At 37.8% G+C, this 72,089-nt stretch overlaps 1 protein-coding gene across 2 annotated transcripts; it reads left to right on the top strand.

Moving 5' to 3' along the window:
• Positions 1-2,696: 2,696 nt before the first annotated feature.
• On the top strand, positions 2,697-55,280 carry UCHL3 (ubiquitin C-terminal hydrolase L3). 2 transcript variants are annotated; one of them, XM_068984554.1, is made up of 8 exons: positions 2,697-2,719; positions 16,931-17,059; positions 19,516-19,672; positions 20,018-20,103; positions 21,915-21,962; positions 49,410-49,485; positions 54,443-54,501; positions 55,107-55,280. In XM_068984554.1, the coding sequence occupies exons 2-8, from the start codon at positions 16,985-16,987 to the stop codon at positions 55,188-55,190; spliced, it is 585 nt and encodes a 194-aa protein (XP_068840655.1). In that variant the 5' UTR covers positions 2,697-2,719; positions 16,931-16,984; the 3' UTR covers positions 55,191-55,280. The 2 variants fall into 2 exon arrangements, with proteins under 2 accessions (XP_068840655.1, XP_068840653.1); XM_068984552.1 differs by lacking the exon at positions 2,697-2,719 and adding an exon at positions 2,839-2,846.
• Positions 55,281-72,089: the final 16,809 nt, after the last annotated feature.

The raw sequence follows: 72,089 nt of genomic DNA on the forward strand, positions 1-72,089 counted from the left end.
TTACATATAACTGAATGACTTTGCTGTACACCAGAACAGAACACAACATTGTAAATCAACTCTACTTCCATTTAAAGAAACAAAAACAAAACCCCCAAACATGGGGGCCAATAATACATCATGGGCCCCATCTTAGACTAACTGAATCAAAGTTTGCATTTCATATTCCCCAGGTATTTGTATGCACATTCAAGTTTAAAAAGTACTGGCCTTATGGATACATGCATACATGCCAGAGGCTGGGAGTTAAATCCTACAAACTTCAGAGGCTACTACATGAAGTTTTTATGGGTCCAAAGGCCTAGGGCATAAGAGGACAACCTCTTCAAGGTGAAGAATTGGCTATTGCACCCTGCAATTTCTCTTAACGGGCAAAAACGGAGCACTTGGTGGGTTTCTGGCGTTTGGAGGCAGCAAATGCCTCATTTGGGAATACAGGTGTAACACATTTATGGGTGATATGGCTGGCTGCCAGTCGGAATAGGTCCCTGAGCAAGACAATACTCTGCAGCAAGTCCATGCTGGAATGCAAGCTGCCTTCTGTTTGACCCTATGTCTCAGCAGATCCAGGAGTCCTAGGCAAGCCATAAAAGGAGAGTCAGAGTGCAAGACCTCACGATTCCGGAGCAACATCATTCCCCTGACAAGTCATTTGACAAACAGCCCCTGGCATGCCACTAAGAGCCTGGCTGTGCAACTGAAGTGATGATGCAACTGTGGCTGCTCATCAAGAGCTGGGCATCTCAGATTTAACAACTCGCAGCTGGGTGGACATAGCAACAGTCTCTCAGATCGATAAGGAGAACGAGGACTCTTGGAAATTCCTTGGAAGTTGAAGAATGGTGGCCAGGAGAACATAAGTGGGAGAGCTGGAAGTTCCTCAAGCAAGGCAAACTCAATGTAATAATCTTTTCCCCACTCCCTAACTGCTCATCTTCCTGCTTTTCGTCTCTTGGGTGCAGCAGTAATACACTCTATCCCAGGTCAGATCTCTGGTGTCATCAATGACAACCACGGCTCAACAGAAGGATACCGCCTTCCAACAGAATCTCTTTAATCTGTGTCTGTCCCTCCGTCTCCATGGCTACTGTCTTAGTTAAGTCTCTCATCATTTTACTCTGGCAAATTTCCCACGTTACTGAAAATAGCATTTCTGCATATCTGATTATTCCATTCATTCCTCAAATATTTATTCGGCATCTACTGTGTATCAGGCATTGGGTTAGGCTTTGGGGAAAACAATGTGAAGAATTAAAAAAAAAAAAGACAGTACTTCAGGCCTTACGGAATTAACAGCCCGAAAAGAGAGATGAAAATCCTTCTTAAAATCCTTCAGAGGTTCCCCCTTGTTTTCAGAATGAAGCCCTGATGTTTGGACCAGCTGAAAGTGAACGTGTTAGTCACTTAGTCCTGTCCCACTCTTTTGTGACCCCATGGACTGGAGCCTGCCAAGCTCCTCTGTCCATGGAATTCTCCAGGCAAGAATACTAGAGTGGGTTACCATTTCCTTCCCCAGGGATCTTCCAGACCTAGGGATCCAACCCTGGTCTCCTGCACTGCAGGCGGATTCTTTACCATCTGAGCCACCAGGGAAGTTCCTGCCTCTCTCCCCAGCGTCACTTCTAACCACTGCCCTTCAGTTTTGGAGGTTCTGTATGTAGCCACAGTACACACTCTCCCTTCTTTAGAGCACCCTCCTCTCTGAATGGCTAACATTTACTTTTTTAAGGGCTCACTCCAGCTGTCCACCTCCTCCAGGAAGCCTTCTGGACACTTCCTTCCCGCTTTAGCTGCCTTTTTCTGTAGTTTCATCCACCTTATGCTAACATTATCACACACGTATCACATGTAGTGTAATTCTTCATTCTTTTGCCCACTTCTTTCACACTAGGGTAAGCTCAGCTTATTGTATCCAACACTTAGTTACAGCGTCTGATTCATAATAGGTACTCGACATTTTTTGTCAAAAGGAACTGTGTTCAGTTCAGTTCAATTGCTCAGTCGTGTCCGACTCTTTGGGACCCCGTGAATCGCAGCACGCCAGGCCTCCCTGTCCATCACCAACTCCTGGAGTTCACTCAAACTCACGTCCATCGAGTCAGTAGGTACATACAAACATCCTCCACTCTGTAACAGCAGGCAAGGCCAAGACATCACTTCTGTACCGTGGTAAAGGAGCTTCTTGTCATGACTCCGTCTCTGGCTGTGGGGCCTCCTGGTGGGCAGTGCCCGGCTCCTCCCTCGATGAATAGGACTTAGCGGCACGCCCCCTAGCGCCGCGGGCTGACTGCAGGAATGGGAGGGCGCCGGCGAGCACGAGGGCCTAAACTCGCGCTTGGCGCATGCGTGGCACGCGAGCGGACGCTTGAGCTCGGAAGAGTCCAAGCGTGAGGGGAGCGAGCTGTGGAGCGAGCTAAGATTCTTTTCCCTTCTGCAATAGGAAGCTGGCTCACGTTTTTCTATATCTCATCGTTTCTTTACTTAAAGTTTAAGCCTTGAATTATGGTTCTATGGGGAGCGAACAAGGACCTAGTGTGTCATTAAACTTTTCTTCATCTTAGGACACCCCTCCCGGGGGGCGCAGGTTGGACAGTCCCAGGTCAGGGCCGCGGGGGCGGAAGCGGCGGCGGCGACGGCGGCGGCTGTCAGAGCTGGAGAGGGGCCGGGCGGGGCGGCCATGGAGGGTCAACGCTGGCTGCCGCTGGAGGCCAATCCCGAGGTGAGCGCGCCTCCGGTCTCGGCCTAAGGCCGCGGGCAGGGGCGGAGGGGACCGGGCTGTTGCAGCTCGTCCCGGGCAGTTTGTCGCTAAATCGTGTTCTCTGTTTCGTTTTCAGGTCACCAACCAGGTGAGTGAGGTGTCTTGTCGCTCGGGACCTGGGAGCCCTCCCTGGCTGCCTACAGCCCCGCACTCCCTTGGAGTCTGGGATTTAACGTCGTGCGGGTCCCTCTTGCTCAGCTTTAGGCTTTTTTTTTTTTTTTTTTTATGGCCGCCTCCATCCCACCTGGTTCCTGGAAAGATGCTCCCAGCTGTCTCTGGTCCTATTCCCCGTCATCACGTTTCCTGGGATTTCGGGGTCAGATGTTTGAGGAACATTCACCCTGTATTCCTATTTCTCTTCCTTCTAAGTCTTGCCTCTTGCTAGTGCCGAATCGATAATTGTCCCACCCCTATACCTTCCAGGTGACTAATTTCCCTTACAGTACCTGACTCTAAGCTTTGTAAACTCGCCCACCCAGTCCTTGTAATTTCCTGCGCCACCTGCGCCGTGAAACCATTTTCCAGTCATCTCTTGCCCCATCAAGTCAACTTCTCTTTCCTACCACACCCCCTTTCTCTTCCAGTTCCTTAAAAGTGGAATTCTATTTTTTATGCCATAGGAAAGCTCAGTTCCCATGCCATCTTTGCCACCTTCAACTCTTTAAATTCGTTTGGGTGTTGGATGGGGAGGGAAGAGGGAACCTCTCCCAGCTACTCGATTAAAAGGACAATAAATACTACCAGGTATAAACTTTTTATTTGCTTAGGTGTATTTTGTCTTATCCTCTTTTTCATTCTCAACAGCAGGTTTACTTTTTACTGCTCTCTTATTTTATCATATGGTACAGTTTTCCACCTCCTTAACCTTCCTATTCATCACCAAGGAATAATGATTCATTATTTTTGGTACTTCGTTAGTTTTTGGTTTTGAAAGGTTGTAGAAAATTCCTTATATAAAGAAAGCAGATAGAATGCTTTATCTCAGGGTGGTCAACAAACCCTTTATTTTTTAATTCAGCTTTATTTTGCATTTTTGAAATGATCATTTGTCTGTCACTTTTGTTTATTTACTAATCTAGAAATGTACAAAGCTTGGAACACAGCATATATCTTTTATGTTATTATTAAGGTGGCCGTTCCAATCAGTGTTAATTTTCTTTTGTTTTACCCCCTTTGGCATTTGTTGTTCATTTCCCCCCCCCCCCCCCCGCCCCACAACATTTTGATGCTTTTGTTAAGAAAAATCTTGAGGCCAAAAAAGTTAGTATTAACTTCTGATTTAGTGCCATAGGAAAGAAACATATATCTTTCAGACCTAATCCCTCAATTTTTCTATAGCTTTAGTGAAAAATCAATTTGCCATATATCTGGACTCTGTTCTATTGATCTATGTGTCCATTTTCATTATTGTAGTTTTACAGTAAGTCTTGAAAATAAATGGTATGAATTCTTAAACTTCACTCTTTTTCAAAATTGTTTAGGCTGTTTTAGCTTCTTTGTCTTTCAATATAAATTTTAGAATCAGCTGAAAAGCTGATGGAAAGATTTGTGTAAATTAAGAAATTTATACAAAAAATTCTGCTATGATTTTGATGGTGAATGTGTAACTAAGTCTATAGGTACATTTTGAAGAAAATTAACATCTTAACAGTATCGAGTTTTGCATTTCATGAAGATAGTGCATCTCATCATTTGTTTGGGTCTTCTTTGATTTCTTTCAAAAGTAGTCTGTTGTTTTAGCATGTTGGTCTTGCACTTTTTGTTTGTTTGTACCTAAGTATTTAATGACTTTTTGACACTACTGTAAATGATAGTTTTAAAATTTTATTTTCTGGTTGTCTATTGCTGTATAGAGAAATAGAATTTATTTTTGCATATTCACTTTGTAGCCTACTTCTGTGCTAAATTCACTGACTTTAGTCGCTGTTTTTGGTAGATGCTTTGGGATTTTCTAGATAGACAGTCATATTCTCTATGATTAGACTGTTTTATTTTTCCCTTTTCAGTCTGAATGCCTTTTATTCGTTCTTGTTGTTGCACTGGTTAGGACCTTCAATACAAAATTGAGTAGAATGGAGAGAGAGAGGACACCCTTGTCTTGTTCAGAATCTCAGAGGGAGAACATTTGATCTTTTGTCTTTAGATATGTTAGTTGTAGGGGTTTGGTAGATATTTTTTATCATGTTAAGGAATTTCCCTTCTGTTCTGAGTTTGCTGAGATTTTTTTTATCATGGATCAATGTTGAATTTTCTCAAATGGCTTCTCTGTCTCTCGAGATTATCATTTAAGGAAGAAATAATACCAGTCCTACAAAAACATAGAAGAGGCGGCCCACTTCCCAACTAATTTTGTGACCAGCATTCCGAGGCAAGCTATAATAAGAAAAACTGCAGACTGATATCCCTCATGAACATGGATGTAGAAATCCTCTACCGAATATTTGCAAAGAGAATGCGGCAATATATAAAAAGGATAGTATATCCTAAGAACTGTTTATTCTGGTATGGTAAAGCTGGCTCACTATTAACTATCAACAGACTTAAAAACAATCATTTTTAGACAATATTGTTACCTTAATAAGATGGAAGCTTTTATAATTGGAAACTTAGATCTTGGTAGACTATGAAATCCATTCACTTATTCACATCAATTAAATAATATTTGGGGGACACCTTTTGGAATACCAGGTATCTGAGCAGGAGCTGGTTATATTTGATGATGAAAACATTTATGGTTTTCTGCTTTTCAGTCCTTTGGGAAGACAGACAATAAACAAGTAAGTGAAAAAAAAAAAAAAGAAAACTGCGATTGTTATAAGTGCTCTGGAGAAAATTAATGGTACAGTGATGAAGACCATCAGGAAAAACATTTTCCCTGAATGGTGACAGGAGGCCATTCTGAGTGACATAAACAGAGAAAGATATTATTAGTATATGATTGTACAATTTCTGGCATGCTTTGGTGTGATTATGTTTGTTTTAAATTTATTATTTAAAGAAGTAATGCACATTTAGTGGGAGAATGGACAAGTGTCTAAAAAGTGATCAGTTTTAACCAAAATTTTTGTAGTTGTTTCTTTATTCTCTTTGTGTTAGTGGCAGAACTGAGAATCTAAAAATGAATAGAAATTGAATTAACTCACAGCCACAGATTAATCTCAACAACTATGTCCATCCCCACCTTTTCTTATTTCCTCAGTTTAATGGAACCCTGGGCCTTTTACTTATCTTGGTTTCACTCTGTTACCATTTGGTGGTTGCATTGTACTCAGTGTCAGCAAGCACTTTAATGTTGACTAGTTTGTATAAGAATGATTAACACATGTCAACTATATGAAGATCATTATTAACTGTTGCACATTAACTGGTAACCACATGTCTTGGTAGGTGTGGTAAGTAGTAATTTCTTTTATTGCTTACTGTGCTATCAATCTCTTCTCAGGATATTTTGTCTTACTCTAGGTAGAACTTACCTAGAATAAAATCAGTTCAATGACAGAAAAAAATCATTTAAAAAACTTAGCTCTATTCTGTTTATATATGCATTTACAGAACTGATAGCTTGAGGCCAGTGTAAAGTTACAAGTAATTAAACATCAGGAATTATAACATTTTTTACAAAGACAATTCTGTGCTATAGGTAATCATAGCATTTACTTTTATGATCACACTAGATTTTTATCTTGATTATGTTTTGTGATCTGAGTATTACATGGCCACAGTTTATAATTTTGAATATTGTTGTGTTTAGACCCATTGATTTCTGATATGACAATTTCCTAGAAATGTTCCTAATTGTGGATCTTACTGAAGAGGCCAAAAGTGAAAGAAAGTGAAAGTCATTCAGTTTTGTCTGACTCTGCAATCCCATGGATTATACAGTCCATGGAATTCTCCAGGCCAGAATACTGGAGTGAGTAGCTTTTCCCTTCTCCAGGGCATCTTCCAAACCCAGGGATCGAACCCAGGTTTCCTGCATTGCAGGCAGATTGTTTACCAGCTGAACCACCAGGGAAGCCCAAGAAGAGGCTGAAGGAAAAGAAATTTACTTTATTATTGTATTTAGTTTAGTTGCTTAGTGTTGGAAAGAGAATTAGAAGTCATGTGCTGGATAGTTGCCTTGAACGTGCAAACATTTGTTAGTTGGGGTTTCCCTTCTTGGGAAAAACATACCTGTTACCCTGTCCTCCTCTAGCTCCTATCTCCTTTCTGTTTCCCTTCTTTGTAAAATTTCCACAAAAAAGTTGTCCACAGATGCTCTTGCTGCTTTTATCTGCAAATTTTTCCTGTGTTCACTCCTATCCTCACCATTTCACAATAACTACTTTTCTCAAGTTTACTAATCACCACTTTGTCAGATCCAGCATTCACTTTTCTCTCACCACTTTCTCGATCTCTCAGCAACACTTGGTAGAGTACCCACTCCATTGGCTTCTGTGATAATTCTGCTCGCCTCCTATTTCTCTGGCTGCTTCCTAGATTTGCCATTGCTGGATCCTCTCCCTTCCAATTTCTGAAGACTTCCTCAGAGCCTTGTCTAGATTGCTAATCTTTTCTGTTGTAGAGCATTAATATCATCCACTGTCACATGTTTGATCCCATGTAACTCCAAGTCCTGACTTCTATACGGAATTGGAAACTAACATATTCAGCCACCACTTTGATATCTCCATTTAGATATAGGTATCTCAAATTTAACATGGCTGAAAAAGAAATCTGGATTTATATCCTCTCATCTCTCCTCCAAATCTGCTTCCCTAGTCTTTTCAGGGTAGTGCCATTTAGCCAGTGCTCAAGTTAATGTCATCGATTGTTCTTCACCGGTCCACTAATTTAGAGAGGCCATTCATGTATTGATTTTAATTTATTTGGTTTGAAACTCTGCTCTGAGATCATGGGGAGTTCTCTAACCTCTTTGTACCTCAGTTTCTTAGTTTCTCATGGGTGCTAAATCGCTTCAGTCGTGTCCAGTTCTTTGCAACTCTATGGACTGTAGCCTGCCAGGCTCCTCTGTGCATGGAGTTCTCCAGGCAAGAATACTGGAGTGGGTTGCCATGCCCTCCTCCAGGGGATCTTCCCAAACCAGGGATCGAACCCAGGTCTCCGGCATTGCAGGTGGATTCTTTACGATCTGAGCCACCAGGGAAGCCTAAGAATACTGGGGTAGGTAGTCTGTCTCTTCTCCAGGGGAACTTCGTGACCCGGGGATGGAACCTGGGTCTCTCCTGCACTGGCAGGTGCATGTTTCACCACTGGCGCCACCTGGGAAGCCCTAGTTTCTCACCACCTCTCCCGATCTTGCAAAATTGTAAGGATTAAATGAATTTTTCTTTTTTCCTAATCTTTCAGATCCAATGATCTGCAATTCTGGTAGACTTTTTTCAGAATCTATCCTGAGTCTGCCCATTTCTGTTCATTTCTACTGCTGCATCCCAAGCCACTGTGAACCTCAGTCTGAACAATGCAATATCTTCCTAACTAGTTTTTCTGCTTCTCCATATGCCGCCCTAAAATCCGTTCCCAGTGTTTACCCAAGGAGATTTTATAAAAATGCAAGTCACAACTTGTGTTTCCCTGCCTAAAACACTCAAAACACAAAACAGCCTTCCACCGCTTGCCCTTAGAATACATTCAGGCTGCCTACTCTGACTTGATGGGGAGGTACTGTCTGTCTGTCTCCCACTTTTGCTGGGCTGCAGCGTTTGAGTGCCGAGCCTGTTACTGCTTCAGTCTTCGTATAGCTCATCCTTTGCTTGAATCATTACTATCTTGGTCATTTCATGGCTGATTCTTTCTTGTTGTTTGTATATTAAAGTTATCTCCTCAATAAGTCTTTCCTGATTATTCAGGTACTGTCCCTTCCTCCTCCTACCACCCACCGTGAGTCTCTACTGACGTTATCTCTTGTTTTATTTTCTTCATAATACTTAATCACCTTGTGAAATTATCTTGTTTTTGTGTCTGCTTGTTTATTGTATGTATCCCACCCTTAGCATATAAGTTCTGTGAGAGAAAGGACAAGTCTGAAGTACTGAGAGTGGTGTGTGGCCCATAGAGGGATCTCAACAAATAGTTATTGGGTGGAAGAATGACTAAATCTTATTTAGCTGGTTTTGTGCTCCAGAAAATCTTTCTTAAGATTACCTTTACTGTGGTCATGAATCTTTTGCTTGAATATTTCAGTGATAGTATTCTATCTCATTAAAGTGGTTTAGTCTTTTTTTATTATAATGAGAATAATGTATAATACATAATTAGAAGAATTATATTTCTTTATATTGAAACAAAATCTGCTCTTCTGTAACTTCCTCCAGTTGTTTGTCATCCTCCCATTGAAATCATGCAGAATAAATCTAATTGCTCCTTTGTGATATTACTGAAAATATTTGGGGAAAAGGATTATAATAAGTCTTCTCAGAACATGCCCAGATTCTCCAGCTGTGATGTCTTCCAAAAACTTATTATTCCTGGTCACCTTTCCTTGAGCCTGCTTCTGTTTGTCGTCATCCCTCATAAAATAGGCCTCTCAGAGCTGATTCATATTTCACTCTGCATAGTCTGTGTTGAAATAGTGGATTACTACATTATCCTGAGTAATCCAGCTTTTAAACCAGATCAACATTGCATCATTATTTTGACAGTTGTGTAGTCACTCCATACTGAGCCTGCAGTGACGTAAACTTAAATTCCCCTTTTTCAAGTCCCCACATAAAATGTTTTTACTATTTTCCCGTTCTGTACTTAACTAATTTTATTATTATTTGTTTATTGAATACCTATTAAAATTCATTTTACTCATTTCTAGACTTTAGGAACCATTGTTTTCTCATTTAACTCTTGGTTATTTTCCTAGTCCTCATAACATCCAGCAGTTCTTACTAGTATATTTTTACTAGTGGTGATATCACACAATTACTGGATAAGTATAATTTCTGTCATAACCCAAAAGATTAGTAAATTAGTAGTGAGGCAGAATATATTGCTGTCCTGAACTGCCCATTAGAGATCAAAGCAAGTGGCTTAGAACAGACTTAAAAGAAAGGTAGATTTAATTTTTCTCTTTCTTACATACATGTAATCAGAGTTTTTGCTGACCCGACTGTCACCTATAGAATAAGGAGGAATTCATTAAAAATGACAAGGAGAGGCTAACAGTTTTTCCGACAGAGAGAAGTCCAGTTCACATGCAAAAACAAGGTAAATGATGGTTGTCAACCCTTCGAGAACTGGAGGAGAGTTCACTGTGGCTGTGGTTAGAGAACCAAGTACGGAAAGCTACTTCAAGCCGTGAGAGACAGGTAAATGAGTACCAGAGCGTCCAGAGCTGTGTGTGTCAGTCCTGGCAACATGACCTTGCAGAGTCACAGAATCTCCCAGGCTCAGTTTTCTTGTTGGTGAAAGGGTGTAAGAAAACCTCTTTTGCCAGTTGCGGTAAAAGTGAAGTGCATTAAAGCGCCTAGCATAGTTTCTGTTACAGGATACTCTCTAAAAATGTTGACATAATTTAAAGAACTCTGCATCTAGTGGAAATACTCTCTTTGGCCCAAAGACTAAAAAGAATGAGTTAACCAAGATCTTTTGGGGGCATATTATCTATTAATTATTTTTCTTGATAAGCCAAACATCAGTGGCATTATGAAGATTCAGTGAGCTAGTCAGTCAGAATTTTTTTTTATTTTATTATCCAGTGTTTAAACAAGCCAGAAGACTAATGTTAGCAGTTATAAATCCTTTTATTATACTTGATACAAATAGGATGTTTTCTATTAATAATTGTGTACAGAGGTCTGTGCAAGTGCCTGTAGCTCGTGGAATACTTTGTGAGTAGTCTGAAGAGAGTTTTTGGAGTAGTTTTACTACTGGTATTTTGTTTTCTTTCAGTTTTGTAAATTTAAAGAAGATAAATGTGTATCAGTTCTGTAGATTTTATCTTAGAAACTACATCTAACTTTTGGAAAAATGACACTTTTTGAAAATACTAGAAAATAAAAAGTTAAGTTCATCTTTTTCATCTTTTTAATCTCATACCACAGACACTCAAGTTATATTTATGGAACCAGCAACAAATTTGTTGAATCTGTCCACTCTAGTTGCTGTTAATATTTACTAATTTAGAGAATTTCTTTTTAATCTTTCTCTGTTTTTGACTATCACACTGCAGGTAGGTTCTCTTTTTTTTTTTTTTTTTTTAATAACAGAAGTAGGATACCTCTGTTGTTTAAAAAGTGAGAGGTTAAAGTTGAAAGCCTTTTTCCTCACTTTTTTTCCACTGCCCAGAGGTAGTTACTGTAAACAGCTGCTTTTATTCTTTTTGTTGGGTTTCCCTGGTGGCTCAGATGGTAAAGAATCTGCCTGCAATGCGGGAGACCTGGGTTCCATCCCTGGGTTGGGATAATCCCCTGGAGGAGGGCATGGCAACCCACTCCAGGATTCTTGGGTTGGCTACAGCCCATGGGGTTGCAAAGAGTCGGACACGACTGAGTGACTAAACACAGCACAGTATTCTTTCTGTGCTTGTGATGACTTCTGGGTGAGTCTGACTCATAACAATATCTTCAACAAAGGTTACATTGATGTACTTCATATATACAAGTTAAACTGAACTCCTTTTTATCAATCTTATTTGATTAACTATGAGAAAAAAGTTAAGGAGAAATATGATTCCAGTTAAATTTTAATCATTTTAATATATTTAATTTAATCATTAATGTATCTTCAGTCCAATACTTAGCATTCTAACTACAACCTGCCGCCTTTGGAGCTTGGTAATATATATACTCTTTAGCTTTGGCTGGCATGGAATAAATGTACACCTTCAAGGTAATTTGCCAGTTTTGTCCAGATTTTTTCACTAAAGTGTTTAACTGTTCAGTTCAGTCACTCAGTCGTGTCCGACTCTTTGTGACCCCGTGAATCGCAGCACGCCAAGTCTCCCTGTCCATCACCAACTCCTGGAGTTCACTCAGACTCAGGTTAATCGAGTCAGTGATGCCATCCAGCCATCTCATCCTCGGTCATCCCCTTCTTCTCCTGCCCCTAATCCCTCCCAGCATCAAAGTCTTTTCCAATGAGTCAACTCTTCACATGAGGTGGCCAAAGTACTGGAGTTTCAGCTTTAGCATCATTCCTTCCAAAGAAATCCCAGGGTTGATCTCCTTCAGAATGGACTGGTTGGATCTCCTTGCAGTCCAAGGGACTCTCAAGAGTCTTCTCCAACACCACAGTTCAAAAGCATCAATTCTGCGGCGCTCAGCCTTCTTCACAGTCGAACTCTCACATCCATACGTGACTACTGGAAAAACCATAGCCTTGACTAGACGGACCTTAGTCGGCCAAGTAATGTCTCTGCTTTTGAATATACTATCTAGGTTGGTCATAACTTTTCTTCCAAGGAGTAAACGTCTTTAAATTTCATGGCTACAGTCACCATCTGCAGTGATTTCGGAGCCCCCCAAAATAAAGTCTGACACTGTTTGCACTGTTCCTCCATCTATTTCCCATGGAGTGATGGGACCAGATGCCATGATCTTCGTTTTCTGAATGTTGAGCTTTAAGCCAACTTTTTCACTCTCCTCTTTCACTTTCATCAAGAGGCGTTTTAGTTCCTCTTCACTTTCTACCATAAGGGTGGTGTCATCTGCATATCTGAGGTTATTGATATTTCTCCCGACAGTCTTGATTCCAGCTTATGTTTCTTCCAGTCCAGCATTTCTCATGATGTACTCTGCATATAAGTTAAATAAGCAGGGTGACAATATACAGCCTTGATATACTCCTTTTCCTATTTCGAACCAGTCTGTTGTTCCATGTCCAGTTCTAACTGTTGCTTCCTGACCTGCATACAGATTTCTCAAGAGGCAGGTCAGGTGGTCTGGTATTCCCATCTCTTTAGGAATTTTCCACAGTTTATTGTGATCCACACAGTCAAAGGCTTTGGCATAGTCAATAAAGCAGAAGTACATGTTTTTCTGGAACTCTCTTGCTTTTTCCATGATCCAACGGATGTTGTCAATTTGATCTCTGGTTCCTCTGCCTTTTCTAACACCAGCTTGAACATCAGGGAGTTCACGGTTCACGTATTGCTGAAGCCTGGCTTGGAGAATTTTGAGCATTACTTTATTGGTGTGTGAGATGAGTGCAATTGTGTGATAGTTTGAGCATTCTTTGGCATTGCCTTTCTTTGGGATTGGAATGAAAACTGACCTTTTGCAGTCCTGTAGCCACTGCTGAGTTTTCCAAATTTGCTGGCATATTGAGTGTAGCACTTTCACAGCATCATCTTTCAGGATTTGAAATAGCTCTACTGGAATTCCATTACCTCCACTAGCTTTGTTTGTAGTGATGCTTTCTAAGGCCTGCTTGATTTCACATTCCAGGATGTCTGGCTCTAGGTGAGTGATCACACCATCATGATTATCCAGGTTGTGAAGATCTTTTTTGTACAGTTCTTCTATGTATTCTTGCCACCTCTTAATATCTTCTGCTTCTCTTAGGTCCATACCATTTCTGTCTTTTATCGAGCCCATCTTTGCATGAAATGTTCCCTTGGTATCTCTAATTTTCTTGAAGAGATCTCTAGTCTTTCCCATTCTGTTCTTTTCCTCTATTTCTTTGTATTGATCGCTGAAGAAGGCTTTCTTATCTCTTCTTGCTAGTCTTTGGAACTCTGCATTCATATGCTTATATCTTTCCTTTTCTCCTTTGCTTTTTGCTTCTCTTCTTTTCACAGCTATTTGTAAGGCCTCCCCAGACAGCCATTTTGCTTTTTTGCATTTCTTTTCCATGGGGATGGTCTTCATCTCTGTCTCCTGTACAATGTCACGAACCTCGTTCCATAGTTCATCAGGCATTCTCTCTATCAGATCTAGGCCCTTAAACCTATTTCTCACTTCCACTGTATAATCATAAGGGATTTGATTTAGGTCATACCTGAATGGTCTAGCGGTTTTCCCTACTTTCTTCAATTTCAGTCTGAATTTGGCAATAAGGAGTTCATGATTTGAGCCACAGTCAGCTCCCAGTCTTGTTTTTGCTGACTGTATAGAGCTTTTCCATCTTTTGCTGCAAAGAATATAATCAGTCTGATTTCGGTGTTGACCATCTGGTGATGTCCATGTGTAGAGTCTTCTCTTGTGTTGTTGGAAGAGGGTGTTTGCTATGACCAGTGCATTTTCTTGGCAAAACTCTGTTCGTCTTTGCCCTGCTTCATTCCTCATTCCAAGGCCAAATTTGCCTGTTACTCTAAGTGTTTCTTGAGTTCCTACTTTTGCCTTCCAGTCCCCTACAGTGAAAAGGACATCTTTTTTGGGTGTTACTTCTAAAAGGTCTCGTAGGTCTTCATAGAACCGTTCAACTTCGGCTTCTTCAGCATTACTAGTTGGGGCATAGAGTTGGATTACAGTGATATTGAATGGTTTGCCTTGGAAACGAACAGAGATCATTCTGTCATTTTTGAGATTGCATCCAAGTGATGCAATCACTCCATTTCGGACTCTTGCTGACTATGATGGCTACTCCATTTCTTCTGAGGGATTCCTGCCCACAGTAGTAGACATAATGGTCATCTGAGTTAAATTCACCCATTCCAGTCCATTTTAGTTCGCTGATTCCTAGAATGTTGACGTTCCCTCTTGCCATCTCCTGTTTGACCACTTCCAATTTGCCTTGATTCATGGACCTGACATTCCAGGTTCATATGCAACATTACTCTTTACAGCATTGTATTTTGTTTTATCACCAGTCACATCCACAGCTGGGTATTGTTTTTGCTTTGGCCCCATCCCTTCATTCTTTCTGGAGTTATTTCTCCACTGACCTCCAGTAGCATATTGGACACCTACTGACCTGGGGAGTACCTCTTTCACTATCCTATCATTTTGCCTTTTCATATTGTTCATGGGGTTCTCAAGGCAGGAATACTGAAGTGGTTTGCCATTCCCTTCTAGATGTGAAAATTTACTGTCTTACATGTACATTTTATAACTTTATAGCAATATGACTTGGGGTTACATAAAATTAACCAATAAATTTAGATTATCTTATGAGGGTTTATGATACTTTTCCTTGACAGTGTGCGTTTTAGAGCTGTCAGTTCTGTGCAGGCAGTATTTGGTATCTGGAGTGTGTGGCGCTGATAAAATAAATGCCTGGTTTCACATTAGAAGCCGAATGTATCTTTCCTGCCTCTTTAACTTGGCACAAATGAAACCAAATATATATTAAATATTCATTATTAACACAGCTTAACAGACATATGCAGACATACAGATGACTAGATTAAAATAGTGATACAGTTTTCAACAAATTCAGCAAATTTGTTGCTGGTTCCATAAATATAACTTGAGTGTCTATGGTATGAGGTTAAAAAGATGAATAAGACGTAGTTCCTTTTCTGGGCTCTGCAGTCAATTTTAGTCCTTTTTTGGTTTCTAGATAGAATCGAATATTGAGGGCCTAGACTAAGAATTTCAGAGACAGTGGAGGAGCGAGAGGGAGTAATTTGGAATACTTTATTGAACTTTATTAAAGTCTGGAATCATGAATAAGAATCAGATGAAGAATTGGTATTAGCTAGAAGAGTCTTGATTTCTCTGGCCCCAGACTGTTGCAGAGCATGTTAATGAATCCATGGATGCTGAGCACATTCTGCCAAGAGAAGTTTTTAAATTCAGTATGTTTCTTATTAAACATATCAAGGACATTATTTTTGACCAACCATATTATCATTAAGTAGCGTTTCTTCTACAAGCCAAGAGATGGAGGGATGTGGACGGTGGTCATCCTTTCATCAGGAAAGTCATTTCCTGGAGAACCTTACTGTGAGATGACTAACACTGTTCATGGAATAGGGCATGGCTTCCATTGGTTTTGCAAAGTCTCATTATCATCTAAGTACCTGTGATTGTTCTTCAAGGAGAAATACCCAAAGCACTTTTTTATTTTTACATCTCACATAATGTTAAACCAGTAGATACTATAATGTATTCTTGAGGTAGGGTATAATGATGCATTTTTAATACATTTCTTGTTTCCTCTGCTCCTTTATTTCTGTCATGTAAAATGTATTTTTTGATGGTGCACTTTTAAAAATCGTCAGTTTCCTTCCATACAGACATATGAGTTTATTGTGAAATTGACATCGTTCTCATCATTATGTTCTTTTTCTCTCTGCAGTAGATTAGGGTATGATATTTTATTTCCCTGTGAATTCTCCAAGAGGCAAGAAACCACTCCTCTTTTGTTGCAGTTGTTTTATCAAATGTAAGCGGGACAGTGAAGTTGAGTAGGTGTCATTGTGTACTGGAAGTCAGAGAGCCAGTAGGTGACTTTATATCAAGCACTTTCTGGTATTCACACAATTCACTTGGACTTTTTTGGCTTTATATACTCTTTCGCTCATTGATAAAACTTGTGATATCGCTCTAACATTTGTCTTTAAGCCTCAGGCATCATTTTTTATAATTAGGATAAACTATGCTGATTTACTACTAAAATAAGTCTTTATATACTAGAACTTAGATGCATTTCCTTAAAAATCAAATGTTGAGAATGAGTTTTTTTTTTTTTTTAACTTTATTTTACTTTACAATACTGTATTGGTTTTGCCATACATTGACTTGAATCCGCCACGGGTGTTCATGAGTTCCCAATCCTGAATCCCCCTCCCACCTCCCACCCCATATCATCTCCCTGGATCATCTCCATGCACCAGCCCCAAGCATCCTGTATCCTGTATCAAACATAGACTGGCGATTCGTTTCTTACATGATAGTATACATGTTTCAGTGCCATTCTCCCAAATCATCCCACCCTCTCCCTCTCCCACAGAGTCCAAAAGTCCGTTTTAAGAATGAGTTTTAAGATATCAGCCAAGCCACCTTGTATATGTGTGGTGAAGTCCTGACTGTTCAATCCCAAAGTAATGGATTTTGGGGGTGGGGGCAAGGAGTTTTGCTTAATAAATTATAAATTTCAAGTGTTTGTTAAGTGAATGAATAAATTGCTCTCTTCTCACATAGTTCATGAAGAACCTGCTTTACTTTATTCTTATTGAACATCAGTAATATTTGTACCTTCCATTCCCTTTTGTATATCAGATACATAGTATATACCCATTGGTTATTTCCCTGTTTTTAAAAAAACTTTTCCTATTTTTTTTTCCTCTTTTCCCAGTTTCTCAAACAATTAGGTCTGCATCCTAACTGGCAGTTTGTTGATGTATATGGAATGGATCCTGAACTCCTTAGCATGGTACCAAGACCAGTGTGTGCAGTGTTACTTCTCTTCCCTATTACAGAAAAGGTAATTGTTAAGAGAGTTTCTGGGAAATGCAGAGTGCTTTTTCAATGTTGAGTTAAACCTATGCTCTTCTTTAAGAACAAATAATTCTATTCTTGCATAAAATGAGGAAATCTAGGAATGGGGACATCTTAAAAATCTAATTTTATTAAAGAGATGTATTTAGATTTTGATTTGTAGATTGACAGAGAAGCCCTGGGTTAGTCTTTTAAACTTGGATAGTTTTCTGTTTTTTAAACAGGCATCTCACCTGTTTTGGTGTGACGTTTGATCACATTTTGATGTATATACTTTCGAAATGGATAATCTTAAATCTGTCTTAGAAAATATATGAATACAGAATATCTATTCAAATTAGTGAAAATTTGTATATGAAATATGTAAATTTTTAAAACACACATATGTATAAACAAATCTTTGTTTTAAGGAGGTAAATATAACTAATGACATGGCTTACATTATTTTCAGAAAATACTTGATTTGGGTGGAAATCTTTAAGCTTAAAATACAGTTTAATCAGCAGATTTAGAATGTGTTGGGGATTCTAAATAGCTATTCTTAGATCTCTGTATCCAAATTCAGATCTCTCTGTTCAGCCTTTCTTCTAGAATGATAATCATGTAGATGTTCATATTATTGGAGCCAGAAATTTTAAGCTCATTTTAAAATGACTTTGAGACTATAGCCTTCTGATTTTTCTTTTTAAACTTCGAGATAATAGGATGAGCTCAGCATTGTAAAAAATGAAGTAAATGCTTGGGAAGATGTGAGAGAAATGAGTAAGTATTTATACTTACTTATATAAGTAGAGAATATAGTGGCATCGGCCACTTTTTGGTCTCTCTTACAATTTGGTAGATCCCTCTTTCAGCTTATAATAAGTGACATAATAAAGTCACAGAGGATATCTATGGATATTTTAGGAGCTATACAGTGTTTTAACTGATCATGTAGTTGTGAATGGCTTCAACATACTAATAGAAAAGGAACTGTCATGGATACCTCATTATGCTTTAAATAAAGTCAGTTACAGTGTTTCAAATATGTTTCGTTGTAGTGCTTACCAGCCAATGAATCACAGATGAAGAAGCTATAAATTCATTTCTCTCTCATTAATATTTTTGTTGTCTCTTGACTCTGTGTTTTCCCTGTAGTCTGCCATAATTGCTTTTCCTGTTCTGCTATACCTGCTGTGTGTCATTTCAGGATTTTTTTCTAAACATTAAATCTTAAGTTATCAAATCTCATTTTGCTTTGTCACCAAGGAGAACTGATATTAGACAACAATAATAACAGTCTAAACTGAAGGATTATATAAACATTTCAACACAAACCTTACTATATTGAACCTTTCAGATTTTATCAGTTGGGCTATATGCCTGAATTAATGGTTCAGAATTTATTCAGAAAATATTATTTTAAAATTTGATTTAGAAGCACATTCACAGAAATTATGTTTTAAGGCATAGGTGCATTTGTTGTTAAAAGCAGTTCCTTAATTATGGGTTTTTAATAGACATCATTTATTTCTGTTATTGCAGGGGTCAGCAGACTTTTTCTGTGAAGGGTCAGCTAGTAAATATTTGTAACTTTGCAGGCCTAGTAATCTCTGCTATGACGATTTAACTTTGCCTTTTAGTATAAAGACAGCCACAGACAATACAAAGCTAAAACTCTATCTGTGATACCAGGCAGTGGGCCAGATGTGGCCTGTTGCTTGTGGGATATAGTAAGACTCCCTACTCTATTGAAATCTGAAAATTACAGGAAAACATCAAAACAATAAATTATCTTTCTATTCTCTTCCTTCTCTTCACTCAGTTTTTAAAAATTCATTTTCTTCAGGTACAATTGATTTACAATGTTTTATTCTGTCCTCACTCATTTTTTAACCTCGTTATTTTTAATGCTTTTTACAATTGAAAAAATAACTTGCTGGAGTTGCACAGCTTATAATGGTTCAGGCAGTCAGATGTAGAGCACACACTTTTGACCTAATTGTACTGTATTGTTTTTACTGTCAGTTGTTATAGATAATGGTTAATGTTATGAATATCATATGCTTATAAATGTAGTATAAATTTTGTTACTATGGTATAACAATACAGATATGTGAAAAATAGGAAATAAAAATTCTCCAGTAATATCTTAGCCCAGAGATAACCTGTTACGTTTTTTTATATCCTTTATCACTTTTCAATGCATATATAAATATTTTTAAAACATAATTGAGAATCAGATTAATATATACTGACCTAAAACCACTCTATAATAATGAACAGATTTCTGAGTCAGAATATGTAAATCCATTTTATTCTTTTTAAAATACTTTATTGTGTTGCATTAAGATATGCCATGTTAACTATATCTCCACTGATGTCTAGAGTTTTTCCAAATTTACATTAGAGTCCTTTTAATATATTATTTTTTACATGTAGACCTTTTTTTGTTTTTAATAGTATGAAGTATTCAGAACAGAAGAAGAGGAAAAAATAAAATCTCAGGGACAAGATGTTACATCGTCAGTATATTTCATGAAGCAAACAATCAGCAATGCCTGTGGAACAATTGGACTAATCCATGCTATTGCCAACAATAAAGACAAGATGCACTTTGGTAAACAGTTTTTCATTACCGCTCTTTTCCCCCTCCATAAGTTGTAAGTTAACTTATTGAGCAGTAGGTGGTGCTCTAGTTCTTTCTTCGAAGTAGTAAATAAAGCTTTTCTTCCCTTTCTTTTATAATGGGAATGTACATATTTCCTATTAGGGAAAATATTAATCCTTCCGATTCTTCTATATTGTTGATAAACAGAGGTTTAAGCCCTGTCATTTATCTTACATTCCTTACCAATGAAAGGGTTTTAACCTGAAAAATGTTTAGCTTGCTTCTAGTATTTTCACGTCTCAGTCTTTTTGAGATACCAGGCTTTTTCAGTTTTATCATCTTTAAAATTCTCAGAATCTGGATCAACCTTGAAAAAATTCCTGGAGGAGTCTGCATCAATGAGCCCTGAAGAACGAGCCAGATACCTGGAGAACTATGACGTCGGTACCGTTTTCTGCCTTGCTGTCATTTGTGGGCAAAGTTCTGTGAAATTATAGATTCTGTTTGGGAGTTTGTCTTGAAACTACAGTTTTGAGCAATTAAGGATTTGGTCGTATCCATTAAAAAAGGCCTTTTGTACTTTTCAGGTAACACTATCTGAAATAACCATAAATGCTGATAAATTGTCACTTCTTTTCTATGTGCAGAGCTGAATGAGAGAAAAAAGGCAGTCTGATTTACAAATTTATAAAATATCTTATAGTTGACCATTCCTTACCATTCCCTTCCTGTGGTAAAGAACGTGTTTGGCAATACCCTGTGTGTCTTTCACTGGGAATTTGGAACACGGCTGAAGACCAGTGAATGGAAAAAACAAAGGTTTAATGGCAGATGTCAGAACATTCTCTAGCTATTTTATCAGTATAGTAATATTTTTTCATCTGTGAGGACACAGGCCACATAGTCTAGTTTTAAATGATTATACCATATCATAGAATTTTTTTAGAGAGGTATTTACCTTTATTATATTTGAAATCTATTTTGCTATTGAAGGCTTTTTACTTTTTACTGACATTATTAAGTGGATTGTACATTCTTTGAAACTGTAAACACTACTGTGTACAAATTACTTGGCTAAAACAATCTGTTATGCAGTTTGAGCCCAGTAAATCCATTGATTTGATTATGTTGTTTTAGCATTCTCATATACATTGATTAAGTTACTTTTCTTTAAAAAACCTGCAGATCTCATGAAACATCTTTATTTTACATAAAAATAAACAACGTAAAAGTCACCAGTAATCCCACCAGTGAGAGGTAGCCATCATTAATACTTTTTATAGGGAATATATAAGTATACACACAAAATTTGATCACACTGTAATATTGTTTTATAACTTGCTTTTTTCACTTATCACAAACGTATTACATACCAGTAAGTATATATTTGACATCATCATTTAATGGCTGCCTAGCTTTCCATTGTGTAGTATTTTATTTAATAAATTATTGTCAGAAGTTTAATATTTTTCCGTCTTTTTTCACCATTTGAAAAAATACTGCAAGGTATATCACTGTAGCTAAATCTTTGCAAATATTAGTTATATGTGATTATGTAGAGTTATAATTAAATATATAAACTAGAAAAGAAATTGATAGATCAAACAGATTGCATGTTTTTTTAAAGCTTTGATATTATTGCCAAATTGCCATTCATAAAGGTTGTACTTTTACCTGTAATTTACTTCTTTGTCCATTTCTCTTCATCTTTGGTAATAGTGGATATTATAAGAACATTTTTTTTTTCAAGTTCAGGAACCTGAAATCTCTAGCTTCTGATAAATGCATGCTTTTTGCTCCACATTTCTAAAGTGCTGACTGAAGCTGCATGATTAAGCATAAATAGAGCTAGAGCTGCAGAATAATAGCATGTAACCTGGAGGAACAGATGAGCTAAGCTTTTTCAGTCTCTATCTGTGAGATGCTTACTTTATTCTAGTCTCAGTTGAATAAAGTGTTAAATGTTAGTTCTAACAGTTAAACAATGTAAATAACCCCCACTTACCACTGGCAATTGCAAATAAGCAGATACCCAGTTTCCTGAGGCTTTGGAGATTTGTGGGTTGGAAAGCAAAGCAATTCATTTGGTTACTCAGAAGTCATTCTTAAATATTTAGTGTTAAACTGTTCCAGAAATCTCCTCCAGTCTGTTGTTTCTTAACAAGACTTTAGATGTTAAAATTTAGCATTGTTGTTTTCATTCAAAAAGTTGAATGTAATCATTTTTTCCTGTTAATACTTTATATTACAGGCCATTCGAGTTACTCATGAGACCAGTGCCCATGAAGGTCAGACTGAGGTATTTCACATTTTTCAAAACTTTTCTTGACACGTGTGAGTTTAATCACAGTATTGTTGTATGACACATAGTTTTGGAAAATTGCTTGGACTTTTTTTTCCTTTGAGGGCATTTGATTATGTAAAAGCAGTCACGAAGTAGCCCAAGAATATGTGTTGACCAACCATGAACATGAACTTCAGTTCAGTCTCTCAGGCGTGTCCGACTGTCTGCGACCCCATGAACTGCAGCACGCCAGGCCTCCCTGTCCATCACCAACTCCAGAATCCACCCAAACCCATATCCATTGTGTCGGTGATGCCATCCAACCATCTCATCCTCTGTCGTCCGCCTCTCCTCCTGCCCTCAATCTTTTCCAGCATCAGGGTCTTTTCAAATGAGTCAGCTCTCTGGATCAGATGGCCAAAGTATTGGAGTTTCAGCATCAACATCAGTCCCTCCAATGAACACCCAGGACTGATCTCCTTCAGGATGGACTGGTTGGATCTCCTTGCAGTCCACGGGACTCTCAAGAGTCTTCTCCAACACCACAGTTCAAAAGCATAAATTCTGCGGCGCTCAGCCGTCTTTATAGTCCAACTCTCACATCCATACATGAGTACTGAAAAAACCATAGCTTTGATAAGATGGACCTTTGTCAGCAAAGTAATGTCTCTGCTTTTTAATATGCGGTCTAGGTTGGTCATAGCTTTTCTTCCAAGGAGCAAGCATCTTTTAATTTCATGGCTACAGTCACCATCTGCAGTGATTTTGGAGCCCAAAGAAATAAAGTCAGTCACTGTTGCCAGTATTTCCCCATCTATTTGCCATGAAGCGATGGAACTAGATGCCATGATCTTAGGTTTCTGAATGTTGAGTTTTAAGCCAGCTTTTTCACTCTACTCTTTCACTTGATCAAGAGGCTCTTTAGTTCTTCTTCACTTTCTGTCATAAGGATGGTGTCATATGCATATCTGAGGTTATTTATATTTCTCCCAGCCATCTTTATTCCAGCTTGTGCTTCATCCAGCCCAGCATTTCTCATGATGTACTCTGAGTCATCATGGCTCAGTTTTTGGCAAAAAGCTGCAATCTTCGCTTTACTTGGGAAGTCTGTTCTGGGCAATGTAATGAACTTTACCATCTCTACTCTGTTAGCTCGTCATTTATTGAGCTAGGTCACCTTTCTGCTGCTTCTCTTTGCCCCTTTTTACACAGGGTCTCTTTTTCCTGAGGGTTTCTCTCATTCTCTCCTTCCATTTCTCCTTTTTCTTCCCTACAAACCTCATTCTCCCACTCTTAGGGGAGGTTTATCAGCAGGTTTTTCAGTCAAAATGAATAAAATTTACTTATATTTAGTGTATTTATAAAACATTTAAGTGTTAACACCAGAGAATTATAGACTTTCTTCTTTCTTATCCCATGTGTGACTTGAAACCATGCTTTTTCATTTACAAAGATAACATTGCCTCTATGCTTTAAAAATACTTAAAAATTACTGATTTAAGAGTATTGAACATAAATATTCCCATGATCTTCAAAAAAATTTTTTTGAAGGAGAAAACAGTTTGATACTATGATATGACTTCAGTTTTTTATAGCTCTGTTAACTGTGAATGTTTATAATAACATAAATAAACATAAACCTAGGAATTTATGTCCCTATAATTATATTATACCTTCTGGGTTGCTCTCAGGTTCTGCTTTCAAAGGTGTGAACCATTGCTTTTTATTTTTTAAATTTTGTTTATTTATTTTTGGCGGTGCTGGGTCTTTGTGGCTGTGCGGGCTTTTCTCTAGTTGGAGCAAGTGGGGGAACTGAGCCACCAGGAGGCCGCGAACCATTGTCTTTTTGACCAAGTTTATGCACATACCCAAAGGGCATGTCCAGGTGATTTCACCACCAGGTTTGAAATGATTGGGACGCTCTGCTTTTTGTATTGCTTTATATGATCTCATGCTGCAGCCCATGGTGTCGCAAAGACTCAGACATGACTGGGCGACTGAACAACAACAACGATATGATCTTGAGCATTTTCTTAATCTTCAGTGTGCTTTGCTTTTTTGTTGGTAAATTTGTAGTGTTAAAATTAGCAATGCGATGAAGAGCAGCATGAGATTATCATAAAATGAAAACCATTATTTGTAATAAAGCAATTAAATACTTTAATACATGTTTGCTTTAAAAGTTGTCTTTGCAGTACCCTTTCTTGCCTTCTTTTTGGCCTTTATCCAAATTACGACTTTTAATACCTCCTTTTAGATGATGTTCACATCTTTTTCTCTAGACCGAAACTTCTTGCCTTCTATGGGCTTTTTTATATGACTCTTACTATTTGGATTTTAGCTATTTTCATATTCTTTTTCATTTATTTAAGATGTGTATTTTTTCATATTTCAGTGGCTCTAAAATTATGGTGTATCTTACCATTGATGTCATAATTTATTTGGTGATATTACCTTCTTTAGTGGTACATAAATTGATAGATTTTCAAGCCAGTGGTGCCTTATATGCTCTGAAATGTGGTGTCATATCTCCTGACTCTGGCCCTTAGACCTAGAATTGTTGTTGGATTCCTTTGAGTATGCTCCAGAGTACCCACCACCATTCCTGGTGCATAGGCACAACACATATTTATTAATTCTCCAGAATTAGCTCAAAACTATCTTTAGTGGTGTAAGAACTACCAAAAAAGGCTAACTCTTGGTCTTCTGTACTCCCTAAGAAAACCAAACATACTATTAGCCACTATTCCTCAACAGGGCACTGTTAACATTTTGTGAAGAGTTCAGTTCTTTATTGTAGGGGTTGTTTTATGCCTTCCAAGATGGAATATAGATTATTATATTCTAGTCATTATATGTCAGTGACTCACAGTCACTGAGAGAACAAAAACCCATACCGTACATTTCTGAATTTTAGTATCAGCCAGCTTAAAACGCCTGCACCAGGGACAGTTTTTATGATCTTTTATTTCTGGTTCATCTACCATCTGTGGACGTAAGAGTCTTTGACATCTTATTATCTCCATTGCTCTCTATATTCCAGTACACTGTTTTTTTTTTTTTTTTTTATCATTTCCTACAAAGCACCTCTGTCTTTCCCATTTGTATTTGTTTGATTGGACTGCTATAACAAAATACCATAGACTTGGATGACTTAGCAAGCTTATTTTCTTTATTTTTTTAAAATTAGTTAATTATTATTTTTAAAATTTTGGGTTGCACTGGATCTTCATTGCTGCCCAAGGGCTTTCTCTAGTTGCAGCTAGCAGTGGCTTCTCTTGTTGTGAAGCACAGGCTCTAGGCACACAGTCTTCCGTAGCTGCAGCTCTCGGGCTTAGTTGCTCTGCGGCTTAGTGGCTCTGTAATCTTCTTGTCCCCTGCGTTGGCATGTGCATTCTTATCCACTGTACCACCAGGGAAGTCCTGGAAATTTATTTGCTCACTGTTCTGTAGGCTGGAACTCGATATCAGGGTGCCATCAAGGTTGGTTTCTGGTGGGGCCTCTCTTCCTGCCTTGCGAATGGTACCTTTTCACTGTGTCCTTAAGTGGCTTTTCTTTTTTGTGCATTTGGAGAAAGAAGTCTCTAATGTGTTTTCCTCTTTTCATAAGGTAGGTTTAGGGTCTCATCCTTATGACCTCATTTAACCTTAATCACTCCTTAAAAGCCCTGTCTCCAAGCAAAATCACGGTGGGGATTAGGGCTTCAGCATATGAATTTCAGGAGAATGCCGTTCAGTCCCTAACACCATTTTTGTGCTTTGTAAGGGCCCAGTCTTTGTCTGGATATATCTTCCCGTCTGCATAGTTGACACCCTCTCATCCTTTAGGTCTCACCTTAAAAGTCATTTTTCAGAGAGGCTTTCTTTCATTACTGTTAAGTAGGACCATCTCAGTGAATTTTCTGTCATAAAATCCTTTTGATTTTCTTCCTGGGATTTTAAAGTCTACAGTACTTTGTTGTTTGTTTGTTTATTCCATATATTTACTAGAATATGAGTTCCATGAGGATATGGGTCATCTTTGTCATATTTACCTTGAATCTCCAGGACAATGCTTGATGTATAGAGGCATTTATGAAAAATTGCACAGTATTAAATAAGGAGCACAGGATGTAGATAGCTTAGGGAAGATACTTTCCTCAACATAAAATGAAAATAATAACATCTACCTTATGGAATTGCTGTGCAGATTCATGAATTAATCATACAAAGTGCTTAGAATAGTACCTGGTATTTAATGGGCCTTCAATAAATACTAGGTAGTAATTTTATTTTACTAGGCTTTCAGAAAAACAAATATGGATGGCAGAGGATGAAGCTGAATAGTAGAGTGAAGCCAGATCAGGGGGTAGCTTTAATTTTATAAACAACGCCGAGTCACCAAAAGTGGTGTTTAGTGTTCAGCATATCGAGTTTAAAGTGATTTAACGGGTCACCTGTGTAGAAGTTGAATGTGGAGTCTAAAGCTCCAGGGAGATACCTGGTGTCTTGTATTGGGTTGGCCAAAAAATTCATTCAGGTTTTTCTGTAACAGCTTATGGAAGAACCTGAATGAACTTTTTGACCAACCCAATATCTTGTCTGGAAGTGGTTAGAACCGTGAGAATTCTACCGAGGGAGAATAATGTGAACCGTAATAAACCCCTAGGGCACCTGGATGTTAAAAGGAGTGGATAGAAGAAGAGCTGATGACAGCAGTGTAATAACAATCGACATCATTGATCCTCTCTTTCAGAACGTTTTCATGGGAATGGAGTAGGTAGGAACCTTATCGCATGCAGAGATTTATAGACTAATTGAGACATCAGTAAAGGTCCTTTTAGAAGATAGGCCATAACATGTGGCCACAGAGTAGTTGTTTACTTGTGTGTTTTTTCCCATCCCATCATGATTGTCCGGCAGATTTTGGCTAATCCAGAAATTTGGACAGTAGCCCCACCTCATTTTTGCTTCATTAGCTTATACTGAAAGTTACTGCTTTCATGTTTCACTTGAGATTGGGAAAATAAAAGAACAACAGCAGGATATGAGGAGATTAAAGTGTTTTTTAAATTGTGAAGAAATATCAGCGATGCTATAATGGAAACAACTTAAAAGTCAAATGTAAAGGAAAGAAAATAAAAATCCAAAAGAGTATTTTATTTGCCTTCAAACACCAGTTTTATTTCATGGGTAAAGCAATTTCTAACGTTTGTGATTGTCCATATTAATTTAGGAGTCAGCCCAGGTATGAGTAGACATCTCCTGATAATTTATTGTTTGTTTAACTTTTCACACAAAAAAACAAATTTATTGTATTGCCCAGGAACCTCCATACAAATACATAGTAATATTGAAAAATAATAGAAACTGGCACAGTTGCTTTATCTATGTATTTAAATAAACTGGCCAATATGGAAAATGTAGCAAAAGTGCTTTTAATATTTGTGTTTATTTCCTTCACATCTTTTCTTAGGTATTTTTTTTTTTAAACAGTTGGGATCAAACACTTGTGGGATTTTTTCTTAATATTTTATCATGAGTATTTTCTTATTTCATCAAAACTCTCTTTATAAATAATTCCTCATGGCAGTGTACTCTCATGCAAATGAATCATAATTTACTTTCTAGTTTCCTTAACTTTTGATATTTAGATTATCTTCAATTTTTTAAGCTAAAAATATAACTTCATTGAATATCTTTGTTTGTTCTTGTATTCATTCTAGGTCCTTTGTTTAAGGTTATTTCTTGTAAGTAGAATTACCTTGAGTCAAAGGGAAGAATGTTTTTAAAGTTCTTGTTACATAATATGAAATTACTGTCTTTCTTTCATTTGATTGACCAAGTGATTTTTTTGAGCACCTACTATGCCAAGTATGGTACTAGAAACTATACATACAGAGATAAGTAAGATGCAAATTGTGTCTTCAAGGATCTCTTATTTCAGCAGAGATAGTCTCAAAATTAGCTGTTGCCCATGTTGAATTCTGTTTTTAAGTTTTGGTTTGTTTAATAGAGGGAAATAATATGGTTGATTGCTAAGATCATTTGAAGATCTGTTGTTTTAAAAGTTTCTGGAATGAATTTCAACCATGAAATTAAATTGTAAATGTAATTTATTTTGGTTAGTGTTGTCATAGAAGCTTTTTTTGACTATTGGGTAAGCAGTGGGTAAATTCTGATTTCAGGTATATTTATACACAATTCAAGATAAATTGTGCGTGTCTGTGTATGTAGTTGGCTTTTTTGGCCCAGTCAGTGCAGACTGTCTGCAATACAGGGAGAGACTGTGTCAAGTTTTTTCTTCATTAGATGTTTAAGAATTATTTGCCTCACTTCATTTTACTCTGAAATACAGTTTTTCATTATTTTGATTATGTTAGAGTTACAAAGAGTCAAGATGTTTACATTTATTTTCCTTTTTTAGGAATTTATTTTCTTTCCTTGACTTTGGAAAAAAACTGAAAATATTAGGAAAAAATTGAGTCCTTATATAATGTACAATTTAAATACCTGATTGTCTTGGGAGAATCAGATGGGAACAGTAAATGAAATTCTGATGAAAAGTATCATGCATTTTAAGCTGGATAGTTTTGTCAAGAAATCTGAAATTGCATCTTTCTGATCTCTCTTCCCCCCCCTCCCCCCATTTATTTCCCATATCCCATTTTCTTTATTCCATTCAAACATGAACTTTATGTCATTCTTAAAATTGAGAAATGCTCTGGAACTTGTAATTTCATACTCTTTTGCCTTTTTCTCTGTTTCTGTTATCATTTTTTTGGTATATCATTACTGAATAGAAGCCAGTTTAGATTATGTGTGGAGTTGAGTGGGAGAGCTAAATTTGAAGGTGGAAGTACAAATTAAAATTAGTCATAGTTGGGGGAAATATTGAAATGGTTCTTTTTTCTGGTCTTTTGTTTTCACGCAGTGATATTGTGCCTCCATTCATGTAATCAGTTCTTTATCTAATATCACGTGAAAATAGATGATGGTTAAGTAAATGAAATTTGTTATGAAAAGGGTCAGAATGTAGTTACTGCTCTGTCCTGTTTACACTTCATTCCCCTTTCTTTTAGGTTATCAAGTATTTTGTTCAAAAGAGTTAAAGTAGTCTGTTTTTCTTTTTTATGCTTTCTGCATCATCATCTTTTTTTCTCCAGTATCAGGGCTTTGGGAATGGAGATATATTACTATTATTACTTTAAAGTAAGTTCTTACATGGAGTAGGAAATGGCAAGCCACACCAGTATTCTTGCATAGAAATTTTCATAGACAGAGGAGCTTGGCGAGCTATAGCCCATGGAGTTGCAAAGAATTGAACATGATTAATCGAGCACAAGTTCTTGTATTGAACTTATATTGAACTTGGTCAGTTTACTCTTCCAGACCTGACTAGAAGTAACTCTTCTATTTAAAGACATCTTCAACAATCAAAATAGAGTTGAAGTTGTATTTGAGGATGGGGGGCTCTTCTGTTTGTTTGATTTTAAACCTCAGCTTTCCAAAACAAACGGTTATTTTGAGATTTATTTGTTTTTGTTTGTAGTCAGTAAGAGTCTTATTTGAAGCTACTCTCAAATTGTGAAAAAAAAAAAGGAATTTCTGGGACTTAGTCTGGTCAGCTTAACTAAGCTTGAGTTTAATGTAATATATATAGGTCATTATATTGATAGGGATTTCTGACATGGAAGTGAGAAAATACAGTTGTTAAACCAGTAAGAGAAACAAATCTCTAAAGAATATCCAGAAATCTGTGGGTATTTTGATTTATTAGGTGAGCAAAATGAAGACATTTGCCCTTTTCCATGGAACAAGTAGGCATATTTTGTGTATTTTGATATCTAGCCCATGTTTCACTTTGACTTCTTTGCCAATTGAACATGGATACTTTGTAGGAAATGTGCATTTTTTTCATGAATCTAGTTAATCCTATTTTAAATTTGTACGTCAAATTTAGTGTGATTCAATGTATTACACTGAAATTTATTCAAGCCTACAGGAATCCCTTTGGGATTAATTTATAATTTTGATTCTAAACTTTTAAAGTTTCATATATGTGTATATACCCTCATAAACATATGGCCACCTTTATAATTTTACTTATTTTCGTGGCATTTGGCAGCCCTAGAGAAGTTCCTAAGTTTTTTTCCTTTCCATGTGCCATTTTTTAGACTCAGTGGTGTCTTTAAAGTTTGAAAGGACATGTCCTATTCTGGAAATAACTTAAATTTAATTTCACGATTAAGTACACATTTTATCAACAAGTCAATTTAAAGTGTGATTTAGTAGGTAGGTATTCAAGCCAAAAGATTCTCACCATGAGATACCTAGGGTTGCTGGAGACACTGGGAATCACTTTGGGATGTTACAGTATCAGTCATGACTATTCTTGTGTCATTTATGGGTGAATGCAATTAAAATTGACTGCTGACATACATATCATTTTCCAAATATTCTCTTCAATCTCATTGCTTTTAAAAGTATGTCTGTCTTCTTATAACGATCGTTACCGTTTACTAAATACATCTTAAGTGGTGGGCATTATAATCAGCACTGTGTGTATCCTATTCTAATCCTCTTAGTTCCGAAAGTTAGATACTACCCCATTTTACAGACTGGAAGACTAAGAAATTATTAACTTGCCAAAGTTACACAGCTTGTAAGTACTGCCCATGCTCTTAAGGCAACAAAATGTATTGGTGAATCAAAAGTGCTAAAAGAAACAAAAACAAAGTGAAGTTTTTTAAATTTTTAGTTTGTCCTAAAAGCAAGGTTAGATACAGCAAATAATTTAATACCACTATGTAATGAATTATAAATGACTGTTGGGCATTGTGCCGAATACTTTGTTCTTTGTTGCCCTTATAGCTAAGTTAGCTTAGTCAGTAGTAGATTTTTCCCTATGTTAAATCTAAAATCTTACCCATAAACTAACCAGTCCTTTGGTAATTATGTTATGTATATTTTGGAAAATAGTCATTAAAGTGTCTACCAGCCAATGATCCCTTTATATTTAGGAAATTACATGGTTATAATGATATTTTTCTTAATAACGGGTTGCCCTTTTAAATGGGAAAACATTTTGGGTGTAAGCCAAAAATCTACTTACTTTATTTTAACATTTTAGAATAATTTAGATTTAAGCACTTAACATAACTATCAGTTGATTTCTTAATAGAGAATTAATATTAGTTCGACCCTCTGCCCCCTTTGTTAAAAGGTCCATATCATTTCTTTTTAGCATTTATTGCATTTCTAATTCTTTAGTTATTATTAAGTACTTTAAAGAGTAATCTCAATTTTTCATGCTCACAGAGACATGTATACTAACTGAAGGAAAAGTAATTTGACTTTTTAAATCACACACTCGAAAGAAAATATTTTTATTAAAGACTTGAAATATTTTTTAAATCTCCACGGCATTTCTAATTTTGTGGTTATTAAACAGTTTATAGAGTAATTGACTCATTTTTTCATACAAAATGACATACACATTAACTGTGAAGGGAAAGTAACCTGACCTTTTAAGACCCAGGTGTGTGTTTGTTTGATTTTCTGAACTAATTATAAGTTTGAACTCCTTATTGCAAAATTCAGACTTAAATTGAAGAAAGTAGGGCAAATCACTAGACCATGTAGGTATGACCTAAATCAAATTCCTTACTATTACACAGTGGAAGTGACAAAGAGATTTAAGGGATTAGATCTGATAGATAGAGTGCCTGAAGAACTATGGACAGAGGTTCGTAACATCAAGACCATCTCCAAGGAAAAGAAATGCAAAAAGGCAAATTGGTTGTCTGAGGAGGGCTTACAAATAGTTGAGAAAAGAGAAGGTAAAGGCAAAGGAGAAAAGGAAAGATATACCCATTTGAATGCAGATTTCCAGAAAATAGCACAGAGAGATAAGAAAGCCTTCCTCAGTGATCAATGAAGGAAATAGAGGAAAACAATAGAATGGAAAAGACTAGAAGCCTTTTCAAGAAAATTAGAGATACCAAGGGAATACTTCATGCACAGATAGGCACAATAAAGGACAGAAATGGTATGGACCAAAGAAGCAGAAGATGTTAAGAAGAGGTGGCAAGAATACACAGAAGACCTATACAGAAAAGACTTTCATGACCCAGAAACCACAGTGATGTGATCACTCACCTAGAGCCAGACATCCTGGAAAGTGAAATCAAGTGGGCCTCAGGAAACATCACTATGAACAAAGTTAGTGGAGGTGAATTCCACTAGAGCTATTTCAAATCCTAAAAGATGATGCTGTGAAAGTGCTGCCCTCAATATGCCAGCATATTTGGAAAACTCAGCAGTGGCCACAGGATTGGAAAAGGTCAGTTTTCATTCCAATCCCAAAGAAAGGCAATGCCAAAGAATGTTCAAACTACTGCACAATTGCACTCATCTCACACACTAGTAAAGTAATGCTCAAAAATTCTCCAAGCCAGGTTCCAACAGTACATGAACTGTGAACTTCCAGATGTTCAAGCTGGATTTAGAAAAGGCAGAGGAACCAGAGATCAAATTGCCAGCATCCACTGGATCATGGAAAAAGCAAGAGAATTCCAGAAAAACCTCTACTTCTGCTTTATTGACTATACCAAAGCCTTTGGTTCTGTGGACCACAACAAACTATGGAAAATTCTTCAAGATAGGGAAATAACAGACCACCTGACCTGCTTCTTGAGAAATCTGTATGCAGGTCAGGAAGCAACAGTTGCAACAGTTACAACTGGACATGAAACAGCAGACTGGTTCCAAATTGGGAAAGGAGTACGTCAAGGCTGTATATTGTCACCGTGCTTATTTAACTTCTGTGCAGAGTACATCATGTGAAATGCCGGGCTGGATGAAGCACAAGCTGGAATCAAGATTACGGGAGAAATGTCAGTAATCTCAGATAGCTGATGACACCACCCTAATAGAAAGCGAAGAGGAGCTAAAGAGCCTCTTGATGAAAGAGGAGAGTGAAAAAGGTGGCTTCAAATTCAACATTCAGAAACCTAAGATCATGGCATCTGGTCCCATCACTTCATGGCAAATAGATGGGGAAACAATGGAAACAGCCAGAAGACTTTATTTTCTTGGGTTGCAAAATCACTGCAGTTGGTGACTGGAGCCGTGAAATTAAAAGATGCTTTGCTCCTTGGAAGAAAAGCTATGACCAACCTAGACAGCATATTAAAAAGCAGAGACATTATTTTGCCAACAAAGGTCCATTTTGTCAGAGCTATGGTTTTTTCCAGTAGTTATGTATGGATGTCAGAGTTGACCATAAAGAAAGCTGAGCGCCAAAGAATTGATGCTTTTCAACTGCGATGTTGGAGAAGACTCTTGAGAGTCCCTTGACTGCAAGGAGATCCAACCAGTCCATCCTAAAGGAAATCAGCCCTGAATATTCATTGGAAGGACTGATGCTGAAGCTGAGACTTCAATACTTTGGCCACCTGATGTGAAAAGCTGATTCATTTGAAAAGACCCTGATGCTGGGAAAGATTGAAGGCAGGAGAAGAAAGGGGCGACAGAGGATAAAATGCTTGGATGGCATCACTGGCTTGATGGACATGAGTTTGAGCAGGCTCTGGCAGTTGGTGATGGACATTCTCAGAAGCCTTGCATGCTGCAGTCCATGGGGTCCCAAAGAGTAGGACACGACTGAGCCACTGAACTGAACTAAGTTTGAAAATAGAAAGATTTGAGCCATTGATTGGGAATACAGATAGAGATAGTAATAGGTTTGCCTCTACAAATAAGATAGTTGGCAGTTGACAGGTGGGTGGATTCGTGTGTGATGAAAACAATGAAATATGAGTCAAGAGTCATGGGTTCTGCCTCTGCCGTTGGTCACTACTTACATGCTTTGGGCAAGTAAACTGAGCCCTTGTGCCTCTGAAAAGTGCTAACACAGTCATGATGCTTATGGACTGTATCCAAAGAGCTAACTGTAATTTTTTTTAAACTCAGAGGATTTAAGTCATAATCAGAATAGTTAAATTAAAATCTCGAAAGTCTATATCTAATTTGTTTATGCAGAAATGGTTTGTTAAACTCAGAGTTCTTTATGGAGAACAAAGCATTTAATTCCTAGAGTTTCTGAAAAGGCTACTCTGGGATTTTCCAAACTGTAATGAAGAGATAGGTTTATATTGCCTGGGGAGAGGTATGTATGAAGTCACATTGTACTGTTGCAAACCCCCACAGTAAGCAGAGGGGGCATGGGTTCAGTGTTAATGTTCTGGCAGACGTCGATATTATTGATACTCAAAGTTGGCTTAAAGCTCAACATTCAGAAAACGAAGATCATGGCATCTGGTCCCATCACTTCATGGGAAATAGATGGGGAAACAGTGGAAACAGTGTCAGACTTTAAAAATCACTGCAGATGGTGGTTGCAGTCATGAAATTAGAAGACGCTTACTCCTTGGAAGAAAAGTTATGACCAAACTAGATAGTATATTCAAGAGCAGAGATATTACTTTGCCAACTAAAGTCTGTCTAGTCAAGGCTATGGTTTTTCCTGGTGGTCATGTATGGATGTGAGAGTTGAACTGTGAAGAAGGCAGAGCGCCGAAGAATTGATGCCTTTGAACTGTGGTGTGGTGGCTGTGCAGGCACAGGAGGGCCTAGAGGAGCCATCCCACGTTGAAGGTCAGAAAGGGTGGCGGGAGGAGATACCCCTCATTCAAGGTAAGGAGCAGCAGCTGCACTTTGCTGGAGCAGCCGTGAAGAGATACTCCACGCGCAAGGTAAGAGGAACCCAAGTAAGAAGGTAGGTGTTGCAAGAGGGCATCAGAGGGCAGACACACTGAAACCATACTCACAGAAAACTAGTCAATCTAATCACACTAGGACCACAGCCTTGTCGAACTCAATGAAACTAAGCCATGCCTGCGGGGCAACTCAAGACGGATGGGTCATGGTGGAGAGGTCTGACAGAATGTGGTCCACTGGAGAAGGGAATGGCAAACCACTTCAGTATTCTTGCCTTGAGAACCCCATGAACAGTATGAAAAGGCAAAATGATAGGATGCTGAAAGAGGTACTCTCCAGGTCAGTAGGTACCCAATATGCTACTGGAGGTCAGCGGAGAAATAACTCCAGAAAGAATGAAGGGATGGAGCCAAAGCAAAAACAATACCTAGCTGTGGATGTGACTGGTGATAGAAGCAAGGTCCAATGCTGAAAAGAGCAATGTTGCATAGGAACATGGAATGTCAGGTCTGTGAATCAAGGCAATTTGAAAGTGGTCAAACGAGATGGCAAGAGTGAATGTCAACATTGTAGGAATCACAGAACTAAAATGGACTGTAATGGGTGAATTTAACTCATGACCATTATATCTACTACTGCGGGTAGGAATCCCTCAGAAGAAATGGAGTGGCCATCATGGTCAACAAAAGAGTCTGAAATGCAGTACTGGGATGCAGTCTCAAAAACGACAGAATGATCTCTGTTCATCTCCAAGGCAAACCATTCAATATCACGGTAATCCAAGTCTATGCCCCAACCAGTAATGCTGAAGAAGCTGAATTTGAACGGTTTTATGAAGACCTACAAGACCTTTTAGAAGTAACACCCCAAAACAATGTCCTTTTCGTTATAGGGGACTGGAATGCAAATGTAGGAAGTCAAGAAACACCTGGAGTAACAGGCAAATTTGGCCTTGGAATGCAGAATGAAGCAGGGCAAAGACGAATAGAGTTTTGCCAAGAAAATGCACTGGTCATAGCAAACACCCTCTTCCAACAATACAAGAGAAGACTCTACACATGGACATCACCAGATGGTCAACACCAAAATCAGATTGATTATATTCTCTGCAACAAAAGATGGAGAAGGGCTATACAGTCAACAAGATCAAGACCAGGAGCTGACTGTGGCTCAGATCATGAACTCCTTATTACCAAATTCAGACTGAAATTGAAGAAAGCAGGGAAAACCGCTACACCATTCAGGTATAACCTAAATCCAATCTCTTATGATTATACAGTGGAAGTGAGAAATAGATTTAAGGGCCTACATCTGATAGATAGAGTGCCTGATGAACTATGGAACGAGGTTCGTGACATTGTACAGGAGACAGAGATGAAGACCATCCCCATGGAAAAGAAATGCCAAAAAGCAAAATGGCTGTCTGGGGAGGCCTTACAAATAGCTGTGAAAAGAAGAGAAGCAAAAAGCAAAGGAGAAAAGGAAAGATATAAGCATCTGAATGCAGAGTTCCAAAGACTAGCAAGAAGAGATAAGAAAGCCTTCTTTAGCGCTCAATGCAAAGAAATAGAGGAAAAGAACAGAATGGGAAAGACTAGAGATCTCTTCAAGAAAATTAGAGATACCAAGGGAACATTTCATGCAAAGATGGGCTCGATAAAGGACAGAAATGGTATGGACCTAAGAGAAGCAGAAGATATTAAGAAGAGATGGCAAGAATACACAGAAGAACAGTACAAAAAAGATCTTTACAACCTGGATAATCACAATGGTGTGATCACTCATCTAGAGCCAGACATCCTGGAATGTGAAGTCAAGTGGACCTTAGAAAGCATCACTACGAACAAAGCTAGTGGAGGTGATGAAATTCCAATTGAGCTATTTCAAATCCTGAAAGATGATGCTGTGAAAGTGCTGCACTCAATATGCCAGCAAATTTGGAAAACTCAGCAGTGGCCATAGGACTGGAAAAGGTCAGTTTTCATTCCTATCCCCAAGAAAGGCAATGCCAAAGAATCCTCAAACTACCACACAGTTGCACTCATCTCACACACTAGTAAAGTAATGCTCAAAATTCTCCAAGCCAGGCTTCAGCAATACGTGAACTGTGAACTTCCTGATGTTCAAGCTGGTTTTTTAAAAGGCAGAGGAACCAGAGATCAAATTGCCAACATCTGCTGGATCATGGAAAAAGCAGGAGAGTTCCAGAAAAACATCTATTTTGCTTTATTGACTATGCCAAAACCTTTGACTGTGTGGATCACAATAAACTGTGGAAAATTCTGAAAGAGATGGGAGTACCAGACCACCTGATCTGCCTCTTGAGCAATCTGTATGCAGGCCAGGAAGCAACAGTTAGAACTGGATATGGAACAACAGACTGGTTCGAAATAGGAAAAGGAGTACATCAAGGCTGTATATTGTCACCCTGCTTATTTAACTTCTATGCAGAGTACATCATGAGAAACGCTGGACTGGAAGAAACACAAGCTGGAATCAAGATTGCCGGGAGAAATATCAGTAACCTCAGATATGCAGATGTCACCACCCTTATGACAGAAAGTGAAGAGGAATTAAAAAGCCTCTTGATGAGAGTGAAAGAGGAGAGTGAAAAAGTTGGCTTAAAGCTCAACAATCAGAAAATGAAAATCATGGCGTCCGGTCTCATCACTCCATGGGAAATAGATGGGGAAACAGTGGAAACAGTGTCAGACTTTATTTTGGGGGGCTCCGAAATCACTGCAGATGGTGACTGTAGCCATGAAATTTAAAGACGCTTTCTCCTTGGAAGAAAAGTTATGAGCAACATAGATAGTATATTCAAAAGCAGAGACATTACTTGGCCGACTAAGGTCCGTCTAGTCAAGGCTATGGTTTTTCCAGTAGTCACGTATGGATGTGAGAGTTGGACTGTGAAGAAGGCTGAGTGCCGAAGAATTGATGCTTTTGAACTGTGGTGTTGGAGAAGACTCCTGAGAGTCCCTTGGACTGCAAGGAGATCCAACCAGTCCATTCTGAAGGAGATCAGCCCTGGGATTTTTTTGGAAGGAAAGATGCTAAAGCTGAAACTCCAGTACTTTGGCCACCTCATGCGAAGAGTTGACTTGTTGGAAAAGACTCTGATGCTGAGTGGGATTGGGGGCAGGAGGAGAAGGGGATGACAGAGGATGAGATGGCTGGATGGCATCACTAACTCGCTGGATGTGAGTCTGAGTGTACTCCCGGAGCTGGTGATGAACAGGGAGGCCTGGCGTGCTGCGATTCATGGGATCACAGAGAGTCAGACACGACTGAGCGACTGAACTGAACTGAACTGAATGAAGTACACAATTTTTAACAATTTCAGATTCCTCTACCAGAGCTGAAAAACTGAGGAATTGAGTGCTTTATTCAGATGCTCCAAAAAGTGAGCTTTTGATTAAAATCTTCTGAAAGACTCAAGAATAAGTTATCAGTGTCTGATCTTTTCCAATTAGTATGGAAAGGAAATTGGATATTTATTCTGAAGATTCTACTCGCAGTTTAAATTTTCATATTTGAAAGCAAAGCTGACTTAGCTGTCAATGCAATTGCTTATGTAACTAATACTACAGTGGAAAAATTGGTGAATATGTCTTTAATCTTTGTAATTCTAAGAGAGAGCCTATGAAGTTTAAGATGCCTTAATAGCATTCTTCATATCAAAGTCTTTTCATCTCTTAAAATAATATTACTTGAATGTCCTTTGTGAATTATATAAATTTTTCATTGGAATTGAAAATATTTATGATGTACACTATTATGTCTGTATTACGAGTTAAATTATCTTTATAAATTGTACAGTTGGAGAAAATTTGTATATATTGTATTCCTATAGCTTTAAGCAATAGAAATAAGTATGAGTAAAAATTTAAAATTATTGGTTCTAATGCTTAATATCTCAACATAGTCATTTACTGACAAAAACAATACTTAGTATGCTAGCAATATGATAGTAGATAAAAGATTTTCCTAAGTGCATCACAAAGCAGTTACAAGTAAGACAGTCATAATATAGTAATGTATTTGATACTGTAGAATACTTGCCAATAGAAATAGATGCATACACTCGTGAACTTTGGTGTATGAAACTTACTCAGGAGGTTGTGCTTTTGAACATATCCTATCTTTCTTTCTTTCCTTTCTCTTGTATATGGAAAACATCATGAACAAAAAGGGCTAAAATTACCCATAGATAATCTGATCATGTTTGGGAAAAAATAGTATCTTCTTCTTAATTGTTTTTTAACAGTTTTTCTTTAAAAAAAAAAAAAAAAACATTGTTTAACACTGGCTCTTAGCTGTGACATGTGGTATCTAGTTCCTTGACCAGGGATTGAATCCGAGCTCCCTGCATTAGGAGCACGGAGTCTTTACTACTGGACCACCAAGGAAGTTCTCCTTAACAGTTGTTTTTTTTTTTTTTTTTAAGATAGTTTTGTTTATTTATTTATTTTTGGCTGTCCTGGGTCTTCGTTGTAGCGTGGACTTTTCTCTGTTTGCAGCGAGCAGGGGCTACTCTTCAGCTGCAGTGTGCGGGCTTCTCATTGCAGGTGCTTCTCTGGTTGTGGAGTCCAGGCTCTAGGGCACACAGGCTTCAATAGTTGCAGCTCCCAGGCTCTAGAGCTCAGGCTCAATAGTTGTGGTATACAAGTTTAGTTGCTCCATGGCTTGGGGGATATTCCTGGATCAGGGATTGAATCCATATCCCTTGCTTTGGCAGGTAGATTCTTTACCATTGAGCCACCAGGGAAGCACATATCTTCATCTTTAAATAGAAATGATCGTAATTTCTACCTTAGTGGGATCATTGGAAGAATCTATATAGAACATTTGGTATACAACGGTAAGCACTCAGTGTTAGCTGTTAATATTGTTGACTAATGAACATATGAACTAGTGTGACTATTCACTACTGCATGTGCTTAGTTACTCAGTTGTGTCCAACTCTCTGCAGCCTCATGGACTGTAGCCCGTGAAGCTCCTCTGTCCACGGGATTTTCCAGGCAATAATACTGGATGGGGTTGCCATTGCCTACTCCAGGGATCTTCCTGACCCAGGGATCGAACATGTGTCTCTTGTGTCTGCTGCATTGGCAGGTGGATTCTTTATGATTAGTGCCACCTGGGAAGCAGTTTATTTTAATATGTTAAAGGCTCAAGTAGAAAAGGTAGACAGTATGTACCAACAGATAGGGAATATCAACAGAGTTGGAAGCTATAAGAAAGAATCAAGTGGAAATCTAGAAATGAAAAGCACAATACCAGAGACAAAGAATGCCTTTAATGGGTTTGCCAATAGACTCAGCAAAGTAGAAGAAAATATGTGAAGTAAATGTGAAAATAAATTGTGAACTTTCTGCTTTATTGACTATGCCAAATCCTTTGACTGTGTGGATCACAACAAACTGTGAAAAATTCTGAAAGAGATGGGAATACCAAACCACCTGACCTGCCTCTTAAGAAATCTGTATGCAAGTCAGGAAGCAACATTTAGAACTGGACATGGAACAAAGGACTGGTTTCAAATAGGGAAAGGAGTACGGCACAGCTGTATATTGTCACCCTTCTTATTTAACTTATATACAGAGTACATCATGAGAAACGCTGGGCTGGATGAAGCACAAGTTGGAATCAAAATTGCTGGGGGAAATATCAACAAGCTCAGATATGCAGATGATACCACTCTTATGGCAGAAAGTGAAGAAGAATTAAAGAACCTCTTGATTAAAGTGAAAGAGGAAAGTGAAAAAGGTGGCTTAAAGCTCAACATTCAGAAGACGAAGATCATGGCATCCGGTCCCATCACTTCGGGAAATAGATAGGGAAACAGTGAGAAGACAGTTTTGGTGGGCTCCAAAATCACTGCAGATGGTGATTGCAGCCATGAAATTAAAAGACGCTTGCTCCTTGGAAGGAAAGTTATAACCAACCTAGACAGCATATTAAAAAGCAGAGATATTACTTTGCCAACAAAGGTCCGTCTAGTCAAGGCTATGGTTTTTCTAGCAGTCATGTATGGATGTGAGAGTTGCTATAAAGAAACCCAAGTGCCGAAGAATTGATGCTTTTGAACTGTGGTGTTGGAGAAGACTCTTGAGAGTCCCTTGGACTGCAAGGAGATCCAACCAGTCCATTCTAAAGATCAGTCCTGAGTGTTCTTTGGAAGGACTGATGTTGAAGCTGAAGCTCCAATAGTTTGGCCACCTGATGCAAAGAGCTGGCTCATTTGAAAAGACCCTGATGCTGGGAAAGATTGAAGGCAGGAGGAGAAGGGGATGACAGAGGATGAGATGGTTGGATGGCATCACCGACTCAATGGACATGAGTTTCAGTAAACTCCGGGATTTGGTGAGGGACGGGGAAGCCTGGTGTGCTGCAGTCCATGGGGTCGCAAAGAGTCGTATACAACTGAGTGACTGAACTGAACTGAACCCAAACTGAATCATGAAAATAAAAAATCATGGAGGTAAAAAACACACAAACAAGAAAAAACTCCCAGATCATCCAAAAGCCGTGGGTCAGTTTCGTATGATCTAATATGTATAAGTAGAATCAGATGCAAAAGAGAATGGTGGGTGTGAGGAGTGGGCATATAACAGAAGAAAAATATGTTTATGGCCAACTATTTTACAAAAATTAATTAAACACATCAAACCACAGCTTCAAGATTTTCAAGAGAGCAGTAGGTAGGATAAATACCTCTACCCACCACAACACACACACACACACCCCCTGAGATACATAATATTCAAACTGCTTGAAACCCCAGATAAGTAGAAAATGTTCAATGTGGCCGGAGGAAAAAGATACATTAGATACAAAGTAACAAAGTTAAGAATTACAGCAGACTTGTCTTCAGAAATTATGCAAGCCAGACAATGAAATTGTTTTTAAAGTGCTAAAAGAAGTATTTGAAACAAAAATATTTTTCAAAAAAAAGGAGAACGTCTTTTATACAAACAAAAAGAGAGAATTCATTACAAGCTTACCTGCACTACATCTTGGAGGCACACATGAGAGCACTGTCAATGGAACAAGTGAAGGTAAATATATATTGTGTTTTTTAAGTTGTTCTAAAAGATAACTAGAAGTGCACATGGATGGGTCACAGAATCTTGGCAAATTTTTTTAAAATTTCAGTTATACGAAGAATGTTTTTTAACTACATTGGAATTAAATTAGAGATTAATAGCAATAAAAAGTATCTAGGAAATTTCCAAATATTTAGAAATTAAACAGCACATTTCCAAGTAGCTCGTAGATCAAAGAGGAAGTCACCAAGAAAAATAGAAAACATACTGAAAATATTACTTAAATTGAATATTAGTTGATTTATGATGCTGTGTTAATTTCTGGTGTACATCAAAGTGGTTCAGCTACACATATATTTTTTTTCAAACTATTTTCCATTATGGTTTAGTACAGAATACTGAATAGAGTTCCCTGGGCTCTACAGTAGGATCTTGCTGTTACCCTCAAATGGTGCAGGAAAGAAAAAGAACTGTGTAGAGAGACAGGAAGAGAGAGTGTAGGTACAGATGGTAAAGGAAATTGGGATAAAATGTCATAGGTAGATCTAGGTGCTTCCTGTATACTCTTTTTATTTCTATGAAACTGAAAGTGTTAGTCGCTCAATCATGTCCAACTCTTTGTGACCCCATGGACCATAGCCTGCCAGGCTAATCTGTCCGTGGGATTCTCCAGGCAAGAATACTGGAGTGGGTTCCTGCGCCTTCCTCCAGGGGATCTTCCCGACCCAGGGCTTGAACCTGAGTCTCCCACACTGCAGACAGATTCTTTTCTGTCTGAGCCACCACAGTAAGCACTCAGTAAGTACTAGTAATGCAGCCCATTGTGTGTGCAGCCTGTCTGGTCCTCAGACTGTTTGTGAGAGCAGACACTTTAGTATATACACCTTTGTTCCCCTGAAGAGCCAAGTAAAGCATTCATTTGTGTGTTTCTAACTGATTGATTCTTATTATGAGCAGCTACAGTGTTCACAAACAAGTTTAAAACCCTCATCACAATGATAGCTTTAAGTTGTTGTATTGTTTACATGGATCAAAAGTGCTAAGTAGGATCATAGAATTTTTAGTGTTGAAAGAATCTTAGAAATCATTCAGGGAATACCCCTTCATTTTCCTTAAGAGAATAAGTCTTGGTTAGTGAAACCCATTATCACTAGTGAAGTCGCTCAGTCGTGTCCAATTCTTTTTGTGACCCTATGGGCTGTAGCCTACCAGGCTTCTCCGTCCATGGGATTTTCCAGGCAAGAGAACTGGAGTGGGTTGCCTTTTCCTTCTCCAGGGGATCTTCCTGACCCAGGGATCGAACCCAGGTCTCCTGCATTGTGGGCAGATGCTTTACCCTCTGAGCCACCAGGGAATTTATACCACTACCCTTTTTACTTCTCACTATGGTTGTTAGTGACTATAACTTTATCATACTGCTTTAAACTTAGTTTCATGTACTGGTATCATTTATTGGAGGTGACAGTTGTCAAATTATCATTTGGATTACCATGAATCAGTTAGTTACTATTCAGCATGTACATTTCATGGGAAATCTTGGGTCAGGTTTGCCTTTTGTGGTACAGCAGTGTTTGGTAGGATGTTTCCCAAAAATCTAACTTTAAGAGGATTACACCTAGGAAACTAGTCTAATAAATTAGTATTAAAATCTTTTTCTTGGCCACTTAGGCTGTACACCCTGGCGATTAAGATCATTGGATTCTAGAACCAGATTTCCTGTATTTGAATCCCAGCCCTGCTACTTCCTGGCAGTGTGACCTGGGTTATGTTACTTCACCTGTTTGTCCTGATTCCTCTTTTGTAAAATGAAAATAATTATAACAACTATCTCATGGGTTACTGGGAGATTAAATGAATTAATTCATGTAAAGTGCTTAAAAGGATGCTTGGCACAAAATAAATGATGCATATTTTAACTAATACTAAAGTGAAGTCGCTCAGTTGTGTATGACTCTTTGTGACCCCATGGACTGTAGCCTAACAGGCTCCTGCGTCCATGGGATTTTTCAGGCAAGAGTGCTGGAATGGGTTGCTGTATCCTTCTCCAGGGGATCTTCCTAGCCCAGGGATCGAACCCAGGTCTCCCACATTGTAGGCAGATGCTTTATCGTCTGAGCCACCAGGAAAGTCCTCATAACTAGAAGATGGCTAATAAGCCATGATAGTTTCTATTTAACTTCTCAGCATAAGTAAGAGGATAATTTATGCATGGCATCCTGTTTCTGAGGGATTTTGAAGTGGCTTTTTTTTTCTTATCACTTATTCCTTCTAAGAAAATCTTTTACCAGTGCCTATCACCATGCAGTTTTCTTTTACATGTAATTCTTTGTATGTGTTACATGTTTTGTGTGTGTGTTCTTTTTTTAAAAGAATTTGCTGTAATAATTCTATATTAGTGGCTTTAATTCCTTGAATCTGTGCTATACAAATGAGAATATGTAAATATTTTAGATGTGTATTGAATAGAAGCTGTGGAATATAACCTGATACTGTGGTTATGTATTTCCACTTTATATGCGTTTAACTAATGTTCATTTACGATCCTTTTCTAGATTATGATTGGTTAAAAGGTACTAGACCATATAAATCGAAGTCTGACCATACGTTGCTTTTAAGAATAACTGACCTCCCAGTGACGTGGTCTAAGTAAAGTGTTCTCTTTTTTAATTATGTAGTCCTCCTCGCCATCCTCATCACAGCCTCATTCTAGCCACTGCAGAACGAAGGCCTCATCATTGTGTCACCATGCATCCCTGCCCTGGGTCAAACGTAGCCATGTAGGCCCTGCAAAGGCTACCAGTCCATCTCTTCGTCTTCGTCGCTGGCGACCCTTCTTACGTCTGCCATCTTTGGGTCTCCATTCTGTTGTAAGTGTAGTCAATCTTCCATCTCTTCTTCCAGTGACAGGGGTAGTCCATTTTTTCTCTTAAATTTCTTCAGTCTTCAGAGTGCTTTTCTCTTGGTTCATCAGCCATGAGCTTTTTCTCCCCTGATAAGATTGCAAGCATACCTCTATGCTTTGCAGTTCAGCTTGACTTTGACCAGTGCCTTGGTGAACATCCATCTTTCCGCTCCATATCCTGCCAGCATAAAGGTGCCTGTCTTTTGATGAGTGCTGATCGACATTCATGATAATGTTTAAGTTCCGGTCAGTTGTTTAAGTGAATATGTATTCTCTTACCCCTTCATCTTTCCAGTTTCATTTAGTTGACTTAGGTCAACAAATGCTGTGTACCTTCTGAGTTCTTTGCCATCTCTTACTTTTTTTTTTTTTTTCATCTTTCTGAACATGACTTTAATCTCTTGTCATGCTCTGGGGTTACTTTTACTTACTCTGTCCTTAATCTAATCCTTCATGGTGTAGGGTGTTCATCTAAACTATTTTATTCCCTGAGGTGGCTCAGGTACTTGGTTTAATCTTGATCCAATCTTCCCTGCCTATTCAGTTTCTGAAGATCTTTTCTCAAGCAGGAGGTGAAGATTTTCTTGTGAATTGACATAGAATTCCCACAAATTTCACAATTTCTCCTTCTTAAGTTGGTAATGTTAGCAAACTGCTAAAAAGTACATTTGTTCTTGTAATTGTGCTAATTATCTTAAATGTTGAGGTTGATGATGGAAGTCTAATAATTCTCATAATTGAAATAAAATGCAGGATTAGGCAACTATATAGCTCTTGTCTTTCTGATGTTTTAGAAAATGGTAATGAGCAGAGCCTACCTAGAAATGCTACATCTGAAAGATTTGGTGTATGCCGTGCATTTATAAGAAACTTAACACTTGAGGAAATCATTGTGACTTGTGAAGCCAGAGGTAGTCTGATTATACATACTTGAATGCTTAAAAAAATTTAAAGTTGGTGTCAAACATTCTTTCCTTCTGCTTATTTACTGTTTTAGAGCTATTCCTAGAAAGTGGAGTCTTGGCACTTTTCCTTAAACATCTCCCATCAGATACCAGTATGGTCACTAAAATAGCCTTTCATCAACAGACTGGTGTCTCTCTATTTCATTGTCCTCATTGGGTCACAAACATGCATTTTTCATATTTATTTATCCACCTGATGTTTATTGCTTTCCTACCATGTCATACACTGGCACAGTAGGAAGAGATGCAAGTGAATCAGATGATCAGAGTAAAACCCTAATTTATAAACTCTTACTGGGGCACAATTGATTCTAAATAGGAATAAATTCCTCTGTACTTAAAAATATTCTAAATATAAGTGAACATGTCATAAAGATTGACATTTTCAGTTTTATATTTCTACATAATATTAATGTTTGCTTCATATTAATCATTGCTTTGTAACTTCATAAGTGTTTTCATAGCCTAGTGACTAAGAATGTGTATTGTAGAATGACATTGCCAGGACTTGAAACCAGATCACTTACTAGCTTTATGACCTAGAGCATGTTACTTAATGCTTCTGTGAGTCGATTGAGAGTACAGTGGATGTAACTATATTACCTACCTCATAGGGCCTATATGACAATGAGTACAGTGGATGTAACTATATTACCCACCTCATAGGGTCTATATGACAATGAGTACAGTGGATGTAACTATATTACCCACCTCATAGGGTCTATATGACAATGAGTACAGTGGATGTAACTATATTACCCACCTCATAGGGTCTATATGACAATGAGTTCCCTGGTGGCTCAGAGGTTAAAGCGTCTGCCCGCAATGCGGGAGACCTGGGTTCTATCCCTGGGTCGGGAAGATCCCCTGGAGAAGGAAATGGCAACCCACTCCAGTATTCTTGCCTGGAGAGTCGCATGGACTGAGGAGCCTGGTGGGCTGCAGTCCACAGGATCACAAAGAGTCAGACACGACTGAGTGACTTTACTTACAGTGGATGTAACTATATTACTTACCTCATAGGGTCCATGTGACTATTAATTGGTCAGTTCTTATAAAGTGCTTAGAACAATATCTGGTATATATTTAGTGCCACAATTATAAATTAAATTTAAGCTATTTGTTATAATTTGAAATGTCTGTTTAGTTTTTAAATTTCTATTTAGTATTTAATTTTCTATCTGATTTGTCACACCACTTTTTGATTCTTCATGGTAGTAAGAACTGTGTTCTAAATTAAGAAACTTTGTAAAAATAATATATAAAAATGTAGGCAAAGATGAGCTAATCTGGAATTTGTTTTTTACTGATTGTTCTTGCTTCTAGTGGAGTACTGCTTAAGCAATTGGATAAGTATAGATTTCAGACCCTGATTAATTGAAGCTGACCAAGGGAAAAGGCTTGTAATAGGTACTGAGGTTTTGTGAGAAGGGTAGAAGTTTTGAGCATTTCTTATCTTTTATAATGGTTTAAGACTTTTCATACCTTCTTTAGCAGTTTGGATTTTTAGTATGCACTTTTGGATAAAAGGTACAATGACTCACAATTTTAAGTCACTTAGATTTAGTGATTTCTTACATTTGTGATAATGTAGTGTTAATATTATAATAATATATAATATTTATATGGCATGTGACAGTTAACAAAGTACTTTCAAGAATTTCATTTAAACCTGAAAATGGGTAAGAAACCCAGTGCTCAGAGGGGTTGAGTACTTAGTCGGGTCTCTGATTCCCGTTGTATTACTTTTATCTCTAGCACGGTTGTATTTACTGACAAAATGTGAAAAACAGAAGCTATTATATAAGAGATATTATTCTTAAGAGATGGTGTAAAAATAAGTGATAATTTTAAAAAACATAATAGCCTAAAGGTTTAAAATACTTGATGTCCTATTGGAGAATTCTGTCTTAAAAGGAGTAAATCAAGCCCCTTTCCTGGGGCTTGATTGTATAAGGAATTCTTTCTAGTGTTTTTGTACAGAATTGAATTTATAGTTTGTAGAATTGCCTAGATTTACCCTTGAAAAATTGGGTTCTCTCTGGTCATTGCTAAAATGGGCGTACTAGGCTTGAGGGATCACTAAAATTTTTGATTCTCTGACCAGTAAAATAAGGAAACTCATTATTACTATCTAAGTGTTTGGAGAAATACCATGTTCAAGAAGGATTAGTCTTTTTTAAGATGGTGGAAAATACTGGGAACCATTTTTTGCCTCAGTAGGTGGGATGATTCTAACAAAACTGTCCCAACTGGAATGGACTACCTGAAAACTTAGTGGCAGTTCCCTGTTGTTGGCAGGGCTGTCACAAATGGGGCTGCAGTCAAGAGCAGTCTAGTATCAGAACAACAGTAATCCTACGTAACTGTGATTCCTACCAACTGTGGAATTCTTTAGCTCTAAGTCAAATTTAAGAAGAGCTAGTTTGCCACAGCAATGTATGTTGTGTTGCACCCATTTGCAATTTGAGGGAAGTAATCTCTGAAGAATAATGTGAGTTTAGATGAGTCACTATCTGTAAATATTTTGAGAAGCAGCCAGTAAATCCAAGATGGCTTACCAGGTGACTCAGTGGTAAAGAATCCACCTGTCAATTCAAGAGTCACAGGAGATGTAAGTTAAGTCCCTGGGTTTGGAAAATTCCCTGGAGGAGAAATTGGCAACCCACTCCAGTATTCTTGCCTGGGAAATCTCACAGACAGAGGAGCCCGGCAAGTTACAGTCCATGGAGTCACAGAGTTAGACACGAATAAGTACCCACCCAGTAAATCCAGGTTAGCAATGTTTATTCTGTACCTTTCAATTTCTGTATCTGAGAACTTTGTATTACTTAAAACTTAAAATTATATAATTATTTGAGAGTGAAAAATAAAAATTTGAGTTAACAAAGTTAGTGAAAGTTAATTTTGCCTTGTTCAGTCATTGTGTCTGACTCTCTGCAACCCTATGTACTGCAGCACGGCAGACTTCCCTGTCCTTCACTGACTCCTGAAGCTTGCTCAAACTCATGTCCATTGAGTTGGTGATACCATCCAACCATCTCATCCTTTCTTGTCCCCTTCTCCTGTCCTCAGTCTTTCTAGGTATCAGAGTGTTTCCAGTAGGTCGACTCTTCACATCAGGTGGCCAGAGTATTAGAGCCTTAGCTTCAGCATCAGTCCTATACTTTGTGTTACTTACTGGATATTAAATGATATGAGATATAATTTGATTTATGCCTCTTTAAAACTTTTACCTCTAAAATTTGTACTTGCATTTAGCAGTGATTATATTACATTTCAAACCAGTTAGATTTTTGAATCTAGGATGAATAAAAAATATTCTAAGTCTATATTGCATTATTCAAAAAATGAGATTATTAAGGTTAAATCATTAAGGGAAAAAACTCACTTTCTTGATGTCTTCAAATTTAACTTGAAAAGAGTTTCTTTAACTCATTTTATGCTATTTAACTTCTAAAAAGTTTATTAAAATTTCAAAAATTAGACAAATTAGTTTGTGAATTCATTTCATTTAGCAAATATACATTGTACGTCTACTGTGTAGCAAGCATTGTGCTAGGGGCTGAGGCTTCCAAAGTGAACAAAACCTTGGGTTTTTAGGTCAGTTGAAATTAAGAGAGATGTACTTTGAGTCAGTGTTTTTCTTGTTGATGGGTGAACACATTTGTTATAAAGGTAGGCATGTTCACTCTCTGTCCACCATATCAAAGACTAAGCCTTGAATCATATTGTTATAAATGTTTTTCATGTCATTTAATATTATTTATATGTGTTTACATGTAAGTTGATTGATTTGTTTTGACCACTAACATACATACTATGTATTTTCCCCTCCTAGGCACCAAATATAGATGAAAAAGTAGATCTTCATTTTATTGCATTAGTTCATGTAGATGGGCATCTCTATGAATTAGGTAAGAACTATTTTAATTTATCCTGGGGAGAAAAATAGTAAATGGGAAAATCTGTATTTACAAAGACATGACTGTTGATATTTATTGTGTTCACTTAAATTGATTACCTTTCAGCACTGAGTTGGCATAATAACAGTTTTCCGCTTAAGATTTCTTACTAGAAAAAGTAAAAATGTTTTGTTGTTCAAGTGACTTATTAATATAATTCAAGAAAGCTTGCAAACACCTTTGTAAAACAGGCAAGTAAAAATTATTATAGGAAACTCCTATAATCACTTCAGAATTCTTTACTAAATTTTTGAATTGGTATCAGCAACATCTTGGATGACCATTTAAAATTAGTTTCTTGATCCTGAAATTAGTTTTAAAACATAGTTTATTATTCATAATGATTACTGTGTATATTCAGTGATGAGTATCACTAGTGTTTAAGCTTTTGTAACATCCTTTTGTATCATATCTTATTTTTCAAAAGACTTTACAGGAATCTATGTTTTCTGGCAACATGTGTCAAAGTCCCTATGATTAATTACTTGGTATTGGCCTATACCTGCATTTATCTTTTAAAAGTATAAATATCAATGGACTACTTCAGGGACTATTTAGAGATTCTTCTAATTTTAATAGGGTCATTCAAGCAGAATAAGCTTGTTATGATTCTTTCATAATACTTACAGTACTTATGAGCCCTCTATGAAAACTTCTTAGATTAGAAAAAAGACTAAATAAAGAAAACAAGAGTGAAGTCCTTTTCAGTTTCTAGATACCATGGTTTTTAGTTCTCTTCTCATTTGCTGGTAAATATTAACTTTACACTTTCACAATTTCCTTTTCCTATATAAAGACAGAAAAGTTCAGAAAGGACTCTGAGTGTGACTGTAAACGTGATCCATAAAATTTAGATGGATTTTATATTTGGAATACAGAACAGAATCATATACTTTATTTAAAAGAAGGGGCTCTGTTAAAGGGGACAAGGAAAGGAAAGAAGTGTACAACCGTGGATCATCTACAGTAGTACAGTGATTTGAGTAGGAAATCAAGCTAAAATGAAGTCATTGTCACGGGAGTATACGAGACCTGCGGGGCAATTTAGACGGTATGCTTTCTTAATTCAGTCTCTGGAACTTACATAAAGATAAGATGTAATAGCAATCGGGGATTTCAAATGTCTGATTGCTGGAAGCTAGTTTCCACTCTTAAAGAATAACTAGTACGCCTTCCCTGGTGTCTCAGTGGTAAAGAATGCACCTGCCAATGCAGAAGACACAGGTTCCATTCCTCATCTGGGAGGATACCACACGACGCAGATCAGCTAAGCCCATGCACCCCAGCTATCGAGCCTGTGCTCCTAAGCTTGGGAGCCACAACTGTTGCGCCCATGTGCTGCAACTGCTGAAGGCCTAGTATCCTAGAGCCTCTGCTCTTCAACAACAGACACCTTTGCACTGCCACTAGAGAGTAGCCCTCACTTGCCACTAGAGAAACACAGCAGCAAAGACCCAGCACAGCCAAAAGAAATAATAAAGATAAAGATATATATATATATATATTTTTTTTTTTTTTTTTAAAGACTAACTGGTAGAAGTGGAGGTCTAAAGAGAGTGCTGAGACTGATCAGACACATTCTCATAGATTTAGGAAAGGCCAGAGTGATAAATATGACCCATAACCAGAGATTATAAAAATGTAATGGTGACTTTCAGAATGGGAGGCTTAATAATAGAACAAACAACAGTGAAAGATACTTAGAAGAAAAAAATCTGTGATTATCTCAGTGAGAAGGAATACATTGTCTGAAAACCCAGTTTGACTGATGAGCTGGCTCTCTGAGCTCAGAGGCTAAAGGGCAGTGGAAGGAAAGACATATATCAAGGGTTGGCTACATATGCAGGAATGGTTCTCTTTTGTAGCACGCCAAGATCAACATGAAAGGATCTTAAAATTGGCTTGAAGTAAGAACATCAGAAAAGAAAGGCAGAACTACTAAGGTCTTGTTTGGTTCAAGTATTCTTTAGCAGGAAGAATGATCAATGTGGCTGATAGAGAATTAGAGCCCTTTGGGAATTACATTCTTTAAATGAGTTTAAAAGAATTTCCGGGCTCTGAAGAATAGCGGGAATCTTTGAGATGTCATAGAGGATAGGGATAAATATTAATACAAGACAAATTAAAATGGACAGTTACTGACTCATTGCAAGGGGAATTGGTGGTAGCCCTGATGCAAATTCCTAATTTAAAAGGAATGTTGAACAAGGGAAGTATTGAGTTAGTTCATAGAAAATAGTGTTTAAGAGAACAGCATATGATTTTTAAGGAAAAAATTATTTCTGAATACCTTTAATTTTTAAAATAAGGCTGTATGATTATAGACACAGTACAGGTGACTCTCTGCAGGACCATTATATAACAGAGGGTAGTGATAGCCTTTAATATGTCCATTCTGTACCTAATTGTAAGGTTAACTAATGGAAGGGACTGAGTTATTCATGTTTCTTTTATTATCCCGTCCTTGTCCTTAGGGCTTCAAGTAGTTCCTGGCATATGTCCTTTTAATTTGTCCCTGTCATTCTTTGAGCTCTTTCTGACTTTCTAGAAGAACAGCATTTCCTGGCTCCTCTTTTAATTTTCCATGCCTAAGCCTTCTCCAAGGAGCCCTGGTTCTTTCTTTTGGAAGGTGATGATTAGAACCAAGATCTGGGTGCTCGTTGTATTAAGATGCTGTCACTTTCAGGCTTTCTCAGAGGACAGAGCTAGTAAATACTTGTATGTGTTATATAAATAGACACCTATGTGTGAATAAGAATATACATAGACACACAATCAATTAGTTATATGTTTCTCTATATTAAAGAGCATTTATTTACATCTACATTTCTAATTCTAAGCTAATATTATACATTTTTTGCTAATGTTACCATATTTGTGACTTCCTTTTCTGAACAGGGGAAATCTAGCTCTCATTGTCCTTTATGTATTTTCTGACTTAAGCCTTCCCTGATATATAAACAAGCTCTTGGCTGCTCAGCCTAAAGCTCCGTTCCAGACACACTGCTTCCCGCCCCAACCTGGCCCCCTGATCCTGGCCTGGCCCAGACAAATAGCCTGAGCTCTCCCAAGAGTGTAGCTCCCTTCTTCCTGGCATTGTGCAGATTCCAACCGCCTCGGCCTCCTTGAACTCTGCTCCCCTCAAACTCTGCCCTCTTTTGCTTTGGTCTCCTAATTAAGGTGGCTGTAGGCTGCTTGGGTCTCCCTCTCATGCACTGGCAGAGAGCTAGTATTACTGTTAGGCTTACCTAACAGTTCTGAGTTACATATTTCCCAGTCTATAAAACAACCACTTCAGGTATTTTGTCCAGGTCTTTAGTTGTTTTCAGTGGAAACCCTAGTCCAGTACATTATTTCATCCTGGCTGGAGAGGGAGGGTATCTAACTGTTATTCCTTGGCCTCCCACAATGGAGATAAGAATCTATTTCCTTTGTCACTCTTTACCTACTTCTATCTCCAAATCACAAAATACATACTTATTTTTTTCCTGTTGTTACAGTTGTTTAGATTCTTTTTTTTAATATGTATACTTTATTGAAGTATAGTTGACTTACAGTATTTCAGGTGCACAGCAAGGTGATTCAGTTATACATATACACATATATTATTTTTCAGATTATTTTTCATTGTAGGTTATTACAAGATATTGACCATAGATCCCTGTGTTATACAGTATATAGTTGTTTAGATTTTTATGACTACAGAAATGTTTTTCTCAGATGAGCCATAGTTAATGTACTTTTCTTTTTCACTTTTTTATTTCTCTGAATTTAATAACTGTCCTGTTTTGCTTTTTGGTTTGTTTGGTTCATTTTCATTCATATTTTTCTTTAAAAGTAGTGTCTTTTAGTCCAGGTCTATCACTGTATGCATATTGATTCAAAAATTTTTATTGTGTTTAGAAGCCATGAAATTATAGAGGGGATTGTGTTTTATGGCTTGAACTCGAAGTGCCACTTATAAAACATCTGAAATTATGGATATAGAGTATCAGTTAACTTTGGGTTTGCATGAGTTTATGTAATTCTGAACTTTTTCATTTTTTCATAGTGTTGCAAGAGTACTACTTTATTCAAGGTGATAATACTTTTGGTGTTCAATAAAATAATCCTAGGTTATTTAGATTGTTATTTTGTGTTCCTACCTTGGTACATGGTTAGTAGTAGTAATATATAAACCTTGCAGTGGTTCCCTTTCATTGGTATAAATGTCAGTTTTACTTAGGAGCCTTTATCAGAAGCCTTTAAAGTGAAGAAAGAAATTTTTTATACTTCCTTTTTAAAAAAAATGTGTATTTGGCTATGCCAGATCTTTAGTTGCAGCATATGAACTCTTAGTTGCAACTTGTAGGATCTAGTTCCCTGACCAGGGATCGAACCCAGGCCTCCTGAACTGGACCACCAGGGAAGTCCTGAAATTTCTTATATTTCTGATTTTAGAAAGCTGACATTAGTCTTGAGTATTCTTTTTAGGAAATTAAAGCCAATAGTGTTTATTCCTAATAGCATCTGTTTATGAAGTTAGACATTCAAACGTGTAAGCAACGTTCTAAATAACCATTAGTGTTAAAAATATTCATATGTAGCACATTTAAAGGGTTTGTTCTAGGATATATTATTTTATCTTTTAACTTTTGCCTCACTATGGGAAGAGGAAAATGGAAGTTGAAAGTATTAATACATTATCCTGTCATTCTTAATTAATGGAGACTAAAGAGATAGGACAACTAAATAAAATATGTGATTCTTGATTAGATCCCACATAGAACAAAACAGCATGTATAAAGGATATTTCTGGGTCAGCTGGAAAAATTTCTAAATGAAATAAATGTCATTAATTGTTCATATTATTAAAAAGCATATTATCCTATACAAACAACTAACCATTCACCTGTCTATTTTTCCACAGATGGACGAAAACCATTTCCAATTAACCATGGGGAAACTAGTGATGAAACTTTATTAGAGGTAACAGTAAAATCTGTTGGCCCACCTTCAGTTCATTAATATTCTTGTTATCTTTAAAACATTTCTAAAGAGAACTGGTGTAACTTTTCTCTGTATATCTTTTTGTCCTGGCTTTCTGGAAAAAAATCCAAAAAGAAAAATTTGAACTAGTGTTAAAAATCTACAGCCAATGAAAGAGGTTTGGAAAACTCTTGGTGTAAACAAGTATCAAATTTGAAAAAAAAAAAACACAAGAGTAGTATTGAAAGCATTGCACATCGTATTCCATGTTTCATTAAATCCAAGGTACCATCATTTGTTTCTTGATTTTAAAATTTATGAACAAATTATATGGCTTAGAATCTATGAAACATGTAATTTTCAGATTAAAACCTTCTTAAAAGCCTTTTAAGAAGGAACACTTAGCATATCTCATACTTTTGTACTAAGCAAATTAGGCCACCAGCTATACACTTTTCTGGTGTCCTCTGAGTTATTTTGCATTTGAGAGAAGTCTGCAGTATAAAATTACTGTGAATTAGGAAGCTATGAAGCATTTTATTTATCATTTGTAAATAAAACACATGTTTTTAAACTGTAAGATTATGTATCCTTTTTCCCTCTAGGATGCCATAGAAGTTTGCAAGAAGTTTATGGAACGTGACCCTGATGAACTGAGATTCAATGCCATTGCTCTTTCTGCAGCATAGCCCATCCAGAATGGAAACACCAAATACTGTATTATTTGCAACAAAATTAAATTTCCTCTGCCAGACACTAACTCACAAATTTTGATATTTTCATTAACTTGACGGATTAAACTTTATGTGAACTAAACTTTGACTTAATCTGTGTTTTATATTATTTTATTGCCCCAAATTAAAGCTGCAGTTCTTTTCTTCCCTTTCTTTCTTGTGAAGGATTTGCCTTGTTGGATGACTAGCAATATCTTTCTTATTCTCTTTGAATTTCATAGGAGACTCTGTATTGGTACACAGGCACAATTTCCATATGCACAGTACAAACATACATATTTATTTAACAGACATTATCATCTATTTGTAATGAGCTGGATACTGTTCCGGGGGCTGGAGTTAACAGTGAACACTAAGGCAAGTTCCATAGTCATGAAGCTTATGTTCCTGTGAGAGCAGACAAATGATAAGCACATTAATGGGGCTTCCTGGGTGGCTCAAGTGGTAAAGAACCCACCTACTAACACAGGAGACGCAGGCAAGAGATACAGATTCAGTCCCTGTGTTGGAAGGATCCACTGGAGGAGGAAATGGCAGCCCACTCCAGTAGTCTTGTCTGGAAAATCCCATGGACAGGGCCTGCCAGGCTACAGTTCATCGGGTTGTCAAGAGTCAGACAGTACTTTGCGACTGAACCTACACACACACACACACACACACACACACACACAAGCACATTAATAAGATACATACCAGTAATAATAGCTATACAGAAAAAGTTGGATTTGTGTTAGTGATTGAGTGAATCCTTTAGGATATTGTGGTTAGAGAAGGCTTCCGTGAAGGGTAACTTTGAAGTTGAGATCTGAGCAGCTAAACATAGCTAGTCATAGAAAGATGGTGGGGAAGAGAAGAGGGACTATTTACTGCAGAGTTCCTAAAGTAGGCAAGTCTTGCTGGGTTTTAGGACCAGGAAAAAAAAAAAAAGATTCATATAACCAGAGCATTGAAAATAAGGGGGGAAATCCAAGAGATGAGGTCAGAGTTGGAGAGTTTAGTGATACAGGAATACAGGAAAAAGGCATTTGGACTTAGCACAGGTGTGAAGGTAATGCATTGGAGAGTTTTACACAGGAAAGTGACCTGATTTGGTTTAGAATTTTAGGTCATTGATTGTGGATAATAAATTGAGAGGAGGGGGTAAGAAAAGGAGGAGACTTGTGAGAAGCCCACTGCTTTAGTTCAGTGACAGATGATGATGGCTAGGGTCTTAAAATTAGTAGTAATTTAGATTGAGATATTTGGGTAAATTTGGATGTGTTTTTAATAAGGAACTTAAAAGGATAGGGGGAAGGTGGAAAGGTATTTGTAGAGTTAGATCAACACACAGGGTTGGTGTAATGGTCCATCTTTTTAGGAGAATATTGGTTACACTGGTATATACATTTAGCAAAACTCATTGAATTGTTACTTTATTGTATATATATTTTACCCCCGAAAACAAAAACAGCAGAAACAAAAACAGAAATGAACTGGAATGAGAATAGCAGTTAGGAAACAGATCAAATTGATCCAGAATAAGGTTCTGAACCCATAAAGTTGAAGGTAGATGTTTATACATGCTTCACTGAGTTGGGGTGGATTCCTGAGACTGTAACATGAGATAAGTGGTGTTTTAAAACTATGAAACAGAGGGGCTTCCCTGATGGTCCACTGGTTAAGACTTTGCCCTCCCAAGGCAGGGTTCAGTCCCTGGTCTGGGAAACTAAGATCTTGCATGCTGCACAGCGCAGCCAAAAAAAGGGCTAAAAAAGTGTGGATATATATATGTGTATATAATTGGTTCACTTTGCTGTACAGCAAAACCAATACAACATTGTAAACCAACTATATGCCAATTAATTTTAAAGGAAATTTTAAGTAACTTGATGCAGGTATTAGCTAACACTATGGTAGTAGTGATTTTGCAATACATACGTTAAACAAATGGTACAACTTAGAAAAGTAATAGGGGCTTCCCTGGTGGTCCAGTGGTTAAGAATCCACCTTGCAATGGAGGAGACATGGGTTCAATCCCTGTTCAGGGAACTATGATCCCACATGGCACAAAACAGCTAAGACAAGGTGCCCAACTACTGAGCCTGCATGCCATGATTAGAAGTCGATGGGCTGCAATAAAAGATCCTTCCTGCTGCAACTAAGACCAGACGCAACCAAAAAAAGACTTTTTTTTTTTTTTTGAAGTAATAGGCTTGTTGAGTACATGGAATCTTTGTTATTCAAAGTGTGGTTACATCAAGATTACCTGGGGAACTTGTGAGACTGAATCAGAACCAGTGTTTTAAGATCCCTGAGTGAATCATAATAAGTTTGGGAAGCACCAGATTAGAAAAAAATAGACTATAAGTCATTTTGGACCTGTCTATTAAATGTACTACCCATGTATGTTGAAGAGGGCCTGAATGAAATGTTGGCAGTAAGGATGAAGAAAAAATCGGGAACAGTTCTGTAACTGGATAGTATATAGAGATGATGCTTTGTCATGCCAATAACAACCAAGTGTTCTGTTTTTCTTGTTATACTGTTTGCATTTGGTACTCATATTTGCCTTGTATATCATCTTAAATATTTTAAACATTCCTAAGCAGTGTTCTGCCTCTTGCCTTGCTGGGTTTCTCCTATATAATTTCTTAGTTCTTAATGACATATTAGCAAGAATGTATGTAGTTTCTCAAAGTTTTCTAGGTTGAACACTAAAAAATCTTAATGTTTTTTATTGTTACATTTGATTTACAGTACGTTTTAAGTGTGTGGAGCTTCTCAAGTGGCTCAGTGGTAAAGATCCTGCCAATGCAGGAGATGCAAGAAACATCGGTTTGATCCTTGGGTTGGGAAGATACCCCGGAATCGGAAATGGCACCCCACTCTCGTTTTCTTGCCTGGGAAATCCCGTGGACAGAGGAGCCTGGTGGGCTACCGTCCATGGAGTTGCAGAGTCGGACACAACTGAGCAACTGAGCATGCACGCGTGTTATAGGTGTACAACATGATTCGAAATCATAGATTACACTCCATTTAAAGTTATCCTAAAATGTTTGTCCTATTTCATGTGCTGTACAGTATATCCTTAGAGCTTATTTATTTTATACATGATAGTTTGTATCTTTTAATCCCTTATTCCTATCTCGCCCCTCCTCCCTTCCCTCTCCTGCTCCCCACTGATAACCACTAGTTGGTTTTGTGAATCTTATTTCTGTTTTGTTATATTCACTCCTTTGCTTTATTTTTTTAGATTCCACATATAAGTTATAGAACATTTGTTTTTCTCTGTCCGACATTTCACTAAACATAATATCTTCTAGGTCCATCCATGTTGTTGCAGATGGCAAAATCTCATTCTTTTTGGCTGAATAGTATTCTATTGTAAAGATACCGCATCTTCTTTATCCATTCATCTGTTGATATGCACTTTGGTTGTTTCCATATCTTGGCAACTGTAAATAAAGCTGCTATGGATAGCAGGGTGCATTTATCTTTTGACTTAATGTTTTTGTTTTCTTCAGCTATATGTTCAGGAGTGGAGTTGCTGGATCATATGGCAGTTCTATTTTTAGTTGTTTGAGGAACCTCCATGCTGTTTTCCATATGCGCTTTCCAGACTACAACCAATTTACATTCCCACCAACAGTGTATGAGGGTTTCCTTTTCTCCACATCCTCACCAACACTGGTCATTTGTGGTTCTTTTGATGGTAGCCACTCTGACAGACATGAGGTGATATCTCATCATGGTTTAGATTTGTATTTCCCTGGGCTTCCCAGGTGGCCCAGTGGTGAAGAATCAGCCTGCCAGTGCAGGAGATGCAAAAGACACGAGTTCAATCCCTGGGTCAGGAAGACCCCCTGGAGAAGGAAATAGCAACCCACTCCTGTACTTTTGCTTGGAAATTCCCATGGACAGAAGAGCCTGGGCTAAAGTCCCTTGGGTCGCAAAGAGTAAGGTATGACTGAGCACAGCAGTATAAGCAATGTTGAGCACCTCTTCATGTGTCTGTTGACTGTATGTCTAGTTATGAGTCATTTCTGCATGTTGCTGTTAAGGACCATAATATGTTTTGGGGAAGTGAGATTAAAATGAAACTTTAAATGTTTTTCTCAGTGGACATTTAAGAGCTGACTAAACATCACCTTTCACTAGGCATAGTGATTTGCTTTAAATTAATGAATCAGAGGAAATTTATGAACTCTACAAGGTTTAACTCCTAATATTTTGTGTTCATTTGTGACTAAAACAAAAGTTATCTGTATTCTATGGTGAATCAAACTTCGCGTGTGTGCATGCTCATTTGCTTCAGTCATGTCTGACTCTTGGTGACCCTAAGAACTGTAGCCCGCCAGGCTCCTCGTGCATAGGATTCTCCAGACAAGAATACTGCAGTGGGTGGCCATGCCCTCCTCCAGGGGATCTTCCCAACCCAAGGATTGAAACTTTAGCCCAGGCTCTTCTGTCCATGGGAATTTCCAAGCAAAAGTACAGGAGTGGGTTGCTATTTCCTTCTCCAGGGGGTCTTCCTGACCCAGGGATTGAACTCATGTCTTTTGCATCTCCTGCCTTGCAGGTGGATTCTTTACCACTGAGCCACAGGGGAAGCCCTTATATCTTAAATGAAAACCTTATATATTATATGTAATTAAATTATATCTTTAATTCAGTGTAAAAATTATTTAAACAAAGAAATCTGATTTACATTTAATTTCCATCTTAGATTTGTGTACAGACAGAGCTTGTTAGCTAAGTGTTATAGCTGAGCTGTGTGCAACAAACCTGTTTATTTCATTTAATGAAAATTATATAGTTTAAAAGAGATTTTTAGCCATTAATGTTTAACTACTACTGTAGTTTTCAAAAGAAGCATCTATAGGCTTAAGAGACATATATTGATGCTTGTAGAAAATTGCAAAGAGGCATAGTTTATTTACTTTTAAAAATACTTTTAACTACTTTTAAAATACTTTTCTATTTATAGAAGTTATTTCTTCTAGGGAAAGTTTGTATGTATATGTATATAGGTGTATTTCCATGGGTGTATATAAATATCTGGGAATTAACAAGTATATATGTGTATATATGTATGTATATATACACATATGTGCATGTATATATGTACATACACATTCATATCTTGAATAGGAAACTAACTTTGGTCTAAAATTCTCTGCACATTATGAAAATCCCTGACTGAAGTTAAAGTAAAACCACTCTGAAAAGTGTGTAATCATTGTAAAGGTTTTTAGAGCTAATTTAGATGGACTTGTACACGTGTAAATGTTAGTAATGTTTTAATCTTATGAAATTCTCTAGTAAAATCTTAGATTCCTTATGCTCTCAACAAGATTAGTATCAGAAACCAAATGTGGAATATACTGAGTTTTCAGACAGCAGAAAATAAGTTTTGTCATTCCCATTGTTTCTTTTTTTAAAAAATATTTATTTGTTTAGCTGATTCAGGTCTTAGTTGTGACATACCAGCTTAGTAGTTGTGATGGCATATGGGCCTAGTTGCCCAACAGCATGTGGGATCTGAGTTCCCCAACCAGGGATCAAACCTATGTCTCCTGCATTACAAGGCAGATGTTTAAACCACTGTACCATCAAGGAAGTCCCCCATTGTTTCTTCTGATTTCAAATTTTGACCCCTTAAATGCATTGCATGTGTACATTCTAAGTTGCTCAGTCATGTCTGACTCTTTGCGACCTTATGGACCATAGACCACCAGGCTCCTCTGTTCATGGGATTCTCCAGGCAAGAGTACTGGAGTGGCTTGCCATGCCCTCCTCCAAGAGGTCTTCCATGCCCGAATATTATACAGGAGGCTTTGTAGACAACAAATGCTATAAGTTTTGAGCATTAATTTCCTGTCTAATTGATAGCATGGTTGGGAATCCTTGATTTAGAGGCACTGAATGCACATAATAATAAAAGCTATTTTGCAAGATGAATGATTTAATATTATAATTTTAATATGGATAGAAATATATAGTAAAGCCATTCTAATCTATAAAACAGATATGAGTATAACTGAATTAAAAGTCCATATGTTCAAGAATAAGTCCCAAATGATATGAATGATACATTTTAGTTCATTCGAAATTATGCCTTTATGACATGTAAACATAGTTGGTATTTAAATAACAGTTAAATTCAATAGTCTATTCCTTAAGAGCTAAAGGATAGGAGCTCTGTCCTGCACATGTTCAGTGAGGACAAGATGAAAACAAATTGCCTGAAGTTTATTTGTATCTTAAACATGAAAGAGATCAAACTGCCAGCATTCATTGGACTGTAGAAAGTGCAAGAGAATTCTGAAAAAATTCTGCTTACTTGACTATGTTAAAGCCTTTGTGTGTATCACAACAAACTGTGGAAAATCTTAAAGAGATGGAAATACCAGCCCACCTTACCTGCCTTCTAAGAAATCCATATGCAGTTCAAGAAGCAACAGTTAGAACTGGACATGGAACAACAGACCGGTTCCAAATAGGAAAAGGAGTACATCAAGGGTGTATATTGTCACCCTGCTTATTTAACTTCTATACAGAGTACATCATGTGAAATACCGGCCTGGATGAAGCACAAGCTGGAATCAAGATTGTCGGGAGAAATATCAACAACCTCAGATATGCAGATGACACCACCCTTATGGGAGAAAGAGAACTAAAGAGCCTCTTGACGAAAGTGAAAGAGGGCAGTGAAAAAGCTAGATTAAAATTCAACATTCAAAAAACAAAGATCATGGCATTTGGTCCCATCACTTCACGGCAAATAGATGGGGAAACAATGGAGACAGGGACAGACTTTCTTTTCTTGGGCTCCAAAATCACTGTCGATGGTGCCTGCAGCCATGAAATTAAGATACCTGCTGCTTGGAAGAAAAGCTATGACCAACCTAGACAGCGCATTAAAAAGCAGAGGCATTTCTTTGCCAACAAAGGTCTGTATAGTCAAAGCTATGGTTTTTCCAGTAGTTATGTATGGATGTGAGAATTGGACCATAAAGAAGGCTGAGCACTGAAGAATTGCTTTCAAACTGTGGTATTGGAGAAGACTCTTGACAGTCCCTTGTACTTTAAGGAGATCAAACCAGTCAATCCTAAAAGAAATCAATTCTGACTACTCATTGGAGGGACTGATGCTGAAACTGAAGCTCCAATACTTTGTCCAACTGATGCAAAGAGCCAACTCATTGGAAAAGACCTTGATGCTGGGAAAGACTGAAGGCAGGAGAAGAAGGGGACGACAGAGGATGAGATGGTTGGATGGCATCAATGAATCAATGGACCTGAGTTTGAGTAAACTCCAGGAGATGGTGAAGGACAGGGAAGCCTGGTATGCTGCAGTACATGGGGTCACAAAGAGTTGAATGAGACTGAACGATTTAGCAACAACAAAACATGAAAGCCTGGAAGCACATGCAAAAATTGTAAATTTAGACTATTATTTTAAAATGTTGTAAAACCTATCTGCTGAAAAGTTGCATTGTGTATTGAGAGTTTACCTATATTAGAAGATGAACAAAAAACTGCATTTGAATTTTCCTTAGAGTTCAGTAGTAGAAAGTTATTTTTCTTTATTCTTCCCTGCATACTAAGTATTTGAAGGCAGACATTCCTCCCATCCTCCACCACTGCTGTACAAGTATACACATTTGATAATTGTGTATACAGTTAATAGGAATGTTACACTGTCCATCTTTTTTTTTTTTTAACCACTGAGACCAAAGAATATTTTGTGGTCTGGGTGTAATTTAAAAGATGCATTCTTATGAAGAACTGATTTCTTTTATAAACAAAATACACATGCCTTAAATATTTCTTTATTTTAATATGTGAATATTTGCTCTCACAGCTATATTCTGGTGTGACTTAATAATCGGCTACATATGAAGTATTCAAGATAAGAGTAAAGCAGTGCTGATTTATTTTAAGAATTTTACAAAGTATGACTTGTGGGCAAAATCAACATAGAATGTTTAAAGCCATTAACCTTACTGTTTTTGTTTTTACCTTGCTTTTTTCCATTTTCAGAATCCACGTATCTCATTTGGTACAAAGATTCCAGTGGAGGCTCTTAGTTTCCCAAGGCTAGCAGTCATCTAGTGTTTCCTTACTGTGCATGGAATGCCTTGAGAAAGTGACTTCTTTAGCTAAATTAATAAAAAATAGGAGGGAAAATGCTTAGGCTGGTTTATTCATGCCCCTCCAATATAATTCCACAGTTGATTGCTATGTAGATATTAAGGATTTTTTGAGCAACTAACCTGGTTCTAAAACGGGATCCAGTTACTCTCAAACATTTTCATCTTAGAAGCCTTAACACTTAAAAATTTTGAGGAGCCCAGAGGACTTTTTTTTTTTTATCCACTGGTTGTCAACTCTTTATTATTTTTCTTTTCTTTGTAGTTCTTAACCAGTTGGGCACTCCACCGCACCACTGTATGATGTCATGAGGGTGGCAGCCATCAGCATTGCAGCCCACAGACTGACCAGTTGCCAGGATCTGTTTAGTTCTCTGGGTAGAGATTGATGCCATATCTGCTGGGCAATGTGGATAATCTCATCAAAAGTGATGTTTCCACTGTGCTTAATGTTTTTCTGCTTCTGTGTCTTGCCGGTTCCTTGAGGGCTTTGATGATAAGGGCAGAAGCAGAAGGTATCACCTCAGGCTTGGCCTGTCTGTTCTGAATCGTCATTTTCATTTCAATCCGCAGACCCTTCCAATCACCAGTTGCCTTGGTGGTGTCACCATCAACCTCTTTTGGAAACAGACCCAGGGGGCCAGGGCAGACACGACACCGACTTCCCCACCGGTATACCACAGGTACACGACTTTGACCTCGTTGGGCTTGGTGGCTCAGTTGGAAAACAATCTGCATGCAATGCAGGAGACCTAAGTTCAAACCCTGGTTCAGGAAGATGCCCTGGAGAAGGGAATGGCAACTCACCCTGGTATTCTTGCTTGGAGAATTCCATGGTTAGAGGAGCCTGGCAGGCCACTGTCCATGGGGTTGAAAAGAGTTGGACACGACTGAGTGACTAACACATGCTTAGGCAGTATGGCAGAGGCGGCTGGTGTCAGGTGAACCCAGATTCCGGACTACCAAAGAAGGTTGCACCTTGGCCTCCTCTGAGCTGTGCAAAGCCCAGAGGAACTTTATAAGTTATATCTGTTGATTTGTTAGTCATAAATTTAAGTCATAATTTTAAGAATATTAATGTATTTTAAAATAAAAATAAACATCTTATAAGTTAACAGATAACATTTCGATTAAAATAGCTGTTTCCTTTAAAAAAGTTAGTGAGAGGAGTAGTATTGTTTTGCATTTAACAAAATACAAAATCTGTTTGATGTCTGACCTAGGAAGACAACTGGAGTCTCCTAAATAATGAAAGAAAAGTGCTTACTGAAATTGGCAGTTTAGGAAGTCGGTGGTGATCTATGTCAAAACAATTTTGAAGATACTCATTTGAAGGCAAAGACAGTGTTTCTTGCACATCATTTTATCCTGAGTCTGGTTCAGTGCTTCGCATGTAGTAGATGCCAGGTGACATCCAGGAGGTAATTGAACCATCCTGCAGTGGGTAGGGATATGAACAGAGGGTGAAAATATGGATTTAGGGGGCACAGACACCACCTTCAAGGCACTTGGTTGAGAAAAGAAGCAAAACAAGGTCATAGCTGGATTCAGGCAGGATCAGAGAGGGTTGTTTTTTGTTGCTGTTGTTTATAAGAGTGTTTCTATGTGAGGAAACAAAAACAGCAGAGAGAAACTGACAACACAGCAAAGAAATGGGATGACCGGGGGACGGATGAGGGGTGGGGGAGGATAAGACGTGTATCATCCAGCAGAGCGTTTCAGACTTTAATGAGTATATGAGAACCTAGATCTTCTTAAAGTGCAGATTCTGAAACTGTCTGTTTCTAATGAGCACCTGGGTTGCTGGTCTGAGGACCTCACTGAGAAGGGAGATTCTAGAGCCCAGATGCAGAGCTGAATGTTGGAGGAGGAGCAGAGAGATCTGAACATCCCAGCTTATGGAACTTTTTTAAGAGAGATTTTTTTCCGCCTCTAATGTCCAGTTAGTACCCTTTCCTTTCTAAATTCCCTTTCTAATAATTTCGAATTTCAGTGTTCTCACAATGTTTGATGGGCAGCAAGATACTGAGGTTATGGCATAAAATGCAATGGTTCTACTATTTTTAAAATGAGACATTATTAGGATCACTAACAATTATCTAAATATCATTGCTTCATAAACAGAGCTCAGACTTTGGTGTTAGACATAGTTTGATTCTTGGCTCTGATTCTGAGTGGTTTTGGGCAAACTATTAACATCTTAAGTAGGAGTACTTTCATGCAATTTTTTTTTCTTTTGTCTCTTTGTGAGAATTATATATGTATCAATAATACATAAAGACCAGCACACAAGAAATGGTGGCTATTATTATCACATCACTCCACAAGTGCATTAGGCTGCATTGAATATAATTTCAAAGTTGGTTTCATAAATTATCAGATTCATCTAATTTTTCAAAGAATTTAAATAACAAGGTAGAATGAACAGATCAGGCTTTGTTTCTATGCACAAGAGAACTGTGCATATTTCTTCTGTAACTCGGACATGGTTTAACTTAAAAAAATATCTCAAAATAGCTCAAGTTAGCAGGCATGCAATTTTAGCAAGGTTGATTGGAATTTTGGCCTTTCCTGTAAGACTAGGCATACTGCTCATTAGAAAACATTTTTATCTGAATCTTTTATTCTTAGGGGCCAAGAATGCTGTTTTTCTTTGATAGCTAGGTTTACAGAAGGTAAGTCACCTTAATTAATTATTTCAACATTTCAAGTTATTATTATTCATTCTTCGTTTACAGCTATTTGAATTTTGACAAATTTCAATATAGTGACAAAACAAAATATATTCACTATAAGGTTATGATATAAACCTATTTTAATTTTAATTACAACTGCTATGAAGAAAGGGTTTCCCTGGTGGCTCAGACAGGAAAGAATCTTCCTGCAATGCAGGAGACCTGGGTTTGATCTCTGGGTGCGGAAGATCAACTCGAGAAGGGAATGGCAACCCACTCCAGTATTCTTGCCTGGGAAATCCCAGGGACAGAGGAACCTGGTGGGCCATAGTCCATGGGGTCACAAAGAGTCAGACACAACTGAGTGACTAACACTTCTTCACTTTCTTATGAAGAAAATGTGTATATACAATATTTCCACTTTTCACACTTGGACTTCCTATGCTGAGAACACAGTTCTGAGCTCTGGGAATTTGAAGGTGACTGATCATTGTCCCGGGGCTGGGGCCGGGTCTGTGTGGGCTGGCTGGATCTCAGGGAGGTAGCCCGAAGTACAGAAAGTAATAGTTTCTTTCTTTGTTGCTTTGAAAGCACCAAGAAGGAATGTCTCCATTTGTTTTTTTGTTTGTTTGTTTTATTTTTAATGCTCAGTACTAGGCCTTAAAAAAATTTTTTTTTAAAATTATTTACTTAGCTGCTCTGGGTCTTTGTTGTATGATCTTTGTTGCGTCATGCAGGCTCTTTCATTGTGGTGCACGTGGGCTCAGTTGCCTTGTGGCTTGTGGGATCTTAGTTCCCTCACCAGGGATCAAACCTGCATCCCCTGGTTTGTTAACCACTGGACCTCCTGGGAAGTTCTTTCATTTGGTTTTCTTTAGGAAACACATGCAGAGGGCAAAAAGGAGGTTCATAGAAGGTTAAAAAAATAAATAAATTGAGATTTATTGAGATAAATTTAAGTCAATTTTCCAGACTATCCCCAGGCACATTTTACCAGACCTTTTATTCTCAGTATTCACAATATTGCAAATATTTCGCTCTCCCTTATCAATCTTATAATCATCGTTGATCTCTTGCATTGGTAGAATATGCCCGGATGGTGGGAGGTATTAATGTACTACAATGAGTATTGAAGTTGGTAGCATGCTTTCATGTACAAGGTGATGAGGATATGCAGAAATGTCAGCCAAGCTACTTGACGCCAGTTTTAGTTGAGGTCTGTGGGCCCAGTGTTATTAAGATCCTGCTTGACTTTACTTTGGCTCAGAGGTTGAAGCATCTGCCTGTAATGGAGGAGACCTGGGTTTGGTCCCTGGGTCCGGAAGATCTCCTGGAGAAGGAAATGGCAACCCACTCCAGTATTCTTGCCTGGAGAATCCCATGGACGGAGGAGCCTGGTGGGCTAACATCTACGGGTTCGCAAAGAGTCGGACATGACTGAGCGAATTCAGTTTCACTAATTTTCACTTTGAAAAGTTTTTCTTGTTCTTTTTCTAAATCTTATAATTGTCTGTTAAGTACTACCTTCATAATTCATGCTCCTACTCTAATGCTTTTAAGAACTTTAAGAATTATAAGCCCAGGGATCTTTTCAAAAGGATCAGACTAGAAATGGATGTTTATGGTGGGTGTCACGTTAATTTACAACCACTGTCCTAACTTGACATTAGATCTATCCAACAGATATGGCAATAAACATGCAGGATACTGGTGTCTGATTCAAAAAATTTAGTTATTCACAAGAATTTATTTTCTCCACTGTGTTGGCCAAATATGTCAGAATAGCAATTAAAAGTAGATCTGAAATTATATAGCTCCTGATCTTTTAATTTAGCATCCAGTAAACTTTTCTGTCAGTGAGGGCTTAAAGAACAAAACACTTCATTGGCAAAGAATTTTTCTTGTGGGATTACATTGCAATTATTTTGCAAATGATGTGAAATTTCTACAAGCCACTAGAAGAGCAGAAATAATATTATCTCTAAAATTTGAGTTAAAGTCAAAATACTCCTGGTATTTTATCAGGTTTATATTTGTGTTTGACTTTTGAGGGACCAGCGTTTATGTGTCTTGGTATCTCTGCTAGCTAGCAACTCAATAAATATTTTTTGTTGCTCAATAAATATATGCTGATTAATTAATTTTCTTTTTTTACCCATGTTAATGTTTTAACTCTCCTAGTCATGAATTTTTGTGCAGTTATTAATTTGGAGATTAAAAGAAATTCTGGAAGGACAAATCCTATTAAGGTAAAATTTTTCTCTAATTTCTAAGGCAGAATCAGAAAAAGTTAACTCGTTAACATAATTAAATTGGTAATTTATTGCATGTGTTGTCAAATACAACTTTTCTTTCAAAACAGTGAAAAGTTTGGCTGTTGGAATTTATCAATTTAGATTTGTTTTTATATATGTTATAGGAAAATAAAAGCTATTGAAAATTTGGCCATGGCATAATGATTAATAAGATTTTAGAAAGTGAAGTGATGGGTAAATACCATTCTTCTGGCCTATTCCACCACTAGGAGAGTAAAATCAGTTTATAAATGCATATGATCCCCAAATATCTCTTGAGTACTCCTAAATCTTTGATCTTTTGAAGTTACAGCTCTTTTAATTTTCAAATACAGTGCCTTGAACGACCATCTCAGCTTCCCCAAATATGTCCAAGAATTCTTTTCAAAAACTAAACAAAAAAGTTTGTTTGGTTATGTTGGGTCTTAGTTACGGCCTATGAACTCTTAGTTGCAGCATGTGGGACCTAGTTTCCTGACCAGGAATCAAACCTGGGCCCCATGCATTGGGAGCAACGAGTCTTAGCCACTAAGACCAGCAGGGAAATCCTCCAAGGATTCTTAAGAGTGAACATATCTCCAGATTTCTCTGGTTCAGCTGTATACTTCTGCAGAATTCTCACTGCCTGTGTCAGTCTCTCAACTATACCAGACACTCACCTTTCCCAGGTAGCACTTGGCCTCACGCAGAGCATTACCATACCCTCAAGACACCACTAACAAAGCTGTGTATCCAACTTAGCTGAAGGTCTCCACACTTCAGAAGAGAATTAGAATATAGAAATGTTCACCACTGCCTTAAACCTATACTTTGAATACAACTATTTCTGGAACCTAAACGCTTCTGGAAGTTAAATACTTTATAGGTTTATTCAGCTTCCCAGCCTTTCTGCCTTACCTCAAAGTCTACCCTGTTCTCATTTATTGGAGAAATACTTTTCATAAATGTTAATATTTCCCAAGGCCAAATTCATGCCCGCTTAAGAATATTCCACTATTATTACCTGTGGGTATTAGAATATTCCACTCATTACCTATGGGAGTTGGTTTCTCACTAGGACTCACTAGACATCCTTAGACACCAGAAGACACACAGAAATACATCTTCTAAGGTTTGGTTTGTAGTGAAAGTAGTGGGGGTGGTGATAAATATTTCTAACAGAGCAATACAGGATGGCAATACAGGATGGGGATAACAAATTCTGTTTCTACTGAGGTTTCTGGGCCAGTAGGAAGAAAGCTAACTCCTCCTGATGTCTTTTGATCTCCTTTGGGTCCCTTTTGGGTAAAACACACACTCACGCAAGATCTCCCAAGTTTGAACAATTATTCTCAGAGACGAGACCATTTAAGTGCATATTTTAGAAAGGAAATACATCTCTAAAGCCATTACTTTGCTGACAAAGGTCCATCTAGTCAAAGCTATGGTTTTCCCAGTAGTCATGTATGGATGTGAGAGTTGGACTGTAAAGAAAGATGCATGCTGAAGAACTGATGCTTTTGAACTGAGGTGTTGCAGAAGACTCTTGAGAGTCTCTTGGACTGCAAGGAGATCAAACCAGTCCATCCTAAAGCAGATCAGTCCTGGGTGTTCATTGGAAGGACTGATGTTAAAGCTAAAGCTTCCACACTTTGGCCACCTGATATGAAGAACTGACTCATTGGAGAAGACCCTGATGCTGGGAAAGATTGAAGGCAGGAGAAGAAGGGGACAACAGAGGCTGAGATGATTGGATGGCATCACTGACTCAATGGACATGAGTTTGAGTAAGCTCAAGGAAGCCTGGCATGCTGCTGTCCATGATGTTGCAGAGAGCTGGACACGGCTGAGCGACTGAACTGAACTGAACAACTGAAAGCCAATACATCTCGCGAATAATTTTTCCTGACGGTAGAAAACAGCATTCTACATTTTACACAGCAAAGTTGCAGAGACTTTCCCCCTGCTATTTTTCTGACCTAGATCATGACCAGAGGTCTATCTCTGAAAAAATAAAATGGCACCTGTTATAATACTTTTTCAAATAACAGAGCCATAGACCCCTGATCACTACTTCTATTTATTCAAAGATCCAACAGAAGATATCTGATGTGTGTAATCTATGGGGATATATGTGTGTCTGTGTTTGTGTGTGTATATGTAAAGTTCTGTGTGTGCTAGGTCACTCAGACTATAGCCCACCAGGCTCCTCTGTCCATGGGATTTCCCAGGCAAGAATACTGGAGCGGGTTGCCATTTCCTATTCCAGAGGATCTTTCTGCCCAGGGATGGAACCCGCATCTCTTGTGTCTCCTACATTGGCAGGCGGATTCTTTACCACTAGCACCACATGGGAAGCCCATGTAAAGTCTTGTCTTAGTGTTTCCTGCCCCCGTACCCTCTACCCACCAATTCCTGGTCTAAGCAGAAATGGAGCAGTAGATAGGTGACTTCTTTCCCTGTTTCTGGAAAACCCCAGTGTTATGGATATATGCATCTGTGTGTGTATATATGTATATGAAAGCTTCAGTTACATAGGATTGAAATAGTTTGGCCTGACTGGTATATTTCTGTCCGCAAGTGTCCATGGTAGAGTCATGGATGGACCATTCTTAGTCTAAGAACTCCTGGTAGACTGACGATTTACCTCAGAGACCCTTGCGAGCATTCTAAACTGATGTCTACATTCAAGGAAATCCCTTTGCCTTCTTTCACAAAGGACCTTCTGAAGGAGCTGAGTCAAGGCTGGCCTCTTCCATGGCTATTTCCAGCCCTTGAGGGAACAGCTGACTCTCCTCTGTGTAGACTGAGATTTCACGGCTGTGCTGGAACTCTGAAGAATAGCCAATGGCTTCATTTCATAGCTGTTTATAACATCTCTTCACTCTGCACGGAGGTGAGAGTGAGGTGTGCTGGAGATCATCTTTCTCCCACCACTGACTCTCTGATGACTACTAAGGGAGAATCTGGGAGCACAATTTGGGTCTCTTGTTCCCCAGGCCAGTCTATTTTATACTTTTGGAATCCTTTCTTCTGTGAAGCTAACATATCAATCGATATCTATGCACTATTCACAGAAATAGGAAGAATGAAAAATGTGGGGGGACTTCCCTGGTGGTACAGTGGGTGAGAATCTGCTTGCCAATGCAGGGTACCTGGGTTGGATCACTGGTCCATGAAGGTTCCACATGCCACAGAGCAACTAAGCCCAAGCACCACAACTACTGAGCCCATGCTCTAGAGCTTGTGCTCTGGAACTAGAGAATCCACTGCAATGAGAAGCCTGCACACTGCAATGAAGAGTAGCCCCAACTCACTGCAGCTAGAGACAGTCCATACGCAGCAACAAAGACCCAGTGCAGACAAAATAAATGTAAAAAAGACTTCTAAACGTTTTTAAACAATTAAAGACACTTTTTAAAATAGAGTTTGAATTCTTATCAGTTTCCTATAATAGAAGGCTGTTCCCTCCTGCAAAGATAAAATGAAATATTTTATATTTCAAAACATAAATGCAAATAGTTATTACAATTCTAAGTTAATAGTACAGTAAATGTCGTGCTTAATTTTTTCCTGCTTTTTAGCAGAACAAGCTGAACAAACAAAAAGGCTTTTCCTCTGATCAAGTAAACTAAATGAGAGGTCAGGTAGAACTTTCGTACCAAAACATAAAAACAAAAAGGCAAAAAAATGTTTTAGAGAAAACAGGGCTTGACTATTTTTAACTTTGACTATCACTACTAAATATATCCCTTTAGGGAAAAACACAGA

Source organism: Capricornis sumatraensis, chromosome 12 (assembly GCF_032405125.1).
Source record: "Capricornis sumatraensis isolate serow.1 chromosome 12, serow.2, whole genome shotgun sequence".
Taxonomy (NCBI): Eukaryota; Metazoa; Chordata; class Mammalia; order Artiodactyla; family Bovidae; genus Capricornis; species Capricornis sumatraensis.

Bases quoted from the DNA above. Each gene is read 5' to 3' on its own strand.
- UCHL3 (XM_068984554.1), top strand. From the start codon at position 16,985: ATGGATCCTGAACTCCTTAGCATGGTACCAAGACCAGTGTGTGCAGTG. The intron at 20,104-21,914 runs GTCGGTACCGTT...TTTATATTACAG, and splicing joins GATACCTGGAGAACTATGAC to GCCATTCGAGTTACTCATGA. The intron at 54,502-55,106 runs GTAACAGTAAAA...TTTTCCCTCTAG, and splicing joins GTGATGAAACTTTATTAGAG to GATGCCATAGAAGTTTGCAA.